The sequence below is a fragment of the Leptosomus discolor genome, chromosome 11 (assembly GCF_034619465.1).
Source record: "Leptosomus discolor isolate bLepDis1 chromosome 11, bLepDis1.hap2, whole genome shotgun sequence".
In the NCBI taxonomy this organism is placed as follows: Eukaryota; Metazoa; Chordata; class Aves; order Leptosomiformes; family Leptosomidae; genus Leptosomus; species Leptosomus discolor.
In genome coordinates this window covers 14,866,805-14,938,893 of record NC_141401.1, presented here as the reverse complement: position 1 = coordinate 14,938,893, position 72,089 = coordinate 14,866,805, and the positions used below count along the sequence as shown (strand labels likewise).

Sequence of the window (72,089 nt, the reverse complement as noted above, 5' to 3'; positions counted from 1 at the left end):
TGGGAACCTGCACAGCGCAGAGCAAATCTGCTTCAGTTTCTCAGCGTACTTGTATGAAGGAACACAGGGGCCGAGTTCTTATCACAACTGCATATGTGATAAGATGTGATAAGCAGCTGATAAATATCCTATTATTGGGTTTCATAACTTAATTTTTGTTTTTACATATTGCATTCTGGCCCCCAGACACAGTTCTACTGCCTTTATTGAGTTTGACGTATTGCGATTTCTATCAAAATTAAGGCTTTGGGATCACTGCTGACACAGTTGTTTTCAACAAAAGGCTTTTTAAAACAGCAGGCTTAAAAAAGCCAACACTTCTCTGAATGATTGTTGTATGAGAAATGACTTGAGTAGGGGGTACTTAAAACAGCCACAGAAGGTGAAGTTCATAGCGATTAAATTTGTTGTTATGCCCCAAAATATTTCTGCAAATCTCTGTGGAAATCCAAAAAATTAAACCTTGAATCTTTATGCAAATTCCTCAGACTGTTTTTTCTTTTAAATAACTGCCTGATACTATGGCAAACCAAAAGATCTGCTTGTTTTAAAACAGCTTTAAAATAAAACACAAATTCATTGTATTTGCAAAGCCCTGTGTCCTCCCTTCCTCATGCCTGTGTAGGTCTTCTTTCCAGATGCTGAATTTTAGTGAGCGATGAATAAGTATCTTTGTTAACAAGTGTATGAAAGGCTAAATTAACTTCTAAACATAGTATGTTTTGATTTAATTTCATATTTTGCAATGTTGTTATTAAGAAACTAAAATGATGAAAATGCAGCAGGTACTGTGTGGATTAGGCCTGGCTGTAGCTGATAGGCCTGAAACTGATGGTACATAGGAGGTTGTTGCTGAGTTGGCACGGGATGCTGCGTATTAACCTTTGTCCTAAGATTAGTCAAGGGTGTTTTAGGGATCGTCTGAAAGAAAATGTAAATAGGGAGAGCAGGAGATTTGAAAGTAGAGATACTCACTGATTACACTGAAAAAAGGCTTGAGCAAATAATTTGTAGTTATGTGCAATTGTAAACTGGGAATAAAGAGTTTAGGCCAGGCTTGCCTGACTCCACTGAGAGAAGTGAGGATCTGCCAAAGCTTGTGGGAGTCATGACCACCCTGTTATCGCGAGTTCTGGATAACAGGCTGGGCTTAAAAGGACGGTGCCTGGATTCCACATGTGGAGGAATCTATTTCAAGAGTAGGAAGGGTTTGTTTCCATTGTGTTTGTCACCAGTGTGAAGCTCCGGGAATGCTGTGTTGTCTTTTGGAGAGCAGCAGTCCAAGGGTGCTAATAATTCACAAAAGTCACTAGGGATTAAAGGTTTGAGCAGCTTGTTTTACAGAGAAGACTAGACAGCTCAATATGCTCATTTTTTTAATTAAAAAAAGGCAAAGTAGAACCTCTTAAGTATGGAGGCAAAAGAAATGAGTAACACTGTGTTGCGTAGCTGTTGCAATTACCATCACAATTCACCATTTGACTAACAGTTGGGATCCCATATACTGTTTATGTAACTGTAACATATGCCACCATGTGTTATTAAGCCAAGTTTGAGCCCATAACCTTGAAAAGTGCTGTACAGATTTATTTTTTTTCCTGTAGAAATTGCAAGATTTAAGTACTACAGAGAGCGTGTGTAGTCTCTCCTATGGACCATACTTGGGAGACCTGGCATACGCTTTGCCGCCTTGTGCATAGTGTTGATGAAGCAGTATTGGGGAAGCATGATTTAGATTCCTGAGCAATTTTCCTCATTCGATGGAGTACTGATATTGTCTCCAGACCTGTCTCTGGAGACTGAACCAGGACCTCAACAAGGAGCAGTGGGAAGAGTTGCTGCTGCCTTGCAACTTGATGCTGCTTACATCTTAGTCTCAGTCCCTCAGTTTCTCTTAGACTAGTTCCCAGTATTGTTAACAATTTCATTCAAAATGGCATAGTGTTGCATATGGCAGGAATAAAACCTCCCTCAAGACTCTCCAAGAGGGCAGGTAATAGCAGCCTTCCATATTTTACTTAGGTTGGCAGCGATGGAATGTAATTGCCCTGCGCATAGTGTGGTTTCTGTGAAATCCGTTCCTGCACAATGGTGGACTCATAGCTGTCCTGTGTGCTAATAAAGTATCCTGTCGTAAAAACCTTGTTTGAAAGGTAAGGAATTCAGATGAGTGTGATTCTGCTTTTACCTTCAGGTCCCTGTAGATTAGTATTGAGTCATCTTGGCAGTACAAGACTAGAAAATTCACATTGTGTGTTTTCTGCATAGAAGCAGCTTTGCATTTTTAGGATTCAGTTAAGCAGAAGTAGCAAAATTTGTTTGGCAATTAACTCCTTTAGGAAAACATTGATACCTGTAAAGAACTAAAGAAAGAGAATTTGAGTGCCGTTTCTGCAAACAAATGTTCGTGCTGATTTTCCTTCTCTTTCCTTTGCTAGAGCTTGTTTACAGTGTTTCAGTTTTGTTGTTTCATACTGTGTCCCAACCCACAATGAGCACTGGCTAGGTTTCAAGCTTGTGATTTTCAAGTATGATCAGCAGCCTCTTAATTAGTATCTGAGTGTTCTGACAACATGTAAGTTCATAGGTGGAAGGAACAGCTTCGTGGGCACCGTGGGCTCGGAGCAGACAGGGCTGTGGGAACGGTGGAGGGTGTGCCAGGCTCGGCTCTGGATGCTGTTGCTCTTTGTGATAATCCACCTCTGCTTTTTAAGTGGCTGATGCAGGTGGATGCTCCTGCTGCCCACAAGGCAGATTGGTTCTGAGGGTACCTTTTGCCTGCATGAAGTCAGCCTTCTCAGAAGCAGTACAAGATTCCTTCTTTTCCTCGTCTTGCAGCGTTGGGTAAAAATAACGGTGGTTTACGTGCTTAATAGCACATCATCGAAAGTGAAGGCTATTTCTTCTCTCATGAAGTAAATTGAGCAAATTCCCTAGCTGCAAAAAACAGTCATTGAATGTAAAAATAAACACTAATACAGAATTTCTTTTATGTTTCTTTTCTGATTCTGTCCTTGGTTGTATTTAATGATATCTTCACTATATAGCTCTTCCGTGTATGGATTATTTTTAAGTATGGAATCAGATTTTGTGGACTAAAATAAATTACTGGGGTTTTGTGTGGTTTCTTTCCCCTGACGTACATTGTGTCTTTTTCGGTAGCCTAAGATGATGATTAGTGACTGTTAGATGCCCCGTATTTTGCTGTTAGTCCTTTCCTGTCACCATGGAGGGATACAGCTGTGTCATGGAGCCCCTCCCAAGGTGCCTGGAACACTGGCGTGTTGTGGACATGAAGATTTTCCAGGGGCTGTGATATTGCTAACTTGATAACCAGGCTAAAGACCATGAACGCTACTGGGTTCTTTTCAGTGGTCTACAACACAATGTTTTAAATGAAGTAAGGTATTGATTTTCTTGGCTTTGGGTCTGTTTCCACACTGCTGTTACAAGCATACTAGGATTTTATACTTGCTAAATCATTTATAATGTAGGTAGTTGTATTTGATACCATTATGGTAAATCCACTTTGGTGTAAAACGAAGCAGGAGGCTCTGCATTAGCAGAAGCCTTGTTTTGTCTGCACAAGTGAATTCTCCGTGAGAACCTGGGCGCACAGTTACGGAACAGCGTCTGTTCCTACCTCTGACCGGTACTGCTTTGCAAGCAGCATTGTGTAGTGGAAATCTGTGCAAGGTAACGCCTAGAGAAACTACAGAGAACACCCAATCCTGGTGACTGGGGGTGTGTTATCCTAAAAGATGGTCAGACACAACACTTAATCGTCAGAATAAGTAAAAAAAATCAATTCTTGTTTATTATAAATGCTAAAAGTGTACAATTTCAGTATCTGCTAATTCCTTTTCTGAATTTCACCTATGATGGTGCTTTTTATCCCTAACAGCATCTCTCATCAGTGCTGGCTTTCCATTTTATGGGGATGGATTCTAGGCAAAGCATAAGTACCATCTAAGAATATCTGTTGTAAAGCATGGTTGTTTTCTTTTTAATGTCAGTACTAGTAAACAATAACATCTTTAAACATTCTGACTTGGGGCTCATCACTCATTTCATTGCTGTGGCTCATGACTGCAGATTAAAATTTCTGGCATTCATCATGCCTGGTAAACTAGCTTATTGGGATGAATAAATGACATACTAACTAGAAGAGTAGCCTGAGTGAGAATAAGCTGCTTGAACTAGGTTTGATGGCCCAAAAATTACCTGTAGCTAGTTTCTAAAGGTTATCAAAGAGATCCTCAAATTAGAATGTCTGTCTTTGATCATAGACGCAAGGAGCAAGGCAAAATGACTGCACCAAGTGGAAGGCAGTGGGAGGAGATGGTTGCTGTGGAATGAGAAACTGAAGGAGTTTTTACAGATTCAAGCCCTTGCCAGGCACTTGCTCCAGCAAGTAGTGAATGAGATATCAGTATGTGGCTTATTTTTTATTTGTATTTTCCACCATGAACTAGTAATGTATGTGTCTTCGAAAATTAAATTGTTTAGATCAGTTCTAGAGAAAAATCCCTTTTACATCATTCCTTTGTCATCTCATCCTGATTTTTCTATCTTGTAGTACGACAGCCTTCAAACAGTACTGATCTTTTGTAAGACTTCCAGCTGGCTTCCTTACCTTTGTAATTACCACCATCTTACGTTTGCATCGCTATGAACTTGTATGGATCATGGCAAGACATGGGTCAGTGTAAGGCACAGTCACTTGGCCCGAGTAGTTTATAGCCTGAGGTCCCAATTGCCCAATATCAAACATGATCGTGTAGTCATAAAAAGTAGAAAGGAACACAAAGAATGTTTCCAGGGCTGAGGTATAAGCCTGGCACAAGAGAGCCAAAAGAAAGTGTGGGAGGAAAAGAGAAAGGCCTTACCACTGGGAGGTAATGGGATGTTAGTATTATTTCACCATTTAGTTATTTCGCTAAATTAAACCAAAAACACTGAAAGTAAAGAGTAGGATCTGATAAAAGGAAAAAGCCAGAATCATGTTGTTACTGAAGAGATTCATTTTGAGAAGGGCATTGCCAAAGGCTTATATAGGTAAAATCCTAAACAGAATCGACACGCTGTACAGAGGTGGAAGGGATATGTAGTGCGGGTTAGATGGAAGAGTATGGACCAGGAATCTTTTAAGACCTCATCTGGTGTTTTGTGGTTCTTTGGTGCATCAGATCTGGTGAAGTGTGAGCGTGAAGAGGTTGACAACTGGTGCATGGTTTCATGAGACCGGCACCTTGCACGCAGCGTACTGCGGTGAAGCGGTGCTGGCTGTGCTCTGGCACCCGGACTCCGACAGCAGCCCTGGCCTTCACGCTGCCCAGACTTCCTAAATGGGCAATAAAGGAATAATCTGCTAATGAGCAAATTTTCTTCTCAACTCAAATAGTTAATGCTTTGTTTAAGCACTGAAACTGGAAGCTTTGGGTTTACCCCACCTGATGGAACTGTCAGTCTCATCCAATGTGTAAATGTCTAATCATTTTTTTCTGATTCCAGCTGACCCCTTGATCGCAGTGCCAGCTTGTTTCAGAAAGCATTTTATATGGAATAATTTTTTTTTACTGATCTAAATCTGCTGCTTTGGATTTGCTGCTCTTTTTTTGAGATAGACACTAAATGGAAACACCCAGTTTATCTTCTTTATGTGATGGATCATTTAGTATAACATTATTTGTCTCAATTCTGAACTAAACTATCCTAATCTTTTTGTTTCACTTCATATGGAAAGCTTTTCATCCCTTAAAATATTTTTGTGGTTGTTTTATGCCGCGTTTCTTCCTGAGATGTCGTAAATAGAACTGAGCACAATATTCAGTAAATCATGTCATTGATTTTCTTGCACAGAAAGCATGTAATCTGCTGGCTGCCTCGCGTACTGTGTTGCACCACTTGCATGTCCTGCAGTTAGTAATTTGTGAGAACTTAAAAAATTAAAATAAAATTGTGCCATTTCTCTCTTGCCCATTATTTTATTGTTTGCTAGGAAGAAGAGCAAGCTTCCTTCACAGAAGTTGTGATAAAAAGCATGTCCCGTTCATACTATGCTTAGCTCCTGGCTGCACTGATGCCTGGTTCTGGTAAGGGACCACATAATTCTGAGTGTAGCTCAGCCACCTGGTTCTCAAGTTTCTCCAGAGTTCTTGCTTTACACAATCCAGCCCTGCTAGGCTGGTGCTCTTAATTTGTGTTATTTTTAATATCTCATTTTTTAGAATGGCTGAGAGAGTTTTATTTTTAAACTTAATCCTCTCAAGTCTTTAATTAATCACTCATAAGCATCTTGCAGGGGGGGTTGAAACTGATGGAGAGGACTTGTCCGGCTTCTCTGCAGTGTGTTCTAGCTTCTGGGTTGTAGCTGAGCTCTCACACTGCCTGAAATCCACTAATTCTCTCAGGAGCTACCTGCTCCTGATACTACCCTGTTTTATTTGTCTTTGGCTACTGTTTAGTAAGATCCTTTGTATCCTTGCTAATATCACGTTGTACTTTGCTGTCCGCAAGTTACTTTGCTAAACTGAAATTGATAGACTTCGGGCAATGGTGGGTTTTGCTGCATCAGGGGTTCAGCGTAAAGGTCTTTGGAGCCAGAGGTTGCAGTAGTCTAAGGGAGAGATTTTAAGTAAATTGAAGTTGCAGAATTGATGGATTCAATAATACAGAGATGATATACGCTGTTTTCCTGCTCAAGCTGTGCTCAGAGGAAGGATAACCACAACCGTTACTGGGTTTTGCAACTATAGAAGCAATATAATGTTTTTCAGGTATTTCTTTTGTTGTTGTGAATACCTTCTGGAGAGGTTTGGTAAAGTTTATTCTACCGGACGTTTTCATGTGCTTAAACAATGGGCAAAAAAGATCAAAGGTCAGGATTTCAAGTGAGCCCAAGAAAGGTAAATCAAAGATAATTAGACTGGTCAAGGTATAGTCATACCGGTGTGGTTTTAATATCCTGTGAAGGCCTTAATTCTCATAATTTTGCTTAAGTAGAGTTGGGATAAACTTAAATGCACTGAAATTGAGGATTTTTTTTTTTTTTTAATTATCCTTATCATGCTTGTTCCTGTCAGCTAATGCGCCTACCCTTAATTTGCTGATAAGTCTTGGGAAGTTGTTCACAGCCCTTTTTAGGAAGCAAGGTAAACAGGCTGTTTAAGTCTGGCTTAGCTTACTGGGTTTTTCTTTTAAAAACATGAAAAATGAAAGCTAATTTTCCATGCAAGTAAAAAGTATCCCTAAAGAATATACTGTGCAGCATCGTCTGAATGATCATTTTAATATGATTATATGTATATGTCTGAATGGGCATTATAAAATTAAGTTTTATTAATGCTAAAGGATGATTTTTTTTTTCTAAAAGGAAAAAAAATATACTTATAATAGTCTTCTCCAGTTAAGAATCTATTCTTATTATTGGAACTCAGAGGAGTCCATATTCAACTACATGCCCTGGCTGGTCTATTGGGCCTCAACACCAAATGTGAGAGCTTGTCCTTATTATTGGGGTTTGTGTTCTCAGGTTGATGATGCAGAATCTAATCAGATTACCTAGGCAGATCCTGAGGATGTTTCTTGCCTTTTCGCTGCTCTGTGGCATTATCCGTCTGGGTTAGGTACGTTGTAAAGAAATGCCTGTTTTCTTCTGAAGCATTACAGATTGTCTAGCCCTAGGCACGTTTTTGCTCCAGTTCGTTGGTTATTTCTATCGTGTTTTATGCTTACAAGTTTTAGGTCGACAAAACATATACAAGGATTTCCTTCACTTACTTAGTTTTATGAAATATTATGTAATTTAAACTCTTTTTAAAGGAGAGGAAATACAGTGTGTGAGGTTTAAAACAGAAATAGTTTGAATTTGTTTTCCTGATTGTTTCATACTGTCTTGCAGCAAGTTTGCAACTAGGGTTTTTTCTCACTGCTTCGGGTAGAAGTGATTCTATCGCTCTCTCCATCCATCATACACCTTGTATCTCAGCAGCGTAGTACCATGGCACTTGAAGAGTGCTTCTAAAGTAAATTGGCAGCTTTTTAGTGTAGGTCATTGCCTCCTCAATATCCACTGCAGATTCACTGCATTTTCTGCAGAACTGTCATTTTATGGCCTTGAACAATTACCAGGAGTTACCAGGGCACTCGGTTCTGACTGGAAAGGGGGGAAGCTATCTGCAACAAGATAGAACTTTTCTTTTTAGCAGAAATTATAATGCCTAGCATTTATGGAAATCACACTTAAGAGTCGGGGTCTATTTCACCAAACTGTGAGTCGCTGTTCCTCTCTACAAAAATCTTCCTTTATGAAGTGCTGTGAGATCTGTGAGTGTGCTACTCACATTTTTTAATATTGATACTTAAGCTTTTATTTCCAAACTCTGTTGTGGTACTATAGAGCATCTTTTTTTCCTTTTTCTTTTTTTCCTTTTTCTTTTTTTTTTTTTTTTTGCTTGATTTACATTTCATTAATAAGTGCTGCAAAGATTATTCAAAGCACAGTGCTTCCGGGCACTGAATGTAAATAAGTCTGCTTCTCAGCATGCCTTCAAACTGGGACTATGACTTCTCTGGCTATGAAGCTCTTCTCTGCATTGTATTTCGTATATCTAACAGATGTTGCAGTTAGCTTCACTTGGGGTTCTGCTTTCCTTTGAAGTTGGACAAATAATGTAAAATTTAAGAATTTCCTTTATGGCATGAAGGACGAAAAAGAACCCCAACGAATTAGCACATCCCATTTGTTTGTGGTTCCAGTTATCTGTGCTAGATGGTTCAGTGGCCCTGAGTCAGTAAGTCTCAACACTCTATGGGAGGTGGAGCATTTCTACAGCCCATTGCCACCCAAACAGGACCAGTGTGACGTTGGAGAATTTCAGTTTTTCCAAAAAGTCTCTTCAAATGTTTACAATTATATTAAAGTTGAAAAGAATCAGAAATCAGATACTGGCAAAGAATAACCATCACTCTATTCTTACACTATTGTTTATGATGATCATTGACTCTCCAGATCCCTGTAAGTGGTTTGGACAAACCACAAAGCCGTAGTGGTTTTGTGGTGTTTGGGCACTCTACATAGGAAACCTAGCTTGGATTCCCATTGCTGGTGTTTTCAGGCTGAGGATATGTCTGTCAATGGCGAGAGGCTCGTGGGTAGTTCAGCAGCAATTTATTGGACTGTTGGCTGATAAGAAGGCCGATCAATGCAATTTATTCTGCAGCATAAAAATGCAGGCCCATTTTCATGGATAGCAATGCTAAAGCTAAATGCCTTTCCCTGGAGGAGGACAAACAAAAGGAAATCTGTACCAAGTATCTAGTGATCTAAGAAGAGATCAAAGAACGACAGTGTTACAGTTGCAAATGATGAAATGCACACTTGTGCATATTGCGCAGTAATAGAGCAGGCATTCACTTAAGGGGAGGGTTTTTGCAGCATACAGCATTGAAAACACATGTCTAATAGGTGCATTCATTTTAATATGCTCATTCATTGAGCAGGCCTGATTAATTAGTGCGTGTCACCATCTGGTACTTACTGAGACTATTCATTTTTAAAATGTTGAAATTGTAGGGAATGTTGCACACCAATTAAGTTCCTTTTAATTGGATTATGTTAGTATAAAGTATTACTGGAGAAGGCCTTCATTGTGATTCAGCCAGCACGCATCTGAAGGAGACCCGCCAGCCTGAAATTACTTAGAACAAAGGGAAAATGCCTGAAATGCATGTTTATTACTATCCTCGTGCACTCCACAAAGATGATGTCAACAGATAAGAGCCACAAAAATACTTTTGCATTTCTGTGCAAGGTTCAGTTTCCTGACATGAGGATATCTCAGCTGATTACTTCTTCGTCTTGCACTGCAACTCTGAACCCATCATCTTCTCCCTCTGACCTGGAAAGTAAAATACGCTTTTGCATTTCTGTTTGGTTGAGATCAACTTAACAGGACCAGACTGAGTCCTCCTGTGTGCAGTCGTGTATCTGCTGAAATGAGGAGCATTACTGCCATTTACACAGAGTGATTTGGCCTTTAAAGCTGATAAACTATCTGTGCTGACTCAACCGTTTAGTGAATGAAGTATCACGATCTGTTAGCTGCAGCACCACAGTAGGAGCAGAACTTGTCTGTCTGTACTTGTTCCTGTCACTGACTCACTTGGTGAATTTTAGTTACTTAACGTCACTGCACTGCAGTGTTTCCGTGTGTAAGCTGTGAATAGTTATGTTTATCAGGTTACGTAAAAGGCTTTGAGATACAGGGATGAAACACACCATGTCGGCATTAAGCATTTACTGTTAATACTTTCTTTAGAAGCCTAATGCTGCTTTGTATTTAACATCTGAGGTTGTTACTGCCTTGATTTTGTGGAGATTGAGTATCTCCAAGTAAGTTCTGTATCCAAACTACTGATTTCAGAAGACCCAGGAGCTTGGCAGAGGACGCATTCCCTCCCGTTCCTTAGCAGTTCTGTGGGCTGTCAGGGAAGCAGGGAAGTTATGGAAGAAAAGATCCCTACCTAATCGCTAGCAGCTTAAGAGATCGGGGGTGGGACTGCCTGGATCTCTTGTTGACCTTCTTTGTTTTGGAGAATAGGGTAAGAATCTAGAAATGAACAGGATATTTTTTTCTTGTTGTATTTGTGTGCTTTTTCATTACCTTCAACGGACTCTGCTGCCCCCTACCAAGTTGCAGCTGCTCTTGACAGCAATGGAAGAAATAGCCTGAACATGTGAAGAGTGTTCTGCATTTTTTAATACTGAAAGATTTAATTTCTGTTATCAGTCGTAATCACTCTCACTATAATTACCACTCATAATAGGGAATCTGTAGTTGAACCAGTAAATGTATTTTCTTTAAAGGGAGAGGAAAACATCAGAAAAAGCACTTCTAGTTGTACAGCACTGAAGAAACTGCCTGAATTTTTTTTTAGAATGCAAATACTTGTTTAGACATACAAAGGACAATATGAGTTTAATTTGTAATAGCAGAGGAGTGCTTCTGATTTCAAAGCCTGAAACTAGCACAAGGTTGGAATTCTTTTGGTTGTCGTCTTAAGATACATTTCCTCTTGTTTGAAGGTGCATATTTCCTCTTTGTTACAGCTGCAGGCAGTGTCAAAGCATGCTACAGGAACTGCTCGTCCTGCCTGTGCCAAAGCCAACTGGAAACCCAGCTGTGGTTTATACACCTGAGAAGTCAGTGGCTCATCTGTTTCGCAGACTGTGTCAAAAATCACGTTAGGGAGCGTGGTTGTGTTTAAACCATTTCCATTAGGTGCTGAAGAGCAAAAGCTCTAAAATACCTATACGTATCCTATGTGTTTTCTGTGTACAGGTTACATGTCTGCATTTACACAGACATGGCAACATGTATTTTATTTTTAAGCTAAATTGCTGCAGGTGGTACTCCTGGGACACGGGATGTATGTTTGCACAGAGCTGTGACCATGCTGTGGTTTCACTCTGACTGGAGCATTGTGTGTGGTTCTGCTCAGTTTCCTGTAGTTTGTATTCGTATGCTGAGTACAGCACTCCTTTGGATTAGAGGAAAACTGATGTCGGTGTGTCTGAGCAAATGAGAGTGAGTACAGCCAGTGGTAAAACATCAGACTGTAGTCGTACGAAGGCGTGCAATAGAGTGCTTTCTCATTTCTACCCCAGCATTATTAGCAGAAAATGCTTAGCCTGGAAGGCCATAAAGCTGTCTGGTTTGTGATAGGATTCTAGAGCAAGTGCAGTTTACACAATTTCAGAGAAATAATATCACCCAGTTAAATCGTGAAAACCATACACATATGCACTAATCCTTTTGTTTAAATTGTTTTTTCAGAGGTTTTATGTGATGGAGAAATACATTTTCCAAGGAAACATTTAGTTTAGATTCCCATTAGTGTAACTTTACTCCTTTTATTTGTTAAATACTTGAGAAGGAGCTTACCAAAGTATAAAATTCTAGTATGCACATGCTCTCTCTCTCTCTCTGCTTTTAGGAGAATTATTTCTTAATCTAATTTTTCTGCTTGCAATACATGGGCTTGCGAAATGTTGAGGCAAAAAATCCTGGCAGAGATCAAAAAATACATAGGCATTTTACTCTGTATACGTAAAACAAAGGCTGAAAGTTTGGGCAGATCTCTGTCTGGCAGACTTTCTATCTCTTAGGTCATACAGAGAAAGCTTTTGGCACTGACTTTTTGGCAAAAAGCTTTGTCTGGAAACATATTTAGTCAGTGTATGAAATATGATAGCCCTGGTACCCTGAACGTGCCTGAAGATACTCTAATAGAGTTAGACTTCAGCCCCATCTGGTGTTGGAACAGGATTGCTTGCTATATTAGCGTTTTCCAGCATAGGACAGCCTGTTGCCAAAACACAGGGCTGTACGTGAGGAGACTGACAAATTCACACGAGTGTGAGTTTTACTAATGGTTTCTATTGTTTGCTATGCTGATGAAAACCAGTTGTGCCTGTAGTGAATTCCAGCATAGCTGTCCTGCCACGGAGTTACTAACCACAGGCTCTGTAGAGAGCTGAGTCTTTAACTGAATGTGTTTATTGATACCCTTTCAGTGTACCTATGTGATCAGCAAGTATATTTTCACTCAAAGCCTGTAAGAATATAAAATTACTGATTTTTCAATGCCTGTGTTTACAGAAGTAGCGGTGGACATACAGATTCTTTCACCTCAGGAAATGTCTCCCAATAATTGTGAGTTACGCAACAGTGACAGAGACCAGAGTTGTGGATTTGGCTTAGAAGGCTTAAAATCTTCAGGCATTAATTCATGAAACTCAAATCCTGGATACTCCAATGATTATGGAGCACAGCAGATTCGTGTTTGTTTTTTACTTAAGACTGATCGTTTCAGGAAATAAAAAGGTTCACTTTGAGAGAGATTTTTGATTCTTTTTCAGTTGTTATTCCTGGAGGGGTTAGGTAGAAAAGCTATGTGTGAAATAAATCTGGGACTAAAAATCCATGGCTTTGTTTTGAGACTATAAGAATGGCTTATTGCCACTATTATAAGCTAAAGCAGAAGAAACAGTGACTTTCTAGAAAGGTTTCCACAGCATTTTTATCTGACTTTTCCAGTCTGGTCGTTCAACCAAAATACCTGTCCAACTATAATTTGACTCTGCTGGAAAAAAGTGCTAAAATGGCAGAGTTTGAAATTGCTTGAACCTGTTGTGTCCGTTAAGCTGAGCTCATTCACATTCAAAGCTAAAACAAACGCTCTCAATTGCATTTTGGAGAGTAAACATACTCTTACTTTCCTGTCTCATGTTTAAGTTATGTTGAAAGCAACGCGCACTAATCTTCCTTTTATATCCTCTTCCTAGCATTTGTTTTATTGAGCAGAAGTAAAGATCAGTGGTCCTAAACTAGTCAAGAGAATTATTCTAAATTCTCAGTCATTGCTGCTTCTCTTTCTCTGCTTTCAGTAATACAGAGCTTAGCTGCCAAAGTTTTAATTCTTTATGTATGAGAAGAATTATATTTGCAAGTTTTTTGGTGTTTCTGTTACATAGTTTTGTAAACTCAGGTAAAAAGAGCTAAGACATCAGCAAAATGCTACTGGCTTATTCCAAGTTCTTCATAGTGTAGAAAACGTTAGGTATAATGATCAACCTTTTTTTTTTACCTGTTCTTATGCTGATTCTTTTTCGTGTTTCAGAATGCTCACTGCTGAGAACAGCAGCCATACTAAGTGAACAGAGTGGAAACATACAGATGAAGTTGTTACCATGCACTGAACAGCACGGCATCAAGCACAAAGCTCTGGGAAAATGTCTGCTTGCAACACTTTCACTGAACACGTCTGGAAACCTGGTGAATGTAAGAACTGCTTCAAGCCCAAAAGCTTGCATCAGTTACCCCCAGTATCTGAAAAAAAACCCCTCTCACACGGAAATCTGAAATCCAATGCAAACCAAAGTAACAGCCATCGTGGGAGAAACACAGGAAATTTCCGACCCCCTGTGGCAAAGAAACCCACTATAGCTGTGAAACCCACCATGATGGTAGTAGATGGGCAGGGCGTATGTGGCGAAATCAGCACACCAGATCATTGTGAGAATAAATCGGTGCCTGCAGGCTGGAACCGAAACAAAGCTGTCTTGAACAAAAAACCACTGAACAATAATAATGAAGATGAAATTGAAGGTTATAGCCATGTTCATAGGCCTTATGGCAACAATGATGGTGTAGGCAAAATACCAAATAACAATAATAATGGACTGACAGAAGTTTTGAAGGAGATTGCGGGTTTGGATACCACACCTCAGCTAACTGGAAATGAAATGAACTCAAGAGAAACCTTCTTGGGAAGAATAAATAGTTGTTATAAAAGATCATTAGAAAGAAAGATCCCTCCAAGCTGCATGATGGGTGGAATGAAGGATTCACACAGTAAGCACGTTATTCTGAGTGGAAGCACTGAAGTAATAAGTAATGAAGGTGGACGTTTCTGTTATCCAGAGTTCTCTAGTGGAGACGAGAGTGAGGATGACACGTTTTTTGGCAGCATGCAAGAAGAGCATGAGAGCTGGGATGAAAGTGATGAAGAGTTGCTAGCAATGGAAATTCGTATGAGGGGCCAACCTCGCTTTGCTAATTTTAGAGCTAACACCCTATCTCCTGTTCAGTTCTGTGTTGACAAAAAATGGAATACTGTGCCCCTTAGGAACAAGTCACTCCAGCGGATCTGTGCAGTAGATTATGATGACAGTTACGATGAAATTTTAAATGGTTATGGGGAAGAGACTGTGATTCTTTATGGGCAAGAGAGCATGCAGAGCATGGTATCTTCCGATTCTACATCTCCTGATTCTTCTTTGACAGAAGAGTCTCGTTCTGGAACAACCAGCAGTTCTTCACAGAAGCTTTGTAATGGAGGGTTATCTCCTAGTACTCCTCAGGACCTCAAATTGATTGAACCAGAATATGAAAGTCTTTGTGATAATCAACAAGTGAAGGATGTGTCAAAAACTCCCAGAAGTGTTCCGAAAAGTTCAGAAACTCACAAGGCAGTCCTTGCACTTCGACTGGAAGAGAAGGATGGCAAAATTGCTGTGCAGACTGATAAGCAAGAGACTAAAAGTTCTTCAGATGTTGCTGGTCAAGCCGTAACTATAAATTTGGTGCCTGTGGAAGAGCAAGCTAAACCTTACAGGGTGGTGAATATGGAACAACCAGTTTGCAAGCCATATACCGTGGTAGATGTATCAGCTGCCATGACCAATGAATGTAAAGAGAATCAGACAGAAACCTCAGAAACCAAAAATATATCGTCTAACCCAAGCTCACCAGTAACTCCAGGCACACCTATTGCATCCTCCGCAGCATCACCTGTACGAGTGAATGCTAATCTGAAAAAGTCCAGCGCAATCAGATATCAAGAAGTGTGGACTTCTAGTACTAGTCCACGACAGAAGATACCTAAGGTGGAGTTAATTGCTAACAGCTCAGGACCTTCTGTTCCTCCTAGGAAGACAAGCCACAAGTCAGCTCCTACTTCACCTACAGCTACAAACATTTCTTCAAAAACGATCCCAGTTAAGTCTCCCAATTTATCTGAGATAAAATTCAACAGCTACAATAATGCTGGCATGCCACCTTTTCCTATTATCATTCATGATGAGCCCACCTATGCTAAGAGTTCCAAAAATGCTGTTAAAGTCCCTATTGTAATCAATCCAAATGCATATGATAACCTGGCTATCTATAAAAGTTTTCTAGGGACCAGCGGAGAGCTGTCTATCAAAGATAAAACTACTAGCGTAATAAGCCACACCTATGAAGAAATAGAAACAGAAAGCAAAATGACTGAAGCCGTAGGAAGTAAACCCGCTGAGTTTTCCCAAGCGAAGGGGGTGACTAATAGCTCTGAATGTAGGCTGGGTTCTGTGGCTCAAAAGGTCCAAGAGTTTAATAGCTGTCTCAGTAAAAGTCCGATATCACCACAGAGAAGTCATAGTTCTGACCACAGCTCCCCATCAAGAGCTCAAAAGACAACACACGAGCCTGCAGCAAAAACAGATGTAACACCAGAGGCTTCTGTTGGCAGCAGCAGTGGTAGAGAGAACGCGAGCACGGTGCTATCACAGATTGTGGCTTCTATCCAGCCTCCGCAGTCTCCTCCAGGAACGCCTCAGTCTGGACCCAAGTCTTGTAGTGTAGAAGAACTGTATTCCTTACCCCCTGATGCAGATGCTACTAAAACCACCCTGGTACGACCCAAATCTCTGTTTACATCACAATCTGAAATAGAGTCATCCAAGACGGTAGAAAACACTGCCATGAAAATGCAGAAAGATTCACTTTCACAGCCAGTTGCCACTCACTCTCCAAAGCCAGTGAGAGCCACCCCAAATACCACAAGTCCCAAAACAGAGCAGGCACCGCCATTTCCTCCTCCACGGTCCACTTCTTCACCCTATCATGCGAGTAACTTGTTGCAAAAACATTTCAGCAATTGGACCAAGCCAAACAGTCCCACCAGGTCGACAGAGGCTGAGTCGATCCTTCATTCAGAAGGCCGGCGAGCTGCTGATGCAAAACCCAAACGCTGGATATCATTTAAGAGCTTCTTCCGCCGCAGGAAAACGGACGATGAGGAAGATAAAGAGAAAGAAAGAGAGAAAGGAAAATTGGTGGGTCTTGATGGAACTGTTATACATATGCTCCCCCCTCCTCCAGTTCAACGTCATCACTGGTTCAGTGAGGCAAAGTCAGACTCCAGCGAGAAGCCGTCGATCGTTTTCATGTATAGATGTGAACCGGCACAAGCTGAACCAACGGCTGATCATCAAAACAAGAGTGGAGCGGAGTCTGCGATCGCAGACGCACTAGCAAAAGACAAAGGAGAAACGCAGGAAAAGTTTCCAGAGGGCTCTGAACAGAAAATAGAGAGCCACTCATCACCACCTCAGATTCCCAAGAAAATCCCCAGGTAATCTGTTTATCTTTTTTAGTCGTTTATTCAGTTGTGAACTGTCCTATATAGACTGCTGAAAAGGGGAGAAATTAAGGAGTTTTGTTACATTAAGTGTCATTTTTTTCAAAGTATATTTATTTTAGGTAACTTAAAGCTATTCTTTAAATGTTTCTATTTTACTGGAGATCAGAAAAGATTAAAAAAAAATTACTAGAAGTAGTACCTGATATTTGGAGTTTGTATTGCAGGTTCATTAATATGTCACAATAGCCATGTTACATTTAATCTGATAGATTTTCCTGAATTTCTAGGTTAAGAAAGTGTTCTTATGTTATAGGAAACTAAAGAATTTCTCTGCAGAAATAAAGGCAACTATCGAAAAGTATAATAGAAATTAAAAGATCTGAGACTCATAAAAGGTGGTGCGCTAGCTTTACCTCACATACCCAGCAATACAAGAGATGCCAATTAACTCGATGCTACACTGCAACATCACTACAGCACTCCCAAAATAAACCATGTAAAAAAAGTAATAATCGAATTAGACTATGTATAAAATAATCTATCTCTGTTTTGCAAGACCTATAGCGATGAATATACTTTGTCCCCCGACAGTATTGGATTCAGTAGAGCTGGTCACTCCATTTCTGCCCGACAATTTTGTTCAGTGATTTAATTTTTAATTTTTTTTAAATCAGAATTTACTAAAATGATTCGTTGTTTCTGTGAAAATATTTGGCCAGTAGATACTTATTTTACTCCTATAAGTTCATGGTAGTTGAACGGTTTAGGTCTGTCTGTTGGTTCAAAGGTCTGTTTGTTCCGTTGTCAGGGGTACACCTGCTTTCTTGGTTGTTTCTCACAGAGGAGCCATGTTTATTTCCAGAGACACATTGTTTTCAACATATGACTCGGTTCCTACAGCTCATGACAGAGCATAACCTAAGAGGGCTAGAGACTCTAGCATAGCGATGGGCACAGTATGCATTTCATATATGCAGGCATAGTATGTGTTTCACTGAGTGCGGACCAAAGCTGTGGATGTATTAGAATATGTCTTCCAATGTTATTATACAAAACAATTCCAAAATACCTTCAAACTTGCTTTATTTAATTCATTATAATGATAACCCAGTGGTAGGAAATGAAAAATTTTGTAACGGTTGAGCTATGTGTGAGCCTCAGAAAACGCATCATGGCAGTGCTGTTTTTCTTCTGTGTTGCCTATACAAGAAACTTGCATTGATTTTTAGTTAAAATGGTTTTAAAGTTGACTGAAACTAATAGAAATCTGTGTGAGCATACTTTTTTACCATCAACTGATTGCCGCTTGTCTTAAAGTAAAATACCTATGTCTTAAACTAACCAAGAGTGACCATTTGCACCAAGTGTAATTAAATCACTTTTATATCGCATCTTGGGAACACTGATACAGCACTCTCATGAAGAACAGGACTACTTTTCAAACTGTTCGCATTCTGTCAGGTGTGGACAGCTTTGGGGTTTGTAATGTACGGTGGTGACAGGGTTTATCATAGTATGATGTAAAGCTGGTTTCTGTAGATTTACTTTTGAAGTAATTGCCGCAAATACAAGACAGGATGGTCTGCAAAACCATACAGTATTGTCTGTTTCTGCAGACTTGGATGAAATGCAATCTCAGGATCAACAATTTTATTGGGGGGAAAAAAAAAAAGAAAAAAGAAAAGTACAAGAAAGTTAGCAAATCGAGTTTAAAAAGAAAAAATCCGAGTACTACTTGTGGGTGTGAGTCTCAGAAACATTAAGCACTTTCACAAACTATTAAAGTCAGTAGGAACTGTAAGCATTCAGCATCTCTGCCAGATGTACAGTACGGCAGTAATACAGGGTGTGGGCAATGACAAAGGGGGTGTCCCTCCATTTACAGTGCATATTAGTTTAAGGCTGAAGACAGCGGGGAATGCACTCAGGGCTAGAATAACCCTCGATAGGAGTTTAGTATCTCTAGAGTTACCTTAAATTAAATGGGGAAAAGTTGGCAGCTTTAGAGAGCAAGTTAAAAGGACTGGACAAGTTTGTGCTCTCAACCCCCTCTAAAGGAACCCATTTTTTCTATTATCTCCAGGGGAACCTAAAGAAAACGAGATTGTACCAACTTTTATTTTTTTTTAGCAGCATTACCAAATCCATTGCCATCAGGAGATTCACTTGCTCCCACCTCCTTAGTGCCCTACTTTTTGTGCTGGCAAGACAGTTCATGGGGTCACCTGTGGTGAACCAGACCAGGGAAGCGATCCAAGTGAAAAAATAACTTTGCAGTTATTTTTCAGCCAGATCAATTCACTGATCTGAGAGGGGGACCAGTCAGGAAGGAGCAGCTGCTTATCCCAGTGGTAAAAGGGCAGTACCAGGCTAATGGCTGCGGTCATGGTTGGCACTTGTTCTGAGAGTGCCCTAGAGATGGTGCTCGTGCCGTGGTTTATATTTTTGCATTATTACTGGGATACCTTCTGCCCTTACTAGTGAAGGCAAGTGGTCATTCTGTCCTGTCTCATCAGTTATTCCAAAAAGTATGTTTACTCTGTATTTTTCTGCACATCATAAATTGGTTAAAACACCATCTCACAATTTTCCCTGGTGAAAATTGGAGTTTTCCAAATTAGAATTAGAATTTCTTCTTTCTAACAGTATTGTGCTATGGTTTCTACAAATTTCAAAGAAAATAAGCCGACATGCTGAGAAATACATTGTAGGAACGCTGGACAGTGGTTATCTTTATCCTTCAGTTATTATATTCAGTTGCCTTGATGCGATTTGATGCCTTAAGTTATTTGGGCTTTTCACTTCATTTTTAATATTGTTAAAGAGACCAAGTGAAACCTTATAGTGCCAAAAAATTAAGTGGGGTCTTTTTGTTGTTTAAGGATTTTGCCTTTTGTTTGTAATAATCCCAGTAGGTGAGAATCAGGATTGTCAAATTCCACTTTTGCACAAGCGGGAGACGTAGCAGATGAGATGCTCTACTTGGTTTGTGTAAACTCTTCAGGTGTTAGTAGGAGGTTAGTGTTAATTCAGGCTAAAATATGTGCATGGAAAAGATGTTTAAAATCTCTGTTAAGCTTGCAGAGGCTTAGAGGAAAACAGAAGACATGAAGATAGCAATCAATGAACGTGCCACTTTTCTAATTTAGAATGCCAACAACAGTAAGCTCACTGAAAAACCAAACTGATGACCTGGAAAATAAGATAAGCTTTAAAAATGTTGGATTACTGGAGGGTCTTGAAAGAAAATTAAATTAATATACAATATTTCCTTAATTTGCAATGGGTTACAGAGCTGCTGAAGATTGATAACATAAAACAGAGCTGAAGGTATTTAAAGTAATCACTAGAAAGGTCAGTTTTTCCCTTTGAACAGCATTTGCAAAATACTCAGTTCTTTGGAAAGCTGAAAACTATCTCTGTTATACAAAAGAACTTGGTTTTGTTTTATCCATGTGATTGGTTTTTCTTTTGATGCCAGGATGCACATATGGTGGTTCAAAAGGAGCTAGCAAATACTAATGTATTAAATTTACCAAAAATTTCTAGATAGATTAATTTTTGCTAAAAATCAGCAGTCACATCAGCTTTATCAGTAATTGGAGTGAAGAGCAGGTGTTCTTAGAACTCCTGTAGTTCATGATGCAGCAGTTGTTCTCGGGCAAAACCCAAAACTGACCTCTAAAACAATAACATGATATTTCTGGCCTAAGTCACTGTAATTGATGAAAGTGGTACAGCACAGTGTGGAATCCACACAGAAGTTTAAAAAAAAGATTCTTTGAAGGCTCTGTTATCTGGTGGATCAGACTGCTGTTATTGGAGTTTGACAAGATAAAGGTTTCTCTTCTTCATTGAGAGATCACCACTTATACCCAGCAGCAGCTTTTTAGATTGACACATTTCCTAAAAGAAAACTGCAGCACAGCCTTCTGATTCTTCTTTCCTGTCTTCATAAACCACACCAGAGCTGAACTAAAACCTCATTCAGCACTGTTTTAGATGGCAGTGCCTTTGTAAATCAAGGGACAACCGATCTGTGCGCAGCCGTCTCCATCTCAGTTACGTATTGAACTGAATAGTTTCTTTTCATAGCTACAAGTCAGCCATAACTTTGCTTTATAGGATCTTTGGGCCAGACTTGGATGAACTAAAGATAAAACTGTATGTTTACTGAAATAATTCCTTCAAATAGTGAGGTCTGTATATTCATTCGATTCTGGTTTAGATAAGGAAAGATTTGAGCTTGTAATCAATCGATATGAGTTCTGTTGTTCATAGCTACAACAATCCTGTTGTTCTATCTTGCTTCCAAAAGGAGTGAAGTGCTTATACATATTTTAAAGATTTGTTTTGAACGTTTTTTTTAAAAAGCTTGCTTCTCCATTGCATTTACACACTACATCAGCAATTTGCGTTCTTTTAAGGCCTTTTTTTGTTAAAATAGCCCCTGAGCATTTCACTGGACACTTTCAGGGGCTCTATACTTATCAGAGGACATAGATATCAAAGCTTTTGGAAGTGTCTTTTTATCCTTCAAATCTTACCCCAGTGCCACACTTACACTACAAATAGTACACCTTGAGTATCTTCCAGCCAGATTGCTGCTCCTGACATAAACATAAATGTCAGTGATGGATGAGAATCTTTTAGAAAATTGGCGAAAAACTTACACAGTTCCTGCCTGCCATGGAAGCATTTCAGTAGTAAAAGGGATACTCAAATGCTTTTTGTTGTGCTGATTGCCTTGGGGTCGCTGATGAGTGTTCACACCGTTTTTAAATTACAGTAAGCCAAATGTGATTTCAAGAGGCCGAGTTAGGCATCAGATTTCCATATACAGGCAGTGGAGAAAGACAATTCCAGTGAGGTGATTTAGAGTGTGAAAACCTGAAAGGCCCTAAATGGGTTCTCTCTTCAGTGGGTTTTTTATTAATTTCTGTTATTTAAGGAAAAAAATGTAGGTGACTGGGGTTAGGGCTGTGCCACAGTGGACATCATCTGTGGCTTGGACCTTGAGAACCTGAACACCTTAGGGAATGGAGCTTGGAGCTTACGTGTAGGCTGTCTTGATTCGGTCGGACAGGAGCCATGAAATTACTCCGAGTGCTCTGTGTATCTAAAGGAATATGAGTGTTGTAACAGATTACTCAGTAAAAACAACTGCAATGATTGTTCTTCAAAAATGTAGTCATATATGAAGATCAGGATCACAGCCAGAGACAGGCAGGAATAACCACCACTGCCACATTCCCCTTTCTCATTGTCATTGATCCAATCCTGCAGATTCCACAGCTGCTTCGGAACCTACTTGAGAACAAAATCTTTTAAATCACAGTAGGCCTCTTTAAAACAAAGTCCTTCCCAGTTTAGAGGACCTCTTGTGTCTTAAGGTAAGGTTCTCACCTGAGTCCAAAACCTTTTAAGTGTAGCTTGCATAAATTGGTGAGGAGAATTCAAAGGTGTTATAGCTGAAAAGAAAATTCCTGCTTGAGCAAGTCTACTGAAATTGGAGGAATTCTCACTTGAAAAGTTCAGGTATCAAGTCCTCCTTCTCCCCAACTCTATCTTGATTTGCTTCTTTCTAGATATCAGCAAGGTTTATTTACCTTCCTCAGCAGTGCTCAACAGTGCTTTCAAAAGCATTCACCATCTTACCCTGTTTCATCAATGAAAAACTTTTGTGAGATTTTTCTCTAGAACATCTCCATGCTAACAGAATGGGAAATTATGTATGTTCATTAAGCAAGGACTTTGGTAACATTTTAGGTGAAGATTTGTATCACCGAGGAGCAATTGGAAAGGATTTTACCATTTATTATTTTATAAATTTAGATTAAGAAATGTTTAATCATGCATTATTGTCTTAACTCCCATAATACAGTCTGTAAAACAGAAAGACTGAGAATGTAAAATGGATAAAGAAAAATGTCTTTTAAAATGCACAGTTAATCTGTGGAACTCATTGCCATTAAGTTTCACTGATGCTAAAGAGCTTAGCAGGTTGTCTTTACTGGATTATCACGTGTATTTGCTTTATCCATGCAAACATCGCATTATGCAAGATTAAAAAAAATGATAAATTCTCATGCTTCAGGACTAAGCCAACTTCTAAATAATAAGAATTAGGAATAAACTTCATGGCTTAGTTATTTCAGATTGTCATTTGAGAAGCTTCTTTCGCTTTTCTTATAAGTGACTATTTCTGGCTAATGGCATTGATGAGGAACTGAGCTGCATGAGCCACAGGACTGGGTTTTCTGTACCCATCATGTACTCTGAAACCTGGGCACTGATCGGCTTTGCTCAGTGTTTTGCAGAAATCAAGCTGTCTGTATTCTGAGTGGAACAAGTTCCTGTGTAAAGTGGCCTTTGACTGCCCTCAAGCCAGTAGCCTCTCTGCATTTTTGCTCAAGCATTATTCACTCAGTTTAGCTTCATGTTAGCTTTATTAGTTTAAAAGCATAGGGCCTGAGGGGGTATCAAAGGGATCTCTGAAACTGAACAGATCTGTGTGTGTGTAAAATGAAGTCATCTTCCTGGTTGGGCGCTCTCATCTCAAACTGTATGACTGCCATTGATTGTTGGTTTGCTGATGTCCGCTCAGGGAGGAGATCAGTCTCAGCTGGGTCTAAGGCCACATCAGCTTTTCTCTGTGTTTCTGTCACTAATTTCCACCACTTGTGCTGTCTTACACAGGACTGTACTCCCTCAACTTGACCTCCAGATCTGACCCTAATTCAGGAATGCGTGCTCAGAATCACTTACAAGTATTCCACTTTATCGCCCTCATATTCGTTGCTGCTTATTACTCGTTACAATTAAGAAGGCGTGCTCTGAGTAGAGGAAAATACAGGTCACGCAATAGCTGTGATTCTACTGTCCTTACAAAAATTAACACACTACACAGGCTGCTTTTGGGATTCTTAATAGTCCTAAAAGACTGAGGCAAGTTAGACCACATCATCTTTTGGCTATCCTCCAAAAACTGTGAGGGGGAGAGCCTGAGGTAAGGAGTTAGGGACATTTGTCCTTTTAAACTTTTAAAACAATTTTGAGCTTGTGCACATGTGAATGACAAGTATATGAATTCAGGGGGATGTTATCTGAAGGACAGTCAGTTTTATGGCCAGTTTTTTGCTGCACGTGATCTCAGCTTCTTAGGAAAACAACTGTGTTCTCTGTGTGCGGACGCCTGCTCCCTCCATTAACTGGATAGTTGTTTCAGCCACACGTGCCTGAGGAGCACAAAGGTAATTCATGTCTGATGAAGTTTGGTTTTGAAATAAAAAAGGGAAAAGAAAAAGGCTTGGACAGAGGAGGCTGCGCCCACTACGGTAAAAGCTAAATGCGTGCTCGTATGCAAGGCATCAAAGAATCCATCCTGGCAAAATATCTATAAACATCCCAAATAAGGAGACAGCTTTAAGAATCACTCGCTATCAACAAGCAGATAAAAAGTTATCAGGCTTTAATGGTTCTAATCTCAGAGAACTGCTTGTTTATCAGCTGCTCTACTTTTCTCAAACCAGTAGTTTTAGACTATTTCATGGAGCAGAAGCAATGGGGAGTTTGGTTCTTGTACTGACTGAGTGAGGACGTTTTCGCCTTTTGTTCCTCCTGTGTTCTCTCTGATTACGGGTTGGCATTTTGCTCGTTGAGTCACTGCACTGCTCGGCCGCTCCGTTTTACTGTTACGATACAGGGAAGCATTTCCCCCCAGATTTCATGGCCTGACATCTAACTGCTGTGATTTAAATTTATTGGATTCGGACACTGAAACTGGTTGGAATACAGATTTGAGATACTCACTTACTTTTAGCAGTAGGTTAGTCTAACTTCTTAAAACTCCTCTTGAAACTTGAACCTGCTTTTCCTTAACTAATTAACATGACTAAGACCATAGTTGTCATACCAAAACAGTGATGTAGCCGCCTGTGAACTGTTTTTCATCCGCGAAGGCAGTGGAAGAGTTAAGAAGGCAGGGCTGTAACTGACTGGTTTCCTGGGGCGCTTTGGCAAGTCCCCGGGACCAACCCCCCAAGGTAAACATTAAGGTGCAGTAGGTGTATCACTCTGTGCAGAGTTCAGCCCTGTTGCTTACAGCTTGCACAACTTGTAGCACATCAGAACACTGTGGAATCAATGGCTCGCCAGAGTTTCAAGACATGATTAAAAGACTCAAGAAGGCCCTGAAAGAATTTCCTTTAATGGGGAATTGTGTGAGTGAGTACAGTGGGTGAGTTGGTATTTTTTTCTTTCTTCCTTTCTAGCTGTTGGTTTACTTTGGCAAAATGCTTCTGAGCTTAGGTTTAGTGTATGTGCTTGCATGTGTCTGGTTTGGAGAATGAGTCTTTCTGTACCTCACCAATCAATACTAAAAAATTACTTTGAGATATGATAATTCCTGGTTTGTGGCAGTGACAGAACTGTAAAGCTATTAAAATCTATTTCTTGTTAAAGAAAATATTCTTCTTGAGGATTGCAGGTATGTATATGATTTACAGCAACTACAAGTCTTTAGTTTAATTTCTCATAATCTTGAGAGCCTTGTTACTGCTTTAATTTTATGTATGCTTTACTCTGAAATTATATTAGGTTAACTCTTTAATGTGGATATATTTATGGCACATGGAATGTTCTTCACACCATTCCTATGCATGGTACTAAAAATGAACAAAAAATTTTATGCTGATTAAAGATTACGTCTTTTTGAACTTATGCCATTTTTTCTCTTTTACTAACAAGTTCTAATGAGTTTTGTTTGTATCAGCCTGCAGTTAAAATTCATGAGTCTGAGTAGAAACAGCATGTGCGCGCTGCACTGTATATGGGTCTTCTGTTATGCAAAGTATTGGCATGTTTTAATCTTTGTAGTCTGGGATTGCTAGAAGATTGTGTACCATGATTTTCAGTATTTTGGCTTTGGCATAGAGACACGTATGCCTATAATTTATGTTAACCCTTTGAGGATATAATTTCTCTTTCCACTATAAGGATTTGTATTACAGAAACTCAGCTGCTCTGCCTATTTAAAATGCATAGTTTTTGGGTTTGTTATATTAAGTTTTAAATCTTTACCACAAAAATTAAATATCTGTACAAATACATGAAGTGGTGATCATCTTTTGAAGGAAGGGCCTTACTCCTATCCCTTATGGAGTCACAAGTACTTAAAATTCTTGCTGTTCTGTTTGATCAGGCTGTAATAATAACTAGTGAATAGGACACATGCTCTTGAGATTTGGCCTATAATGAGTATTTGTTTCTGTGAGTGAAAGAGCATAAAGGCACGAAAGTATTTTCACTCTGACATGTTTTATGTGGCGTATTATTGATAATTGCTGCTATGTTTCCGATAGGATTGGGGTTTTTTAATAAACCTGAACATTTTTTAATATCTATATGTAACACATAATTTTGAAATCATACTGCAATAAATATATCCGTGGAAAACAATTGAATCCATGATTTTCACAGTTTTGTGCTATAAGTCATCACAGTTTGATTAAAATTCCGTAGCTAAGAGCAAGCACAGAGGAATGTCTTCCTGGCCTTTTGCAACTGGCCTAGTGCAGGTGGATTTTAGTCCTGGAGAATTTTATATGGGAAATCGATTACTGGCTTAGATGAGCTACTGGTCTGTTTCTCAAGGTGTCAGTTCTCAAAGTCCTGCCAGTGTATGAAAATGTGTCATTAAAGTTTTAAGCATTTATTAAGACTCAGCAGCCCCCTTGCTATACCTCAGTATCTTTGATGAAGGCAAAATTGTTCTGATTGGTAAAAACCACTTTAAACCCCGCTGCTGCCCTATGTGTCCTACACGTTTTATGCGGAATCGTGCCTGCATATATATGCACACATCTGTTGATTGCAGGCAGCTGTAAAATATTTTATTATCCCTTTTGTATGAAAGGCATGAACTACGCCATGTTACTACTTCAGTCAAAAGTTGTTTCCTCTTATTAAGGAAAATAAACATTGTAGAAAGTTGTTCTTAAATAAAGGAGGGCGAAAGGAGCTTATTTCTTTACCAGTTCATTCCCTTTCCTGCAGATATTTAATGCCTAATCTGGTATTTTGCCAGTAGGATCTAGTACCCAGCTTTGGTCTCCAGGTGATTTTGTTTTGCTTGTTTCAGTCAAGTGCCCGACGATACGACACTGGAGGATTTGTCCCCTCGTGTTCCTAGAGCCGTGTTTGTGAAGCAGGACAATGGCGGCAGTGCCTCAGTCATACCAGTATCATCTGTCCGTGTCCCACAAGGGGACGAAGAAAAGGAAGAAGCTTCAAATTCTCCTGACTTAAATCCTTGCAGTGCTACATACAGCAATTTAGGTAAGTGTATTCTCGTGGAAGAAAATTTAAATTAGATCAGACTGTGGATACCTTTCCAGCCTGTGAAGAACCTTGTCTTCTGAACAGTTCAACACTTTCATAAGGTTAGTTTTTAAAGACAAACTTTTTAATCTTAATTTATAGACAATAAAATTATGTTGTCTCATTGTGATACACACAACCAAGAAAGTGAAGATTTAACAAACCCAAAGGTTTTCTTCCTGTGATTTTAAAACTCTTTTATTTGCCCTTAATGATAAACATCTCAAATATTTTTTTAAAAGATACTGTTTTATCTATGTGGAGGAACTTTTATCAGAGGTTTAAAACACAGAGCAAATTACTGAATTTTTTTAGAAAAAATAAGTAGATTTCAATATTTTTCTGAACTTCAACAAAAGATAGGAATTCTTATTTTAAAGCATCAATAACTGCTAAAATATTTGTAGTCATCTTTTCTTGACTAAAACCTTTCTTAACCTGGTCTGAGAGTTTATTTTTGCTCCTTCAGAAAAGTTTAAGATATGAATGTCCTGAAGGTACTATCACTGAGTTCCTGACTTGTATTAAAAAGAAGATAAGTGAGCAAGACAAATAAGCATCTCCAGATATATAGTATCAATATTATCAGCCTAATTTTCTACAGCATTTTGAAGTACTGCAAATTCAGGAATGCCTACAGCCAGATTTTCTAAAAGAACGAAAATCTCGCATTTATTTATGTTGAAGAATATCTGAATACATGTTTTGCAGTAACACTTCAACCCTGTAAGCATCCCAACTTCTTAAGCATTTGGACAAGAGTAAACTGACTGCACTGAGATGCAGGTGTAAGGGTTTGGCATGCGCACACAGGTTTGAGGGATCAAGGACTATTAAACCCTCAGGTGCATATGTTCCTTAGACATTTAGCGCTACTGCTGCATTTTTTTGCTTAAATATAAATTAGTGGCGAACTTATTAGTCTGTTCTGCTAATTAATTAATTAGGTATTGTTTATAAAGCATAAAGAGGAAAAATGTCCTGCCCAAGAATGATACTAACATCTACCAAGAAACTATAACTTCAAGGAGGAAAAGTAAAATTTATATTTTTGTGGTGGAATTATTCAAGGATCTAATTAATTAGTTTCAGTTCACTGAGATACACATATATACCTGTATCCCTATATTTTCTGTATATGGGGATACAGTATATATTTATATATAATATGTCCTGTATTTAGGACATAACCACATCACAGAATCCAGGTAGTAGATCTAGCTACATCAAAACTATTTATAGCATGGTTAGGCCTTGTTCCTAACCAGACTGACATATAAAAGGATCAGTCTAAGGTATCATTTAATGTATGAAATATCACTTATTCCTCATGGTGAGATTATGAGCATTTTGGCTAAAATCCAGCCGAAAAGGAATTACTTGAATTTCATAGCCGAAGTAATGATACTGTGAATCTTCTGTGTAAGTCTTTACTCAATTTATCTCAATTTTCTTGTGCAAGATGGTACATCTGCTTCATTGTGCAGAGTGCATGTGCTTCTGTCCATAGATCTGTGTCCGTCCCACAGCATCTCACAAACTAGGAGTTGTAAATTCATGGGAAGTGTAATAAAATACCATTAAACACTGGAACAGGTTGCCCGCAGTTGTATCTCCGCAGACGGAGACTTCACACAGAACCTGACTGGACGTGGTCCTGGACAGCCTGCTCCAGCTGACCCTGCCTGAGCAGGCAAGGTTGGACTTGACCGTCTCAGGAGGTCCCTTCCAACCTAAATGTTTCTGTGACTCTGATCACTTCCATCAGTCCTCATTTTTGCCGGTGTTGTTCTTGTGTGTGAATGTTCCTTTATAAAACCAAACCCCTTAGCATTTTATTCAAAATCTTCTCCTCATCCTTGGGTCACTTTCAGATTTTCTGTCACCAAAGTAAATTTTAGGTATGAAAGAGTTAAATTAACTTTTAGGCTTGACTTGGTCTGGCTTGGCAAGCTTGCTGCTTGTTGTTAAAAGCAATGCTACCCTAAATGGCACTGAGTTCTCTGGCTGCTGTTCAAGCTTTCTTCTGGTTTATTCGAGCAACCTCACTTTCTAACTCAGATGGCTATCAAGCGATTACTAGGTAGGGATACAGAAAAATTCCTACTTGTTTTCATGCCTTACGTCACTTAAGCAGGAAACCCATGTATTTTGTAGAATTAACAAATACTGATGTCTGTAACTGAAGGAAAGGATAATACGAGAATATGTAATATAATTTAAGTTACATCACATTTGACTGCTGCTTTAGCTGCAACTGTACCTAGAGTTACCTTTATAGCTACATGTTACAGCTTCTAGTTTGTAGAATACATCATGTGAACATCATCATTTGTAGCACAATGCGCAATATTTGCTTTTTAAATACTAATCTAAAACATATTCTATGTTTTTTATTGAAAAGCAGATAATACTATGCCCTTTGATACATGTCTAATCTTCAGTTGTAACATGTCACATGAAATGTTACGAACAGAAGTAAATGGCAAGCTTTGGTCAGTTTTCATCTGCAGTCAGGCAGTGGTTTGTATCAGATACTGCCCTCATATATTTGGGTTTGGCCTTCCCCTGCTCCCATAGGAGCTGTTTCATCATCACTTTACAGTCCTGCCCACAAAAACTGCAAGCGTGCCAGCAAGTATGTGTTTGGAACCAAACTGCAGCTAAAAAATTTGAGAATGGCTCATGCATAAAATATGGACTGTATTTGTTAGTTCATCAAACATGTAAAATCATGCATCTGGGAATTAAAATTAAAAAATAAAATGCAGACAAGCCTTACAAGATAGAGGATTCTCCTCTGGGAATCAGATACAACATAAAACGCTTGGGGCTTTCAGGAAACCTGAGGTCCCACCATGATGATAGGCTAAAAAAGCCCAGTATGTTCCTGGGTGTGTAACAGGAGGAAACTTCAATAGGAGTACAGAGGTTATGGATATCTCATGTTTACTGCCATGGCCATAGTCAAGCCCTGGTGACCACAGTTTAAGAAGAATGTTTAAAAAAAAATTTGTGCAGGTTCTAAAGAAAAGTTTTGAAAATGCCTAGTATTGTGACAGGCGCTTTATAGTGACTAATTCAAGAAGCTGGATCTGCTTAGCTTATCAAAGAAACAGAGCCTGGCTTGGTCCTGGTGTGAATGCTCATGTGGTGAGCGGCACTGTGATGAGGGATAGCTTTGGTGTCAGCAAACAGTTAACAAAATCCAGCGGCTGCCGGTTGAATCTAGATGCAGGATCAAATGTTCAAATGTGTAAGGTAGGGCCTGGATGTTTCTTTTTAAGGTGTGCCCTTATTCTAACAGAAGTTAATTCAGGTAGGTTATGATAAGGAAGACAATAGACTAGATGATTAAAATCTTTTCCTTTACAAATCTTTAAATTTTTCTATCTTTGTCTGAATTTCTTGGGGAAATTAACTCGATTGAATTTGCATCACTGTAAGTAGATTAAGGTATTCTCAATATACTCAGGATAGTATTTATGTGATTTAAAAAATAATAGGTTCTTTTATTAATAGCTATTTTTCTCCTTACACCGAAGAAAAGATGAAGAAAGGAGGCTAAGTTTCTAGGGTTTATGATTGCTGACACTGGAAAAAATCCCATGTGCCGTAGAGTATTGCTTCAGTAAGTTAGACCAGGGCGGTGTTAGCCAGGCTATAAATAAAGTAATGAAATCATGGTTGACTAAAACTGACAGTTCAGTGACAGATGATGATTACAGTATCAGTCTGATGCATGTTGCATAATATATAATTAGCGCAGGTAATATCTTTAACATGGTGTAATGGAGGACGGGTAGCAAGACCTGACAAGTCACCAAGGCAGACAAGCTGTTGCAGCTGAAGTTTTTCTTTATTCAGTACCTGCAGCCCCTCTTACTATAGCTCCGCGCACAGTCTCAAACTACTGGTAAGCAACTGGAGATGCATCACGAATGTTACTTAACAAACGTTACCTTTCCTTTCTGTTTTACATATAATCATATTCTGTTAAGGTTTTTATCTGTTAAACTAATGATAAATGTGTAAACAACTGAGTATAATACAGGATTAATGAGCGTGTTGATGTAAATCTGTGAATATTTTATAGAACAGTGTTGTACATGTACTGCATTGAATTGGGGCTGTGAAGCACGCTGGTTGCTTTTGCAGTGGCTGGAAGATACTTTCAAGCATCTGTGGGTTTTTTCATGGTTTGGTTATTTTTGTCAGGGTAAGAGTTTACTAAGGAGTGATATATTTTCTACTGGTATTAAAGATCAGTATAAGTGATCTGCTACTTACATGGAGAAATATTTTCCAGGCTCTTTGTTATAATACAAACGCAGATTGCAAAGGTTGATCAATATCCAAGTACAAGAGGGGGGAAGAAAGTACTAGGACGAGAGTAGAGAAGGGGAATTTGTACAGTGAGATGGCCAACCTGTGAATTTTACTTAGGGAATACTTTGATCAGCCTTGATAACTGGACTTTGTAACGTGAAATGGGGATGTACTGACATAAGAATTGCTGGGACGTCTGATTCTATTCCTGGCTGTGGGGAGAAACAGGTCAGCAGAGGCTGCCAAAGCCTGTTGGACTGCTCCAGGATCCAGCTGTGTGATCAGCCCAGCCCTGTCTTACGGTGGATTTCCTGCAGGCACTTGAGCCACTCGAAATTCCTCTTTCTTGCTGGTCTCTACTGTAGAAAGTCCACGGTTTTGATTTTAGTTCTGTTGGGGTTTTGATAGATGTGGTCTTGGAAGACTGTTTTACCTATATTGTACATGCATTACTATTAATTTTTTGCTGTTCTTGGCAATGCAAAACATGGGATTTTTGTCAAACTGATGTGATAAGTTGGAGAATGGCAGAGGTGAGAGTCATGTTGGCCAATTTAACCCTCTGGGTCCTGTTCATTCATCTGATGCCTGCACTAGAGGATGAGGGATTAAGGAGTACTATAATGGTCACTACAACTGAGAACAGAGTTAGTTATCAGGCAATAGCCTAGTTACTACTATGAATACTAGAGTATTGTTTTCAGCTCTGTTTTCTGATTCACATCTTCCCATGAGGGACATTATCCTTGGGTGAGAGGTGGTAACGGCATATAATCAGAAAAACGCTTTCAACAATAAAGGAGAATATAGGATAGATTACCGTGTCAAGAGTAAAATGAGTTTGGAGAAAGTACAGAAGCAGCCTGCTGTAATTGATGTATTGGACTAACATAGGTGATGTATTGTAGAGCAAGATACGTCTCAGGACTAGTTCAAGACAGGATGGAAGCATGCAGCATGTCACCCACTTGGCTTGCCTAATTCACCGTTAGCTGTTTTTCCAATTAAAGAAGCATTTTCCTTCACAATTCTGAAATTTCTTGACCATGTATACTGCTGATCTGGTCTAAGCAAAAAAGATACCTGGACTGTCAAGAAATCTAAACAATAATTATGCATGTCATGACTCTAAGAAAAATGTGCTTATGGAAAATAAATTTGAATTAAACCTGAGCTTAATGGGTCAGGTTTGATAGTTTCATGAGCTAACATAAACAGGTTGCAAAGCAAAGTCTGACGATAAATCAGTTACCTGGAAAAATAAAATTTATGTGCCTTTTTTTAGAGCTGATTTAGAGGTTTCAGTCTTCGGTATGGTGTCTGGACACTTTAAGTATTAATATTTAAATAGTGTAGTGGGATTCTATAATGGAAGATGATATTAACTGTAGAATTACTTAAAGCTCTCTAGAAAGCTGCTGTCTATAAAGAGTTAAATTTTTTCTGACTTTGAACAGTCTCAGAAGCTACTTCAAAGACCTCTGTAAGTGGTAGCTAGTGTTGTGCCTGTTCCTCCTTTTCATTTGCCTCCCATAAGTGTAGCTCAGGTTGAACCTTGTAATGTTGGAGAGTCTGTGCAGTAGGTACGGAAATGATGGGTTTAAAGCATGCGAGGGGAGAAGGAAATGATAGGCAAGAAAAAGCAGCAAATGCTCTGCCAGTACTTGTATGCAAAAGAACATTATTGTGCCTTTGACAGGGACAAAACTTAGGATGATCTTTTTCTTGTTAGACAATGAATTTAAAAAAATGTGGGACGTGCAGTATCACAGCATGCTTGGGGAAAGCTGAGCTTGAAAAACTGGCCCAATGGGCATGAAAGAACATACAGCATTGAGAACTCAGCATAAAAATAGCCCAGGGATGCAGCTTTTCAAACACGTAATACAGATGGATAGATTTCAATATGGAAATATGAATGGAGGAGAAACTATACTGCGACATGACATGTTTTACAAACTCATTTTCCCCAGCTGAGAGTCCTTGAAGAGGTAACTACATAATGGCTTGTACCTGCAGTTCTCTGGATCCTGCCACCCCCCCCAGACACCTGCAAAGACAACTTCTGTTTATGAAAACCTTCTTCCGTTATGTTTTGATGTTACAGTTCCAACAGATGTGCAAAAGCAACAACTAGCAAAAGTCACTGGTTGCAGTCATGACACTCTTCTGTATGAATGGCTTTTGGAGGACAGGGCCGTTAAAGCAGACAATAAGAGAATCAAGAAGAAACGCTGTTAAAAATCTTACCTTTCTTGGAGAGGGCTTCTGCTGCTGCTGCTTGAGATACACATCTTGCCCTACTTTGTGTTCTTGCCTTCTTGGATGAGCAAGCACACAAGCGATGCATATTGGGAAACTGCCTCCTGCAATGGTAGCCCTTCTCAAAACCCCAGCAGCTGGCAGGCTATTTTAGCGTAGTGGGGAAGAGGGTAAGAATCAGACAATAGGCAAGTGATCTTTAACACAGAATGTTGCAAGGGGGAGAAGCACATAGGTCACAGATTTTGTAAGAGTAAGCAATTGTGGAAGACAACACATGTTTGGATGAGTAAGAAAATTGGACACAAAGTAGAAATGAACTTCTCAGGATTATGCAAAAGACTGTGCCATCTGGACATGTGTGTCTGGCATGCAGACATCAGTTCTGCTTCTGACTCTAAATCATGCCACTCTTCATGGCTGCAAAAGGTACCTGATAGAGCTCCTGTACTGCTCAGCTGGCACCAGTGTTATATGCTGCAGCATATCAAATGGTGAGAGGAAGAGCTGCTGTTGTAGAGCTCTGCCATACCAAGGTCAAAAAGGAGCAGCAGATAGTCCCCTGAGTGTTAAATTTTTTTAAGCAACCTTGGCAATGATTTGAGAGAGATAGGCAGGGATTCTCCAACATTTCTAGCCTTTGAATATACTTATTTTGTGGTAGCTAAAAATGGATGACCCCGGGGAGTAATCCTATGCAATCTTCCCTGAGCATCATGCATGTAAAAAGCTAAAGAATTTCCTGCTCAAAATTCAGGTTTTTAAACATTGGAATATCCAGGCTTATCACAAAATCATTAAGGCTCTTCCGAGAGTTTCTTGAGCTTAAACAAATGATAGAGATACAACTTTTGTGATGTTGTCTCCTTGGAACTATTGAAAAGAGAATGATTGTTAAGAATTCAAGAGCCAAGGCTATTCTGTTTGTGGATACATATAAAAACACAGTCCTCTCTGATCTTCTGAAATTAGGAAGTCCTTTTCAGCATTCTAACCCAGCGTTCCAGGTTTTTGTGCATCCTGGCAAAGAGGATCTTAGATTCTGTAGTATTCATTAAAAGTGTAACAACATATCTTAAAGTGTAGAGGAAGCTCTTTTTTTCTTTTCATGAACTGCAAAGTCATTTATTATTAATTATGGACCAAAGTGATGTAATTCAAATTTGAATCTGAGATCCCCCCAGTTTGGTTCAGCATTCCATTTTAGTCCTCTCTTTTCTCTTTACAAGGATTCAGCACCAATTATAAATGGTTAAGTAGACATACTGTCTTTCTACTTGCTGTTCCCTTATTAGAGAATTGCACAGAGCATCCATCTCCTGTCTGCTGTGTGCAGCTGTAAAAATTGGCTTCCTACCTTACCATGATAGTCAATGAATCTCACAGGAGTAGTAGAAAACTTCTAAAATAATTTCTCTGAAAATAGCAGTTGATTATTAAGAATGGAAAAATCTCATTTTGATATGAATAACAACTGTTTAATTGTCCCAGAGCCGCGAGTTGGTCATTTGTATTGTCTGTTTATTGGTTTTTATTCTCTCTTATATTATTGTCGTTTATATATTCTTCATTTCCAAGGACTCTGGCAGTTATAAAACGTAACTATCCTCTCTAAAAGCCAACCAAAGCACATGACAGGAAGTTTTGTCTTCCTTAGAAGCACACAAATGTTTGAAACGAGTCTGTCAGGAAATCCCATGCTTTCACCTGTGTAACCTGCCGTTTGGAGTCTCTTGATTGACTGTAGGTCAGGTTATGTATGAACATAATTTTGTCAACAAAGGTACCCATGGCAAGTGAGGGAAATGTATGGGAGGCAGTTATGATTGGGGAAGGGGAGTGTGAGTTTTAAATTGTAGGTTAAAAAATATTTCTGTTTTTGTGATCTCGAAGTATGATCCTACTGTCATTGAAAGCAGTGGTGACACACTTGTCAACTTGTGTGAAAGTAGGCTTTACTTCCTTGTTTTCACCTCATGAATCTGCTTGGGCAATCTTGACTTTCCCATGTGAATGCCTGAGTAGCTAAATTACATTGTTTGTGTCTGAAGTTTTCTGGTTTCCATTCTGAAATAATGCTTTCAGCCTCTTTGGCACATTTCAAGTCCCAAGTGATCCCAAGTGCTTTACGGACCGCTATGAGGATATGTTAAAAAAATCACCTTACCTGCCAGAGAAATGCACCTCTCAAGGAAATAGTCCACAAAGCCACTTAGCAGCATCTACCCATAGTTTTAGCACATTTGAATAGGAAGTAAGGAATAATGTTATAATTGATTGACTGCAGAAGGAATTATGGGAGGCTGGGTATAATGAGTAATTAAACCGGAATTTGGCCAGAGTGCCAAAATTGACGTTTGGTTTTTGCTTGCACTTTCTGTCATTAATTCCATGTGATGCAAAATGCCAGCATTGCTAGCACTGAAATTGATTTTAATATACAGGCCATGGTCAAATAAAGACTGGCTGTATGTGACAATATATTTGTGGTGCTGATTTGGTCATTTTGCTTTCTAATCAGTTCATCTTTTCAGATTTGTATTTTGTTTTTCTTCAAATATTGGGGTGGTCCTAGTCAGCTTTTTTTTCCCTTAAACTTCTTTGCAGAGTGCAAATATGAGCAGCAGATGCAAAGTACTTTAATGTTCTATAACTATTATCTTCTTATTACACAGGACAGTCCAGAGCAGCCATGATACCTCCGAAACAGCCAAGGCAACCGAAGGGAGCTTTGGATGATGCCATTGCCTTTGGAGGACTAGCAGACCAGGAGACAATGAACAACTTACAGCCAACACCACCTCCACTGCCAAAGAAAACAATTTTGAGAGCTAACACGGAGCCAACTCCCAGAGATCTCCAGAAACAGGCTCTGGAGAACAACCTGTGCATTGTGGCCAATCCCACCTACGATATTGACACCAACTGGGAAGCAAGCAGCGCCTGCTCTTCGGTCAGCCTAGAGCTCAAGATACTGGACAACGAGTCAGGAGATTCCTTGGACAGGCCTACAGAAAAATTAAGGGCAACCACCTCAGCAACTAACAGTGTTTCCAGCCTAACCACTATCAGTATTAAGGACCGGTGTTCCAATAGCATGGAGTCTCTAACAGGGAGACGCATCTCGCAGACTAAGCAGGGCAAAGGTGTCCAGAAGCCGCAAAGGCAAGCACTTTATCGAGGAATTGAAAACCGAGAAGAGGTGGTAGGTAAAATCCGAAGCCTTCACGCTGATTCACTGAAGAAGCTGGCACTTAAATGTGAAGACTTGTTCATGGCCGGACAAAAAGACCAGTTGCGATTTGGGGTGGACAGCTGGTCAGATTTCAGGCTAACCAGTGACAAGCCATGCTGCGAGGCAGGTGATGCAGTTTACTACCCAGCTTCTTATGCAAAAGATCCTCTCAACAATTACGCAGTCAAGGTAAGAGGGGCTTGAAAAACAGTAACTCTAGACTAATCAGTGACAAAATGTAACAACAATAACCATAACCTGCAACACACCCAGTCGCGATAGGTCCTATGAATATAAGTGTGTGCTGCTTGCAGCAGCACTGTGTGAGAAGTCACAAGATACAGGCTCTTTCTTCAATCAAGAACCATGTATGGCATTGGTATCTTCTGGTTTAAGTTTTTATCTGGTTTTATTGCAGCTCCAAAATTATTAAAACAAAATTATCACAACTCTGTCTTTACCATGGTCATTGTTTAATGAAATATTGAAGAAAAAGATGTATCAGCAGTTTTTTGGAAACTTGCAATAACAAAATCCTTAGGTTCATCTGCATGCAGATGATACTAAATCATCACTCTTAGTTAGGAAAGAGCTCAAAATTTTCCATATTCAGAGCCATGTAATCAAAAGCTCTATCTAGCCATCAGTGTTGCCTTATTAGTGTTCAAGACCAGGTTGGATGGAGCCTTGAGCAACCTGGTCTAGTGGGAGGTGTCCCTGCCATGGCAGGGGGGCTGGAACTTGATGATCTTTGAAGTCCCTTCCAACCCAAACCACTCTATGATAAGCTGTTCTAAAAAACATTGGAACATGACAGTGCTAGTTTTGTGGCCTTTCACTAAACAAACAGTTGATTTGGCTCTAGTTTATTCTCCAGCTAACATATAAAAGAAATGAGAATTACTAGATTTACTGCTAATATATTAACTTATAGTTGGCAGCTGTCTCACTAGATGTTGTTACTTTATGCACTTTTGTATAGGTAATTCTTCTGAGCACTGTATCTCTACAGTTCTCAATGCTTATCTGGTAGGATGATAGTGAGAGAGACAGTTGAGACTCAGCTCTGTCAGGCTTCCTGTGTGACCTTCAGCAAATCATTGAACTTCTGACAACTCGTTGTTGAAACGGAGATAAAACATTTATTACCCAGCACAGGTGTGTGAGGCTTAATCGATTATTCGTTATAGAGCACATTGACATTCTCAGAAGGGTGGTGCTTTACAGTGATAAAATGTTGTTACCACTCCTGCATGACTGTTTACAAGAAAGATATAAAAAAACCAAAGGTAAGATTGGTGCAATTCTTTTGAAACTTGAAAATGCATCTTTTTAAGGCAGATATGTGGGCATAACCATTTTTATTTCTTTAGTTATCAAGGACCTCTTCTTGAAAAGATGAGAAATGAAATACGAATGTCTTATGGATGCCACATCCAGTGGTATAAAATAGCTGAGAACCAGACCATGAATGTATCTGGCAATCACTCTGCAGAATCAACAGTCTGGCATTACTCCGTTTGGGGCTTTTTGGTTTTAATACAGTGATGCAAAAGTGGTTGCTTCTAGGACCCAAATTGGTGTTTTTCTGTATAGGCAGGTTTGGGTTATTACTAATGTGATTCCTCTTTGCACAGTATGGAATGTGCCTTTTAAGTATTCCCTGACAGGGAATAGGTAGCTTTTTCTTATCTGCTGTCCTCATAAATACGTTTCCCATGTGGAAAGCCAGTGAGAAGAATGTAGCATGGTCAAATATGTGGGGTTTTTTTTCCCGCTCATAATTCAAATGTCTTAAAAATAGTTCTCAGACTAACAACATTTATTGCAGTGTAATAGGTGTGATGGTTTTGACAGCGAGTGAAGTATCCACAAAATATCCTTGAGCTGGAGGTCACCATGAGCTGTTGTCCTACGATGAGAGGAAAAGTTACTCTTGAAAATACCCTCCCTGGCACTTAATGTGGTATAGGAAGATGGGCTCACTACAAATGTTCTCTGCTTTCTTTACAAGCCAAGCAGGATCAGCGTAGTGGGACTGCTGCTGTCTTTTCATTTTCTTTTCACATACTTCATTTTTCTTTTCACATAGCTGATCGCATAATACTTAAGATAAGTTGGGTTCTCTTCAGTTGTATGTTTCTTTGGTGCATATTTTTATGCATTCTCTTCTCTGTGCTAATATATTGAATTATATAGCATTGTTTAAACTGTGGTTACTGGAATTTTTTTCCCCTAAAATCAGTTACAGTAGGTTTCAACCTTGTTATAACATTTGCCCCAAGTTGATCTTTGGCTTGTAAGTCATCAGTCCAGGATCAGATTTGTACAAAGTCTCATAACAACAGATTGCTGTTACATTAGGCAGAGATTTTGGGACTTTAGCTTTAAAAATATACCAGTTTTACTATCATGGGTATTTTTTGTGTGCGTCAAATTACATAATCATCTACCTTCAACAAATAAGCTATGTATTCCTGCCATTTTAAATCCCTTGTCCCCAAAACAGGATGGCAAAAATAGTGAGATTAAAATTACTGGTGTGCCTAGTGAATCCGAAATATAGTCTTCCTGTTATTTTTTATCAAGTCTTAGAAATACACTTTGAAAATGTATATGGAGCCACATCTTTGGGCAGTGTAAATTTATGTAGCTCTTTTGAGTTCTGTAGAAGTACCCAAGCAACACTTGCTAACAACTCAGACACTTTTTAAGTTCTATGATTTTAATATTCAATTTGAGGAAAAAATGTGATAATGGGATTTTAAAATCTCTCTTTGTAGAAAACAAGAGATTCACCCCCAAACAGCGTTGAGTCTTAATGCATAAGTCAAAAAAAAAAAAAGTTTTAATATTGTATCTCCAAAAGTAGAATTACAAAAGCACTGTTAAAAATTAAGCTGTAACCATTTGACTACTGCTGAATTAAATTTCAAAGAATGAACATTTTGTGCAGATGAATGTACCAGTGTACCTTTACATTCTGGTGGTATCACCAGCAAAAGATGCTGTGATAAATTTGTTGGAGAACAAGCACAACTTGTTCTGTTGGTGTTGATATTAGAAGAAACATTGTTTGTAGGGGTGTGTTGTATTATGCTTTTTTGCTTCACTCTCACCTAATCTGCTAGTAAACATCCTGTGCAAGAAGTTGCAGGAAGCCATGTGGAAATTAGTTTGACTGAAACATTATAAATAAAAATGATAAATAAGTCATGATCAGAAGGCTACTTTTCCAAATGGAAAGAATAGAAGCTTCCTTAGAAGAAAGGTTTCCATAAAATTCCAGTCCCTGAGGTATTTTTCCTTCACTAAGTGCAGTACCACCTTCTAAGTAGCTGGTAGATCTGGGACAATATGGATAAACATTCCTCTGAAACCACAGTCTTATCAGTAATTCCAAATATGTAGTGGAAAGGTTACATGAAAGTAAAAGCAACAGAGCACACCAGCGTTTCGTACGAAGTGGCTTGGAGGAGTTCAGTTCTTAGTATCCCCACAGACTGAATAAAGCAGTGATATGACAGGGATCTTTTTTATGAAAAAAAAAAAGATTACTCTGAGTACTAGTGAAGATAATTACTGTGTCAGTGACGTAAACTACTTCCACTTTCAGTATTAAACACTCAAGGAAATTACTGTGCAGCGTTATTGACAGACACATGGAAATGTTGAATCAGAGTCCACACGGAACAATGCAGACATAACCCAGCAGGGCTGTGGCCTACAGCATGCGTGTTCTGGCCACAGGCACGTGTTGCAGTGCAGTTCAGGTAGGACAACAGGAACTACAAAGATGGAAACAGCTTAAAAGGAGCAGTTAAAATTTATTGCTTTGATTGCTACAGGGCAGCAGGAGTTCTTCTAGCAGTAAAACCTTAGGATTTCTGCTGAGGTTCATGTACCAAGTATAAGATAGAGCAATGCAGAAGTCAATAGTATTGGGCTGAATTTAGCTGGCAGTTTCCTAGTTGCAGCTGACAGTTATTTTCTAATTATGTTTAGTTTGCCACAGTGTGCTAAGTTTTTTGGTAATTCAGTTTCCTAGTGGAGCTTCTTGGCAGAAGGATTATTAAAGATTCCCAGAACTTCATGCCTCAGATCAAAATAAAGCTATATATGTTAAACCTTTAGCCCGTTCTGAGTTCAGTCACAGCAGCATAGAATTCTGTGTTTTGGCACATCGTTAAAAAGTCAAAGCTGTATTCCAAGGCCAGATCGAGAAAATTAGGTCAATCAGAGATCAAACTGGCCTCCTTGGAAAAACAAGGTTGTGCCAAGAACAAGCTATCAATTTGGGATTAGCAAGCTTTCATTCTACACAGAATTTCATTTGCAGTTGTCCCTCTACAATACAACCAAGTAGCACAGATGGTGCAGTCTTTGTGATCTTCCGTGTTTCTCATTTTCAGCACTTTTAAATTCATTTCCCACAATATTCATCGTACTTTAAGTTCACTGATGCCCTGCAAAATGCATAGGACAGAGTGGAAATGAGATTTCCTGCTGGTAAAGTGGAAGTCAGCTGATGGCACAGTAGGCTACTGGACTCATAAAGGAAAAATAAAAGCTAATGCAGAACAGTTTTTAGAAGCTCTGAAACATTAAAATCTTCATTAAAATCAAAAACATTAAAAAGCTTCTGAGGGATTGGGGGGGGATGATATTGAAATGGCAAGATATAAAGAAACCTGTCCTGTCCCTGTAAATGTGATGGAATTTTAGTTCATAGGGATAAACTAAAGAAAAGATACATGATGACAGTTCATTCCAGTAAAAAGGCAGATAGAAACTGTGCATTCCTTGCTACTCATGTCTCTCCTTTTTTCTCATTGCTTTCTTGCATCATATATATGGAAGGGCTTTTTACCAACATTGCTTCATCTTTTGAACAACCAGCGCTTTATCAGCTTTAGAAATAAGGCTTGCCAAGCCCTTATCAACACCTTTCTTTCAGCTATTATCACATACCATATCTTCATAGCTCAGCTGATCTTGTTTCATTAAAGCAAATGGCTGATTGATCGTACTTCTGTTGGTGTTTTAGTCTAAGTATTTTTACCCTTTTCTTTTCTTGTGCCCCGAAATAGGAATTTAACATGTGTTTTATGTAAAACGCAACAGAATTCCTGTATTTTTTTAGAGTAGATTACTGGAACAGGAAAAAGCTTTAAAAATCATGCAGAGAAAACTGGGCCATATATTTAGTCGCAGTTTTGACATGGTATTAACTGTCACAAACAGAAAAGAAGCTCTGTATCCACTCCTTAAGCAATTCATCACAAGCAGTCTAAAACAGTTGCTAATGAGGCCACCAGATTCTAGAATTTGTTCCCTAAATCTTTTCAAATGTAAATATAGGCTTTGGTTGCATAACTTACTATAACTCAAACTATTTTGAAAATTTTAAATCTTGGTCATTCAGATGATAGTTTTCAGTGCTAGTGGAGTTATTCCAGTACAAAATGCTAGGGTGAGCATTATTACCCATTAATAGTATTAAACACTAGCATTCACTGCCTCTTGCAAAATGGTAATATAAAATAGAGTTCTGAGTAGAAGCTGCAACTCAGAAAATTATAAAATAGTACAAGAAGTTTGACAGTAAATAAAACTTACGTTCTATAAACTGTCTTTGAACTGATCAATAAGAAAACTTAGTTTGTCTCCACTGCTTTCAGTATGTTTTCCCCATTCTAATAAGATATTGATAAATCAGAAGCTGCACTCTGCAATCTAAAACCCCAGGACTTATCTGGACTCACGCAGCTGTATTTCACAGCAAAAGTCTGAAGAGTAGCCAGACACTTACAGGAATAATCAGATGCACATCTCTTTTAGAAACTGTTTTATGAATTCAGATTTTAGGTGTCCAGTTTGTTGTCATATGCCAGTTTTTGGGTGCTTCTTCTAGACAGCCTGGCTTTCCATTCCTCTTGTCAATTACCAAGTGTCTAGTGTACAAATTTGAGTGTTTATATAGTCAGCAATTTAACCAGCCTTAAATAACCCAGCTGTCTCTTCCACTTCTCACTTCATGTTGTTTGTAAACAAAAAGCAAGAAGCAGAAAATACATCTCTAATCAGATCTCAGCTCTCTTTGTAGATATTGCATGTGTGTTCCTGTACCCATATACTTCCCTGTATTAAACAAGAGACATAGAAGTGTCCAAAAGCCGTCGCAATTGGACACTTGTGGGATTAGAGTATTTTTTTCTTTATTGGTTATCTTTAACAGCTGATTCAGGAGGGAAAAACTGTTTTCATGAATGCAGTCATTTTAGTATTGATTTTAATCATAATACTATTTAGTCTTTCTGTTTTGTTGATAGAAAGAGGAGTCTGAAACAAAAGCTTATATTTAAGAACTGACATTGGGGAAAGTTTGGCTCTGCTGTGGATTCAGACTTTAGAGTGGACCATGCTCTGAAGGTTTTCATGAACCACAGTACCAATGCAGATAACACGACTTGTTCGCCCTGGGAAATATAACAAGGATCCTTCTACATAAAGCTCTGTTCTGCTTGATGCTGAAGAGGTCTTAACTGGAATACTGTATTCATTTAGGGGACCACTCTTCAGAAAGATGTAATAAATGGGGAGAATCCAGAAAAGAGCAACAAGAATCAGAGGGTTAGGAATAAAGATAGGAGGAATGAGGGCTGATTATTTTCAAAAAGAAAACAATGAAGAAGGGAAAAGTTAAGATTTTTCACAAGTGTCAAGGTGCAGTGTTAAAGGATGGGAATCAATGTGTTCTAGTATCAGCTAGGAGACGGGCTATCGCTTTAATTTGAAGTAAAATAGATTTAGAATTGAATAGCAGGAAGAAAGAGAAAGGAGAAGATTAAGACAACTCGCTTTCGGGGTGTTTTTATTAGGTTGGAAAGGCATTTCTTAGGAATAATCTAGCTGGCAACATACAGATCAGATTCACCTTGCAGGCCAGTTCTGCGGGCTCCAAGGAAAAGGGAATGGGTGCAAAGGCAACATACTCTGCCCTAATAGCTGAATGCATTTTGGTGCAGATGTGCATGGCCAGTCATTTCTAAATTAGAAGGGTGCATGACCACATCCACAGAGGCCTATGAAGGTTTGCTTTTGTACCACCACAATTCTAGGACTGGCAATATCTTTTTAAAATGAGTGAACAAAAGCTGATTTTGAGAGGTGCAAAGCCTATCTCCTATTATTTTAGCTGAAATTCCAGTAATATCTTTGAAACCCCTTTTCTGAAGTAAGTAGGAAAAAGAGGCTGCCTAGGACTAAAATTAGAAACTAGGAGTAAGTCTTGATTCCTTTGCTTTTTTGTTTCTATAGGCAAGGAGAAATCCTTTTCATTAACTTTGAAAAAGGCCTTGTATTCAGCAAATTGAGAGTTATTGATTGAGTTTATACTCTGGATTTGTCAGTTAAGTGTTTTTAAAAACTCATGGCTAGATTACAACACACAAAACCTTTCCTACAGTTGAAATTGATGCTCCCCATGGCTGGCTGTAGAAGGCGGCAGCCATGGACCCGAAAGGCAGAAGACAAAACTATTCTCACTTTCCTTAATAACTGTTCTCCCAGCCAGATTTCATACATGCTGGTAGGGTCTATACAACGCCTTCCTACTTCTGTCTTCTGTACAGTATTAAGTAGTAATAAATCTGGGGACTTCAGTCTCCAAGACAGTCAGCTGACATTTTATTTTCATATACCATTCAAAGGTTAATGCTGTGGGTTTTAATGTATTTATTTCAACTTTTGTAACCCCTGAGAGAAGGGGGGGACAACACTTTCCATTGATAACTCACTTCACCTCTAACAGTGTAAAATACATTTGAAAATTTAAATTGGCAAGAGCCATTGTACAAAGAGGGTAACTATGAACATTTCCAGAAAATTATGACTTCTCTTAAATAAAATTCACTAGAAAATGCGTTTTTCAAATTTGTTTTGTTTGTACATGGCAATTATAAACAGGCAGTTCAAGCTATAGTGTACATAATACCTAGGGAAATTTAAATGCTTGTGAAGTATGGAAATATGCACAGTATCAAAGACAGGAGGACAATCAAAATAGCATTACTGCTTGTGGCTACTTTCGTATGACTACCTGACAATGCGCTTTTCTGACCAATGACCGTAAAAGACTAAATCCCCCATTAAACTATATGTTTCTTAACCACATAAGCATGTAAAAGATGAAAAACTTTGTTTGTTTTTTTAGTGAAAAGCAAGTTTATAACTTACACTACATAAGTTCCTGAGAAGGAGAAAAATGAGAAACTGAGAGAAAAGTCACCTTGTGCTTCTATTTAGGGCTAGTATGAGATGTGGGCTCCTTGCTGTAGAACTAGTGCTGACTTTTACTAACCTTAGTTATCTGGCTTTCTTTGACTTTCAGAGATGAAGTAGAAGCTGTAACTTCAGATGAAGAGAGATGTCTTCCTATTTTCTCTTCCTCTGAGCTTTGCAGTTAAGACCTGTTGGTGCATTATACCAACTGAATACTTAGGCTTTCACCTAAGATTAAAACATACACTTAACCTTACACGCTCTGAACAATCTCACTGAAGTCAGTAGAACTAAGGTTAATTTGCAAAGGTCAACACACCTGAGTCTTTGTAGGGCTGTAATTTTCATCAGTAAATGCCTTAGAACAGAGGCCCTAATAGACGATTATAAGCAGAGTGGAGCTGCCAGCCATTATGGCATTAATAAGGATAATTATTATGGTGATAACGTACATATCAACAGGATATTTCTGGACAGAAAATACAGCTCTATTTAGCAAAATAAAAACATACACTTAGGATCTTAACAAATGATTGAAAGCCATGAAGGTGCTGTGTTGTAATGAGTTTCCATTCATCACCTGAGCCACAGCAAGTCTGCTTGCCAGCAGCCCGCTGCCATGCACACATACACCCCCTGCCATGCACACATACACCCCTCCCTGCAGTCGTGAGGCGGTAGCCTGACACAGCTGCAGCTAATAGATTTCAGTTTCCAGTGACGGTGGGCAGGGAGCATGCATCCAGTCACCTACCTCAGCTGTCAGGTGGTAACTTGTTACGCCATGCTAACTCATGTCATATCCTCAAATATTCTATGCATGTTTCTTTGTATCTCCTGTTGCTATTGATTATTTTTATCTTGTTAAAGCTTCACACAAAGCTGAGAGAACATGGAATAAAACGATATGGATAAACAAGCAGCTGTAAAGTAACCCTCACTGTGCATTTACCGTATATCAGCTGCTATTCTGACTAAAAGCGCAAGCTGCCTGAACTGTATTTTCTGTTGAATAATATATGCACAGGGAGAGCTGCCTGCACATACTGGTCTGCAGTTGCTTACTATCCAATGGAGACTGTTCGTGTGCCTTAAAATAGTCTGCCAAGGTCAGTTCAGTAAAAAAATTTTCAGTGCTTATGTTTAGAGCTACACTGTGGATACCCATCAACAAAGTACATACTAAAGAAAAAAAGGATATAGAATTTACAAATATAAGAGTTATGTTATGCTTGTTCTGTCTTTTTCCTTCCCCCAGATTTGTAAGAGCAAAGCTAAGGAATCCCAGCAGTATTATCATAGCCTATCTATCCGGCAGAGTCTGGCTATCAACTTTAACATCCAACAGGACTGTGGCCATTTCCTTGCTGAAGTGCCAGTTCGTCTCCTTCCGTGGGAGGATGCTGATGCACCAGAGGTAGAAGAAGAAGAGCAGGAAGAAGAGGAGAAAGAGCCTGAGCAAAAGAACAGAGACACTCCTTCCAATACAGAGGCTTCACAGAAAGACAGTTCAAGCAACCAGGGGACTATCAGCAAGCCACGCAGCCGTGTTGTGGTCATCACACGGGAGGTCCCATACCTAACAGTGGCCGACTTTGTGAGAGAATCTGCGCCCCGCCATGCAAAAAGCCCAGATTTATATGAGAGGCAGGTCTGTCTACTCCTTTTACAGCTGTGTTTGGGCCTGGAGCACCTGAAACCTTATCATATCACACACTGTGATCTGCGGTTAGAGAACCTGCTGCTGGTTCATTCCAGACCAGGAGGCAGCCCTCTGAGCTCTGAGTCCATGGAACCCAGTCCCAACACGGCTTGCCCAGCCAGATTAATAGTGAGCAATTTCTCCCAGGCTAAGCAGAAGAGTCATATGATGGATCCTGAGGTCCTACGGGATCAATCCCGCCTGGCTCCAGAAATCATCACTGCAACACAGTACAAAAAGTGTGATGAGTTCCAGACTGGCATCCTCATCTACGAGATGTTGCACTTACCCAATCCCTTTGATGAGAATCCGGAGCTGAAGGAGAAGGAGTATACTCGTGCTGATCTCCCCAAGATTCCTTGCCGTTCTCTTTACTCTCAAGGGCTTCAACAACTTGCCAGCTGCCTGCTGAATCCCAACCCTTCAGAGAGGATCCTGATATCAGAAGCAAAGGGAATCCTTCAGTGTTTGCTTTGGGGTCCACGCGAGGACTTGTTCCATGCTCTAAGTACATCTTCCAATCCCTCACGGAGAGATGCTGTACTTCAGAACTGGCTGGATATAAAAAGGACGCTGCTGATGATCAAGTTTGCAGAGAAGTCCTTGGACAGGGACTGTGGAGTTATTCTGGAAGACTGGCTTTGTTGTCAATATCTGGCTTTTGCCACTACAGACTCACTTCATCGCATTGTGAGAATCATGCAGCAGCACTAGTTTGTAGAGCCTGTTGCTTTTCATGAAGCATCCCCCACCTCCACCCCAGCCCTCACTCCAGCCTGCTCTAGGGCTCACGCTTTGTGCAAGTGTCAAAAAATAGCCTGGTATCAAAGCCAGCAACTCTGAGCAAATAGGTTTTAATTGGAGAAATTGCATCCTGTACCAAATATGAGAGAAACTTTACTTTTTTGCCAGGCCTGTTAGGGATTGATTATCTATACATGACTGCATTTGGATCAGACAGTATGTAACTTGATTAATATCTGGCTGAAAAGGAGAGCAAACTTTGATACCACTATTTCTACCACTGCGGTAAACAAATTGCCCTCCTCTTCTGGGTAGTTTCTGTCACTTCTGTATGTAGCATTGGTTAGTGAATAGCAGTGACCATAAGCAGAGATGGATTAGTTGTAAATGTGAGATGAATGATCCACCATGCCACAACACACTCATTTGCTTACATTCCACATACCACACAAAATTTTCTCTCAGCATAGTCAGTCCCCCACAAGCAGGCTGCACTCCTCTTCCCTTTGGTCTCAACCGAGCAGATTCTGATCTTTCTCTTAACACTCTGCACCTTCTTTTTTCCTCCCCAGATGCGGTTATCCTGCTGACTGCAGCAAGTGTCAGTGGGCAGTAAGCATCAGTGATCACTCTTCCCTCCTCCTCTGCCTCTGACTAGTGACATACCCATATCCTTTCTAACTACGGATCTGTGATTTCAACAATGCTGCCTTCATCAGACCATTGCCCTTAGCTTGAGACCTCTGCATTAAAAAGCAGAATATGCACACTTTGTCTATCACCTTTTCTCCATGACATTCACCAGCCTGGACTGCTGATGCACTGTACCTATAACCACGTTTAGACAAGAACAATACAACACATGGTGGGCAACTGAAATTCCCCTTCTATCACAAAAGGCACTAAAGCCTGACTTGAAATGGATAGGACGTACATAACCTTCTCTGACAATCATTGCTATGAATCGGGGATGAAAATAACAGCCGCCTCTTCTGTTTTATTTTGGTCTGCTCTTGTCACTTGTGCCATATTGCAAAGTGGGATTGAAATTGGCTCTGCTGGTATGTTGGCAGGAGATAGAAATGTTTAGAGCTTGTCTGTGTGTAGCTAACGGGCCACATGGAGACGCTTTTACTGCAGACACAGTTCTCTGAAGGGTAAAAACAAGGGGGCAAAAACACTGTTGTTTAATTATTGAGGGAGCTGTTAAGTTTGGCAGCCACAACTAACAGTATCGTGATCCACTTTTCCCACAGCAGTGTTTGGCTGCATATCTCTGGTCTGTTGTAACTAGTGTTTTCTAATGTTGCTATAGACAACACCCTAAAGATGGAATGTTGTCCGAATAGGTCAAAGAGCACTGCAGACAGAGTTTTGGACTGGACCAGGAATTAGTGAGGATTAAAGAGAAAGAATTTTTAAAAACTCCATCTGAAGGCGCTTTTCACTTTTAGAGGCTGCTGCTGACTTCCTTCCCTGACCTACTGGCTGTTTCCTATGGAACCTCTGCAGTTGTACAGACAGTATCTTTGCTCAGTATTGCTAGGCTCTAAATGGTTTCCTGAATCGGTCTGAAGAACTGATGTGGATGCAGGGGAAAAATGATACCGAATATTCTGACCCGGCTGATGGAAAACACCCCTAGTTATAAGCCTGTGCTTCTCTCCTATGGATCTATGTGCAATTCTTGTATGTATTTTTTAAAGCTGTACGTTACAGTGTTCACTTTACACACCAGCCTTTACCTGATGCTAGACCTGCAGCCCCTTCCTTTACTTTCCTGGCACATAAATGCACAGGTATCCGTGTGTTCTTTCTATGGATTGATGTTTCATTTTATTTGTTAAAACTGTGAGGAATCAATTCACTTCAGCCTTGAAACAAATAGCCACTTTATACAGCATACGCATGCTTGGACCAGATGCATGGAAACTGAACAAACAGTCCTGCAGGCTTAAAGTCACCAAAGCTAGCTCTGGATCCACACTGTACGTTTGGAGGGGTTGAAATGTCTATATTATTCTTCTCTGGCATCTATCAGAGCTAAGCTGAATAGTGTGTGGAAGCCTACATCGATTGTGCTGTAGTATAGACTGTCTTTGTGACCTTTCTAAAGATTTTTTTGAAACTTCTGATAAGTATTCTTTTGTTTGATTCACCTGTATCAGTGAAGGATCAGGCAAGGATAAGGATAATATATTTTAATGTGATATATATTTTTTCTTTCTCTTTTTGGCAAAAAGGTTAGGATGGCGGCATTGATGCAGAAAAAGAGGACCATGCGTTAAAAGCCCAAGTGCAATGTATGTAGCTGAGGTACATCAGGAAAGAAAGTTTCTACGCTACTGCTGAGCAGCTGGTAGAAGAGCCTTTACAAAGAATCACACACACATTCAATGCAGCCCTGCTTTATCTGGACGCAGGAGGGCAATGCTCTCACAGCTTAACTACACCAAGCATGGCAAATCACTCGCATACTATCTGCTAGTTAATAGTCACAATGTGTTGAGCTACAAGTAGGGCTTCTTGTTCTCTGTGGTCTGGTTTTGTGTTTGTTCCGTAGCACGTGTGTGCACATAACTTCTCACCTAACTCACATAGGCTGTACAGGCAATCCTTGGACCACTTGCCATTGCAGTGGGCTCATTCCTTGAAGCCGATAGAAGTTTCGGTCTTTAAGGACATGTGCTCTCAGCGTCACTTCCGTGTCAACACGCACATGCAAAGTTGAATTTTGAATGTTTTACAACCATACGTATTTAATGCAACTGGTCCGAAGCCTTTGTATCTCTAGCTATCCAATTTCAGTTTGTATCTTTTGTGATAAACCAATACTCATTTTAGCTCTGCAGTATAATCAAGCATGGATAGATGTTCACTACCAATCTCTTTCTTGTGCAGCACTGGGTAAACTTTAGCAATTTGTAATGTTGTGTGTTTTTTTCTTTAAAAAAGAAAGAATGGTCATAGTAGTCGAACACAATCAGGCCTGAGCTATTCCTTGGGGAGCTTCAGGCTGACTTTGCAGATATGCCCATAACTGATGATTGTAACTGTGTTTGTGGTGGTTCTCCATCCCGGCACCAGATTGTGCCACAGAAATATACGAGAATGTATGCGTTAAACTGATTGTAAACAAATCCTAAGAATGCTACAGCATAATTGCTAAGCAAAAGGAAAAAAACCCGCTTTGTTTGTAACTGGGATCCTGTGTATGACAGGAACAAAACCCCTGGCTGTGCATGTTATAACTTACTTGAATATGTGCACAGATCTTGAATTTTTTTTTAGCAATGTCGCACTTTCAGTTGAGCTCAAGAAATAGGAAGAGCTGCAAATCTAAGGTAACAGTATTGACTGTAAATATATATTTTTCTATTAATAAAAGCTGTCCTTTGAATATTTTTAACATGAACTCTAAAGATTTTTCCAGTGGAAACTAATTTCTGGAAAAATCAAACGCTTGTTTGAAGAATTAGGATGAGTGGTTTCTGATCCTATTAGAGCCATTAAAAACCTCTCTAATGTTACAGAGAGAGCACAGTGATTGGATTCACAATGTTTAGTGCCTTGTCAAAAAAACTAAAATGTAGCTGGTCAGTTGGTGAAAATCTTACTCTTTTCATAATAGCCCTAGAAATAATACTGCCCACGTTAAGATGCAAAAGACTTTACAAAATTAAATGCTGTACTTTCTATGATACTGAGTTTATCTATTCAGTGAGATTTGGGTTTGGCATTTATGTGAACGAGTTCCTTTAAGTTGCTTGTAGTACAGCATAAACCTGAAGAAACAAAATTGTGGGCTTTCAAATTTGGGATCTGCACAGGGAGAATAATATGGGTAACAAGTCACTTGGTCTAGACTGACCACAGCATCAGAAGAAGCCTATTGCTTTGACAATCTGCTGCAGACACTCAGCTTCTAGATGAGGAATCGGATTGGTCTGGAAGAAGCGGTGAAGGTAAGATGTGCTGCTCCTGCTGCAGGTAGTGGATGTGCTGCACACCCTCCTCTGTGGTGTGCACTGCAAAACTCTGTTAGAACAGGAGTCCTAAAAAACTACTCCTGAGATGTTATGGAAAGTTGGTTTGGTTTGTATTTCTTAAATGGGAATTACTTACTAATTATCTTTCAAACTTCAGATCTGATCCAGTTAATATGCATAACCAGGTGAATATAAAGAGAATCTACTAGTAAAAACTTGCCTACAAATTTTCAGGAATGTGGGAATCCAGAATTTTATTCTGGAGCCTCTGGAATGTCCAGATATAGAAGCCTGGTCTCACTTCAGTGTTCAGACATGATGAAATCAGTAACTCAAGCTAGGATATAATGTTGCTGGCCCATACGTTCCACCTTAAATCTTTCATGCTCCACACACCCTGGCAGCACCCACAAGGTATGAATGGATCATCTTGACATTTTAACACAGAGGAATTCCCATATATTAGAGAGAAAAAATATATTATTTAAATAAATCACATGTTTGTTAGGGTTCAGCTACTTGGAGAATTTATTCAGCACCTTCACACTGTAGGTCCTTAACTTTAGCATGTAAAAATAGTATTTGCTGCTGAAATAAAATGTGTCTGTTTCTCAATTCTTATGCTGAGATGCCCCATCTAAATTAATTTTTTGTTTGTAATAGCAATTAAATTGATATGTAAATATAAATTAAATAGTCCTGTTTTTATTTAAATCAATTGTAACTTTTCAGAGGTATACAATGGAAACCGAATGAGACCGTTTAATGCACTTTCCTTTCCCCCTTTCCCCAAATAGGAATTAAGCTGTTTCTCTGTAGAAGCAGTACCTGGCCATTATTCCCTGCATGACTAGGCCATCTATTTTACTCTGATTTTGCAGAGGTAGTGTTGGTTCTGCTGAAACTCCTGTAAAACCTAGAGCACAATTGGAGCCCTTCAGTCCACGTAGAGAGAGATGTGATGTTGATTTAGTTGTGCAGTAAGATAACATCAAAGTATTGCAGAACAGAATTTTAAATGCCTCTATAAAAATACACCTGTGGAAATATTCTATAAACAATCATCTGGGTTCCAAACACTTCAAAGGATGAATACATAAAAAATACTTTTCAAGGGAAGAAATTTCTTTAGGGCACCTTCAGCTCTAAAAGGGGAGCAAGTCTTTCCCACTGCTGTCTTGCAGAGCATTTCTAGTAGATATTTGTCTGGATTTTATTATTCACCTGGATGCAGTATTAGAAGGATGGTGATTTTGAATAGGTGTAGAATGTAATGTAAATCATTTCCTGTAAGTCTCCTTGCACTGGTGCTCCACTCAGCATTTAGCTGGAAACCACAGAATGCTTTCGGATTGAGCAGAGTTGCCAGTGAGAAATTAAATACTCAACTTACCTGTACAGAAGTATTTTACCACTCTACAGAATTGGAGGATTTGGTTTGTACTTCAGACTATAAAGATTTTTTTTTTTCCCATAAGTCCAAGGGGGAAGATTTCAGGGATTTAGAAGAGGTTGGAACTTTTTTTATATGGAAGAAATATATATATATACACACATATATATATATACACGTGTCCATGTGGGCATGTTTTAATATATATATATGTATGTATATGAATTTTTGTATCCCGAAAGTATTCTTTGCCCCTTTTTGCTTGAAAATATATATATTATATATTGTATATATAATATATATTTAAGAGTGTGTAAATTTGAATATAGTCGTTTCATAAATAACACCTCTTCAAAAATGACTCAAAACTTCTGTTTCTTTGTCCTTTGGCTTGTTGGTATTAGAAGGTTTTGCAGTTGAAATCCTTGGGTTTTTTTCTTTTAAAACTTAATTATGCTGAGCATTTATGAATATGTTCTTGTTTTTAATAAAGGGGAAAATTTATTTTTAAATTAGGGATTCCAAAATTTATGGACTTTTATAAATGGGATTTCTTTAAATCCCTTGAATAAGGGATTTTTTTTTTTTTTTTTTTTTTCAATTTCAACTCCATTCTTGTGGGTAATTTGTATTTGGAATTCCTGGTTGCATTGCTTTATCTGGTGCTTCATATTGATATTTACACATTTTTATATGAAAAAGTATATAAACTTCAAGCCTTCCTTTGTGATCAGGGGCAGTTACACTCTGGTTTGCTGTGGTACTTTGCTGTGTACTCTGTGGCATTCATGTTACTGTGTAAATAAACTAGTTTTATTACACTCAAAATCAAACTTGCAGTTCTCATTTTTCTCTCTTCCTAGGCAATTAGACAAAAATGTGTATTTCTGAGGAAAATGCATGCGGCAAGTCGAGCAAAAGATTTTACTGTAAGAAGAGCTGGTTGGTTTGCAGCAGCAGCTAGTGTGCAAGCGTGGCAGATACACACTTTGTTTGGCAAGACTGATGCTCAGCCCCTCCAGCCATGCCACCACGGTTGCTGGGCATCCCAGCTGCAGGAATTGCCATTGCTTAGGACATGGCACTACCTCCCACTTCTGGTGTTTTCCCCAGAAGTCTTACCATGGTTGGCACTATTTGGGCTCCATCTGGACAACTGGCAGCAGCAGCCCAAAAATAAACTGGCCACCAGCAGCTGCTGTGGATTGAACCAGCGTCTTGTAAGGCCTTCTTGGAGAGAAGTGACGACACATTAATGAAAATGGAGACAGCCGCAAGTCCACACTGGAGCAACCATTATCACTAAAGGAGCTGAGCCAAAGTTAGCGATTTCCCTAGTGTGGACAAGGCTTAAATGACCTACTGTGAAGGAATAAAATTACTCAAGTCAAATTTTTATATGCTGTGACAAAGCAGGATGCCTCTAAGGCAGTCATCTGCAGTGGAATTCATTTTGTGTCTGATCCGTTACCTTGAAGCGTACAGCCTGATGGAGGGTCTGTGAAAAACAGATGGGATAATATGCATCTTCCATGATCGTGCAGACACACTTCAGTGGCAGTGAGATCAAACAGCTCAATTATGTACCCAGATTTAATAGGCAGCAATGGTGGCTGCAGATGCTAATTTATTAGCATAGAACAGATGACACCATATACATCAGAGCAATGCTGTGCTTCTGCAAGACAATCACAAATACTCTTTAAAAACAAAGAGCACCCCAAGGGCTGTATTTTTCCTTCTGTTACAGGAGCTTTGCACAGGTATGTCATCAATTTCAATGTGATCAGAATTAGTCTAGAGTGTAACTACTACAGGCCTTTCCGATTAATTCCTTGCACAGTGTTTCAAAGCCTTTCAAAAACAGTTTGAGCTATTGTCCTCATCCTTTTCGAAAATACAAAGCTAACTTGACTCCAGAGGTGTCAGTAAATATGTAACACATTTAACAGCCTGACAGATATTTTGGCTTTGCCAGAGTAATCCCTGTTCACTTCAACAAAGTGCTATGGACTTAGCTAAACAGAGTCAGATTATGCCATTTGTCAGTGGCAATCACCGCTCTGGAGGGAAAAGATATGCAAAACCAGACCGAAACCTTGTCAAGACATGATAATTATACTAGTTTAACTAAAATCTGTTTGAAATTAATTTATTTATGTCTGTGCAAACTCTCTTGTGGGTGTCCTTAAGCAGTCGCAGTCTGGCTTTCTCATTTCAGCTTGTGCCAGACATGAACACAAGCAAAGCCAACAGATGTCTAATTTCAGCTGATGCAAGAATGTCTATTGGGTGTTTCCACCAACTCAGAAATTCACCTTACGGTAGACGGGCCCTAAGGCTCTATGTTCCTCTACGTGATAAGCCTTTATTTTCTAGAAAATCTCCGTGCATCACTTGAGCTTTGCAGGCTACTTCTTTTGCCCAAGTTAGTGAGCTTCTAGGCTGCCATATATGAATCAGCCTGGGCCAGAACCAAGGTAAACTGTTTGACTCTAACATTTGCCACAATCTATCCTTCAGAGAAAGGCTGTAGTTTGCTCTCAATTCTGAGCTGAGACTCATAGCTCTGTGGAGAGAGATACACATTAAAGCACCATGTTGGGCCTTTAAATCTAATGTGTGCTGCTGTCTCAGGAGACAACACTAGAGCCTGGTGCTTAGCCCCTCCACTTGGAAGATGGAAGCAGGCTTCTTGCTAACAGTTCAACATTTTCAAACGAGCACAAAGATAATTGTGTGGCAAACAGACACTGAGGGAGCCACTGGGAGGTCAGCTAGGAAGCTCTGAAGCAGATTTGCATGTATCAAATCAGAAAACTGATTAGCTATCAAATGTGCATTTTCTACTTTTTATAAATATGGGGAGGCCTGGCAGATTGATTATATCACTCCCACAAACTCTCCAGGGTAAGCATCATGCGCTTCCAACAATGGAATTTTGTCAAATCGTAGCTGGCGGAGTCAGGACATGCACAGAAGCAGACACTGGAAGTAACCGACAGTCATTTAAGGTAAAGCCACAAAATTCTACTACGTTTTATACTCCAAAAGGGGAAGGAACAGGGAGGCTTATTGCAAAGGTATTTACCAATGTCTGTTGTGTTTGGCACCAGCCAGTAGGCCCTGTTCAAGAAACACAGAGAAAGCTGCTTTCTCAAGCTGTTGCATGGTGTTTTACAGGTGCTGGGATGTGCTGTGTCACTGCTATCACCCAAAGCACCTGGCTTGGCACCCTGGGGTGAGGGAGAGCCCGTACACCCGTGCACAGCACCATGCTGCCATTTAGAGACAGAACAGGCCCAGGGACAGCACCTGTGTGCAGCCAGGCAGAGGGCAGTCACAGATTTGATGTCAGATGCTAGGTTTTGCGTGATTTCATTGCAGTCTTAGTGGTCCGGATTAACTGCACTGAACAGCAGCAGACTAACCTTAAAAAAACATGACATCCCTGCAGTTTATCTGTAAGAAGCAAGCTATTAACTTTGCAACTCTCCAAAGTGCAAAAGGACATAAATGTTTTTCTAAAGAAAATGGAGAATTAAGATAATAAAATTCTCCTGGTTCCTACATGGGCACTAAATTTAAATCAAGTTACTGCTGGAAATGGGCCAGTAGTCTGCCCCTGTACAGCCACTGCCTCAACCATCAAAAGAAAAGGAACACCCCATAACCTGTGAGCCAGTCATGCAGCTTGTCTTGTCCGGGAGAAAAAGTCTCCTTCCAAACTTTTTCTATTTATATTACTGGAAAAAAAGTTTATGCTCTGCCATATTAATAGTCCAGCTTATGTATTTGTGTTTGTTTGGGAGTTATTGCTAAAACTGCGATCACAGGACATGGGGTGCACTTCAGCTTCAAACAAAAAGGAGCAACAGGATGTAAGCTGATGCTGCGGGATACCACGACAAATTTTTTAATGGCATTAGTTATAAATGTTTTAATACCATCTACTGCTTCATAAAACCCAGACCCGGAGCTTCATTACCACTGACCCTTTTGCAGCAGTGAACTACTCAAATCATTTCCCTGTGGCATGAAGCATTTCTCCCCATGTGTATCACCACCTTGAAGGCTTCAACATCTACTTCCATAGAAACTGCAGCACATAGTCCTACACTCTTCATTGCCGTAAGACGTTTTTTGTTTGTATGTTTTTGAGGTGATATGGCTCAAACTGAGGGACTAGGAGTACGGTTATCAGTAGTCTGTAGAAATGTCAGAATGTATTTCATTTCCAGCCCATCAGCACTCTATTTGTTTGTCCTGAGCAGACATCTCCATGCCTAAAGCCTTGATTTTCGAAAATTCTGGATGTTCACATTAGACTATTTAGTTTATTTTTTTAATGAGGAATTAGTCTGTATTCATCCAACTCACAATTTCCTTTACTGTTTTTGTCTGCTCTTTCAAATAATTCAAATCCATCTGGAGGCTTTTACAACCTTCTGTAGTTATGCTAATCTTGAACAGATTTCACTTTGTGATTAATCACATCTTCCTGCAAATTAGCAATTGGAAACATTGAACTAAGACTAGTTCTTGGACACAGTTTTCTGTCTTCTCTAAAGAATTTGTTACAGAGTGTTTATTCTCTAGCCACAGTTAAAAGGGTTTTCTTTTTCTCCACTTAACAAAAGTAAAATAAAAATACAAGGTGAATTTTGTGCTGATCCTAAAGCACTTTACAAGGACAGCATAATTCCTGTGTCACAGATTCAGGAGCTGATGCACAGCATAGCAAAGGAATGTGTCCAAGGACAGAGCAAGCCATTTGTGGGGAAAAGTATGCAAGAATCCAGGGCCCATTCAATTAAACCATCTCCTACGGTATTTCTACTTATACACTGTTCACCACTGACTCGCAACTGGCCACTATGCCTTGGAGCCACCACCAATTAAATCTGTCACAGAATGATTTTTATAGAATTATAAATTCATTTTGTCAATTTTAATAATAGTTGCTTGAACAAGAAAGTAACAAGATTACACAGCCTCTAAAAAGAAAGGAATTCAAAACTCTACCACTGGAGTACCAGATCAACTGCTCTGACGTCAATTTCAGCTCCAATATACATCTAGACTGAGACTAGTGTCCTCTGCCACTTCACCATCCTCTTCTGTCTCCTGGTGTGGTGTCAATACCTCTGTTTTGCAGGGGACAACTCTGCCTTGGAGCACCTCTCCCACTTGGACCAGTCCTGTTCCTGGGCACTGCTGAGCAGCCTTTCTTACAAGGAGGTCATGAGGAATGAGCCTCATTACTGTGAACAGGAGTCCAGCAGTCAAATGCCTTGGCACACCATCAGAAATCCATGTACCAGTCTGTGGGTTTCTGAAGTCCCAAATCTGCTACATTATAATGCTGATGACTTCACTCAGTCTCTACTGCAAGCTCGCCCTTTGTGATTAACCCATACAGTTCATATTACTCCCCAGAGAAGCACTGTCCCTCCTGAGATGGTATGTGATACCCTTCATCACCAGATCAGTGTAAAACACACTGAATGGAGCTTCAATGAGAGCGCTGGGAACTTAAGCAAAGAGTAATGGCATATCGGAACACGTCAGGACACTGTGTAACCCTTTTTGCTGTTGGGTAGCTTGCAAAACAGCAAACTGTCAAGGCTCTTTCCTCTGCTTGAGTCAAAAGGCAAACTCTTTAATAGCTTGGGGTCCCTCATATCATGCTGGGTATCATTCCAATACTGATGTACTGGAAAAACGCCATCTGCTGACCAGCAGACCATGGGCTCCATTCAGCCTGATCACTCAGGCATTGGGAGCAGTCACAGGGGAGGCAGGTGGAAAATAACCAGTCTAAGTCTCCTCTGGAGCTACTGGCTGAGCAGAAGGGCTGTCATTAGAGCAGTATTGCAAATCTGCCAAGAAAATATAGTGGACAATTAACTTCCTACTTCAGATGCATTCCTAAGACAGTATTTGTAAGAAAACAAGAGTGATGCAGTAGAGTCCCCACAAAGTAAGTCCTTGTCAGCCTCTGTCAAGCACTGCCAGATCTGGCAGCCCTGCAGCTGGCAGCTCTCAGTCTCCTGAGAATTGAGGACCTTGTGACCCAAGTCAGCCAGCGACAATCAGAGAACTGGACAGTAAGCCTGACTGGTGACTTCCCTACGAGCTTGTATGAAGCAATTGCAGCGCTGCTCCGCGCTGCTCCATGTACGACCTGTGTTTAGCTGCGCATCAGAAGTTTTCTTGCCAGCCCTGGCTCCTGCCCTGGCCCAGGACTCTGCCAGGTAGTACATTCTTCCCAGACAACACACTGGATAAGGAGAGTGGCTTTCCCATAAAAAGGCTACTGGGCAGGCAAATGGTGTCTACCTACAATCAGAGAGAGAAGGTTGCAAGTGATGCAGCCAGAGTTCAGTGGAATTATGCCAGCTTATACCACTAAGTATCTAACCTATAAATCCCATTAGTAAGTTTAAATAAGTCTAGGAGGAAATGATGTTATATTTACTATAGACCTCATTCTTTCTGGAGTTCTGTCAATACTCTCCCCACAGGGCTGAGCCTGTCACCCATGGCTGACACCACTGGCTGTGCATCTTAGAGGCATGCAGCAATAACAGTCCCTGGCAAAAATAACTTTTCTGTAATATTTTCTTTAATGTTTTGTGTCTTTGCAAGGCTCTCTTTTTTTTTTTTTTTTTTTTTATCTTTTTCCCCTTTCTCTTTTTATTTTTTCTCCTTTGATTCTTTTCCAAATTTTCCCTGTTAGTTATCAACTAAATGCCAACTCACTGTGTATTTGGTAATCAGATTCTCTGCTAACACCTGCCTAAAGCAGTCAACATTGATTAAAAGAAAGGGTGGCCATTATGCTATTTTTAATACAAATTATTTAAGTTCTGCGGCTGAGATTGAATTAAAGGAGAGAGATCAAATTAAGGAGGGATTGAATTAAATTAGAAACATCTGATTACAATATTTCCTACATCTCCAAACTGCCAAGAGAGCGGTATGACTGTGAATTTATGTTATCCCATGAAAAGGTATGAAGAACAGCTTGTTTTAAGCGTGTCTGGGAAGTGGGACATATCATGGATATAGTTAGATAAGTGCTCAAAATCTGCAGCAATTTTGAAAGGGGCTATAATGTAATAGCAAAAGATCCTATCTGCCCACAAGGTAACTGCTAATTTCTTATTTCACAAACTGTAGGCTAGATTTCCGAAGCGCTATCTGTTCACCCACACCCTCCCACATGCACATGTATACACGACCGCTACACTAGCAAATTGAAGACGTGGGTGCACGCAATCCCTGAAAGCAAAGCTGTATGCCACATTTTGGATGCGGGAAAATTTAATACAGTCATCCAGTTATTAAGATTGCTTTTTAATAATTTTATCTTTCCACACTTCCCAAAGCATCTTAATGAAGGGCATGATGTGAAAACACTTCACTAGTTTCTAATTTGGATGCATTTATTAGTTCTAAATAGCACAGGGAATGAAGATTTCAAACTTGCTTTCTACAGGGAGTAATCAGTAGTCTCAGGACATTGTCTGGACTGAACTGAGCTCCTCCATTTTAAAAGTTGTCTTTCTAATCCTACTTCTTATCCTACTAATCATCAACAATCCCATCGCTATTCCTGCCCTGAATCTGACTTCATCACAGAAGTGCTTGTGTTGCACTGCGTTTCATTTCAGTGAGATTCTAAACTGCTTTTGAAAATGCTTTAACTGACTCTGATTGATTATTATCTCCCAATCATAAATGCTAATTACATAACTGAGAAGATTGGTTCGTCTTTATTGCCATACTTTCTCATAGAAATGTAGAAAATTAAATTTTTTATTATTTCAATCAATTTCCTTTGTACTTTGATCCAGTGAGTGCAGAGAAAAGATTACTCCTTCCAGTGTGGTTAAATGTGAGAGCCTGCTATACAAAAGCAATAAGCAAATCAAGAGAAAAAACTTGTCATCGTGAAGTTGTGACCCAATTCTGTCCTTCACTACATTTCCTCCTCTCTCCAAAACATCGTAAGTTCAAAATAGCTGCTCTTATACAGAACAGTTCTTCTCTCTACTCAAATAGGTTACTTAAAGAATAAAGGCCATAACTGCACATAACCCTCTGAAACACAAAATGGCCTTAGTCCTTACTGGAGCAGTGCATGGCTGGGCTCTGGAATGCTTTACATCTCTGGAATGGCCTTCCTTGCAGTAAATGCAGCTGTGTTTTACATCAAAGACAGAATGACTTTTCCCTGTTGATTAAAAAAAACAGCTGCAATTACAGTCAGGAAAAATGCCCAAATTCAGTGTGCAACTCACTGGACTCCAGACTCAGAGAATCCCCCTGCATATGGCAGATCACTGGCTTGGCAGAGTTCACTTCCTCAAGGAAGCTCCATTTGGGATGAAGACATGCATTTTACAAGGTGCATCTTCCGTCTGTGGAGGTCTGAATGTGAATTAAGATAGCTCCACTGAAGGCCATAGAGCTACACTGATTCATAACATCTCAGAGCCCAGTTTATGGCATGCAGATGAAAGATACGAAAGGAGCAGCTGTAACATTCTTACCTTTGTGCTGTGTGTGTCAGATGGTAAAACAGCATGGCCATGAGCCTAGGAACCCCTAGACAGTTAAATGGCTTAACTATAAAACCTCCAAAGTTAGAAGCTCTTAATAAAAAGGCAGCAGATCCCTGGCAAAGCTATCCTATGGTAGGATCCATGGTTGGAGATGAGGTGAGCAAAGGACCTGTGGTGAGCAGGACGCTTGCTGTGAACAGAAAGCTTCACATGCCCCACATCAATATTGCCTTGTCGCAATGTTCTAGTTGTTCAGAATGGGAAAGGGTAAGAAATGCAACCTGACCAGGCTGGCACTGTGTTCCTTACAGGGTCAGTAAACAGAATCTGACCTCAACACCAACCTGCCGCTTTCCATTAGATGTGGGTAAAAGGAGATGCTTGTCACCCTCAAGAAAAGAGCAATAGGATTTCTGTCCCTTTGTACCGCTCAGGTTACTGGGAGCATTAGCGCTCCAGCTGTCAACAAGAGAAAAGAGAACAAAAGTTTATCAGACAAATCCAGCATGGTCAGGACTGTCCTTGTAAGTATATTTCAAAGGGATTGTGTTATTACAACTGGAAATTTCCAAATTCAATCTTTTGCCTTTGTTTTCACTGGGTTTTATTGTTTCTTTTTAACCAAAACTAATCAATAACAGTAATATAGCACATGTTCTCCTTACTGCTTACACATAAATACAATTTAAAAGCCTACATTAATATATGCCGTGTCTTTCACTACAGAGAAGTTCCCAAGGGATTAAACCAACTAAAAACGAAGATGAAAATACAAGCTTTCAAATGATGAATATAGACTTCCTCAGTGGTTTACAGAGCTACTGACTTCTGTATTTACAATGGGGTTCACCCCTTATCCAATTAAATCTCAGTATAAAGCTATACTTTAATATTCAGCAAGTTCTCTACCTTTCCAAAATATCCTCACAGCCTCCTTGCAGGCTTCACAGCCATTCAAGTTGACATATATGTCATGCCAGGTTGTTTCATCAGAAAGCAAAAGCCTTTGGACACCGAGAGGGAGATTTTATACAATGCAGTATCACTGGCAAATGTGCGATCCCTGATCCTCATCCTTCCCTTACTGCCAAAATAGATACACCTGTCTGCTTCAGCAGAACAGGTCATCATATAAACTGCTGGCACCCTACTATTTCTCACCTACAATACTGACCGATTTTGTAACCAGCTCAGTCCACTATGCCAAATTATAAGAAACTGTTCTCTAATGAAATAAGAAAGCTGCTACATGAAAAAAAAAAAAATGAAATGAGCCTTAGTAACAGCATTTAATTTCTGCGGCATTTGTGTGATTACTGCTGGAGGAAGAACTTCATATGCTGTATCTAGACATAGACACACAATGTTTTTGCTAAGTCCATGGGCTATTCTACTGAAGCAAAGGAGGTATATTTTCTTCAGTGGTAAGGAAACTCACGTAAGTGATTCAGAGATCCACAGCTCTGAGATGATTGCCTGAAATGTGTGGGATATAGAGGATTTATGGGTTAAAAACATGATATTCCAGTCAATTACCTTGGGTTTAAGATGAAGTGGAACTGTACTGAAATCAATGGTACTACGGTGTAATGCATTGGAGAATTAAGCTCCAAATCTTTTTACCTGCTCTTTGCTTACAGGAAAACTAAAACCACTTGGAATCTGTTTCTGTGACAAGACTGCTCAAAATCCATGTATCCATGAATAGTTAAGGCACCCAAGGATGACGCTTACAAATGGATCACCCAGTTCATTGGTTTAGTGGAAGTAAACACCAACAACCAGCAACCTACACTCTCCACACCCTGCAGCAAAGTGGCGATCTAGACAGATTTCTCCTGTGTTTGTTCTGTAGCAAGGTGAATGTGGCATTACATGGGACAGCTGCAAAACAGAGGACAGACTGGAACGGCGGGCAGCAGAAGTGAAAGGCACAGACTGAATTGCTGTCTCGGCCCGGCAGGAAGGCGGGTAGCCAAGAACGGCTCGATGCCAGATTACCATCGATGTGCTTGCCGACTACTATGGAGACTGGGACTGTAAGCAGTGAGCTTTGCCTGTGACGCCCTTCCCAGACCAAAGGAAAGCATGCTTTTATAGGCTTGAGGAGGAAGCCACGAGCACCAGCAAATCCTCCTGCTCCTCTGCACAGATAACAATGACAAGAGCCAAAGCCTGGAAATAGGAAAGAAAGCGTATCTCTGCATTTGCAAGGCAGTTGTATCTGGCAGTGAGAACATAAGGAGCGCATCTGCTCAGGGATATCGACTGACTCACTGTCTAAGATGTGGCAAGGTACATAAATCCCTGCTTTGGGATCCTGCTGTGCAGAAGTCACCAGATGGTGCTGTACATAAAGACTTGAAAGTTCTTTATCTTAACATGGGAGCATGCATGGTCTTTGAGGAAATAGATTGTTATTTTTCTGAATTCTTCCCTTTAAAGTTTAATTTGCATCTTACTCTTTCCATCTCAAATCATGTTTTGGTTAAGCTGTTTATTCACAACAGTCTTGGTGTTGGGGTTTTTGAAAAGGAATGTACAAGAATGACATTTGCAGCCAGGTCTGCAGAAAGTATGGAAAATATGGGAGAAATGCACAAGCTGCACTGAGAAAATATTTAGTCATATAATGTTTATATCACTTATTTTTCCTGCAATGGGAAATACATATGCAAAGCCTGAAAATCTGCCTCACAGTGGACATGTGACATCAGTCCATAAAACTGGTACCACATAAAAAAGAAATCTTCTGAGGATGTGGTGAGGATTAAATAACACCAGTAAGGTAGCAAGCTTTTCAGGTTAAAATAACTACAGCATAGCATAGCATCCTTAGCTATTATTAATATAATGTCAATTGTATCCATCTCCTACTCATTTTCCGTCTGAAAAGCTACAATCATCTTGCTTCAACTAAAAAATAATTTTAAGACAACCTGCAGAAATATTCAGAATATGGATTCCTCTTTTTCTCCTTCATCACCCTTTAAAAAAGGATTCATCTCGTTAAAATATATATTAGAAGTCACATGCACTTTGAATATTAGGACAACACACTTATTAGAGCACCGATGTGATCGTCTCCTTGAGGTGCCGGTCAGCGCCCAGCAGATGGCAGCAAGCAGCACTCCAGGGAGCACCGTGCCCTGGGCTGAAAGCCTGCGGGCCGCCCAAACGCGCCCGGTGCTGGCAATGCCCTGGGGTTTGTCTTCTACCCATTACCAACTGAACTCACTTACGTTGTTCTTTGCAGAGAGAACAAAGCCGCACGAGACTTTCACAATGTTGCACTCAAGTGGTGCGTAACATGGCAAAAATACAGTAGCACTTTCAAGTAACTTGTCATTTTCATAAAATTTATAATTATTTGAATAATTTATTTCCCCAAATGAAGGCTATCACTATAGGTCCCTTTGCATTAATCAAGAAGGCCATTAAAAATAGTTTCTGGAGGAGAGCAATTTGTTACGAAATGAAGGTCAATCTCATCAGATCACTGTAGCAGGTATCCTAATAACATCCTAGCAGAAACAAGGTATCTCATTACAGATGTTGTATTTTGTTTGAAGCACTAAAATATACGTAACATTGGGTGACATAGAGTGTTTCTCTGAAAAACTGGCTGAAGTGCTAAAACAATGAGGGTACTACACAAAGCTTAACATTATCTATTTTTTCTAGCTGGATTCACCTACTTGATAAGAGTTTTTGTTGCTGCTTCGGGATCCTGAGCCACAGTTGGCTGCCTAGAATTACACAGAGTGCTGATTTCAGACTGCAACTCAGCAATCTACAACTGGTAAGGAAGATGTTTCATTTTCCTTGTAACAGTTGAGGAGGACTAAGTATCTGCCAGCTGGGAAATGCCAAAATTTAGAAGGGAGAAGAGAAATTTACAGAGTACAGAAGTAAACATTGCTTTTATAAATTAGTTTCCCTTTAATTATCCTTACCCATTTGGAAAGTACCAAGTGGCTTTTTCCAGACCTTTCACTCTACTGGAATCGCAGCTAAATGTATGGATGTGTTTAAACATTTCTCTGGACCTATGTCATAGCACTTAACACCAGGCAGGATAATGCTGAGCATCTGCTCCAAGCCAGTCGATAGTAACCATAAAGATATCACCCTGAGCATTCCTAATGGGATAAGCAGAATATCCACGGAAGGGAGCTCAACAGTTGGAGGAGTCTTGCCTTCCAGAAGCTCCAGACTTCTGAGGTGTCAGCTAAAGGCTCATAATACACCTGTAAGGCACATCAACAGCCTTGGGAAATTGTGAGGAAATCAGAAAAAGAGGTTACGTGAATTTCCTAGTATCACGCAGTGAATCCATGCAAGGTTCTCCATCTATGGAGTATGTGCTTTAACTGCAACACCCTCTTTCCTATGAGTATAATAGGCTTAACCATTAGTAAACTGCAAAGATCGTTGTTAACAGGTACGTGTACAAACACAGATGCTAAATCTTGGAGTAGCTCATAGCAGCTATAGCTGGCACCAAGAGAACAATTTGGTAGTGCTGTTTTGCAGAAGCAAAGGCAGCCCTGGTAACTGGTTTGTGAGTATAGCTTGGGTTTTTAGGGAGTTTGGGGTTTTTTTTTAAAGTTTTATCATTTTCCCAAACAAGATTAATACCAGCTACAAGATTGAAATATTTTAATGATATTTTCTTCAAAAGCACTTCAGCTGCAGATTATGTAATGGACTCTGGCAACAGCACTCAGCATCTGAGGCAGGGAGGCCCCACAACGCCTTACAGAGACACCCCAAGTCCCTGTGTCTCCCAAGCCATACCTCCAGGGTGTGCCACCACATAACCAAAATAAAGTCATACCCATCATGTAATGGGGACCCAGGGACATGGATGTTAGATGATGTGTCCATGCAATGCTCATACAGGCCAAAGTGCAAGTAAGTCTATTTCATTTGTCTTTCTTTCTGTCACTGACTTACTGTCTTATCTTTACATCAGCTTTAAATTTTCTGTTTTCCTTGTGAAACGCTTTCTTAGTAGTTAAAACACAAACTTAAATAGCTGTGAGAATTGTCAGTCAGCTTGAAGTGGATGCTGTAAAAGGGAAAAGGCAATACAGACACACAGAATATGTGCAAGGAACAGGCATTGCCCAGTAGAATGAGCACAAAAGCTTACAGAGGGTGACCTTAACAGCTGAATTTTGAACAAAAAACCAGAGAGTAAGTGATGATGGTTTATATAGTATCTTTTAACATCATGTTAAATTCATACCAGAGGAAATGGTTTGAAAGACTTCGTGTCTTTCATCATTCTTGAGAGATGTGTGGCTTTAGTTTACAGCAATAACTGCACCAGAAATCTGTAAGAAATCATGCACACCTTTGGCTGAGAGCTGCAGGGACAGTAACAGTTTAGATTCAGGAGAGCTCATCTGGCCAGACACCTAAGCTGCCCATTTAAGGTCCTCTATGTTTAATGGATTGAGACATGTCCCTCCAGGATGTGAGCCATTTCATCTTAAACACCTTCTTTAGGATGGAAATTTTGATTATTTTTTCCCCATTGATTACACAAGCAACCTGGGGAGGCAGCTTACACTGTCAGTCGAGACTAGACAGAAACTGGTGAATATCAGGTAAGGTGAAACACATTCCAGGCTCTTGGAGGATGAAGTCTGAGGAGCATTTCTGCTGAAAGGAAATAAAAAACCCACACTTGCCTACTGTTCATTTCTGCCTGGCCCTGTCAGGTGGGTTGGTGCACATTCTCTTGGGGACCATCCAGTGAACAGATCGTGGAAAAATCCAGGTTAAAAATACAACTTTTTTTTTCCTGAGTTATTTTTTATCATAATCTGCTCCCTCCTCTTGGTCTCCATGGTTACACAAATACTTATACTGGTACCTTTGTTACTGCCATGTGAAGAAGAGTTAGGGAGAATGAGAAGCTAGCAGAAGGCTGCTGAAGCTGACGCTGGTGCAGAAAGGGAAATCTCATCAAACTGTGCTCTGAGATTTCACAAACCTTTCCTTCACAGCAATCCTGATGTAAGAAGTTCCCATCCCCCAGTCACTTCTTCAGCAGTGCCCAGCTGTTTGTGAATAAAAAAGCATCACCCTCTCTTCACATAGCTGCATTTGCCCAGTTGGAAAGGGACTGGGGCTGTGCAGGGACAGGAGTGTGTACGCCTGCAGGTGTGGAGACAGAAGGGCTTTGTTAGCAGGCTCTGCTGCCAAAGCAAACGTAATGTTACACTGAAACCATTTTCCAGGATATAGATCCCGAAAAACAAGCTGGCTGGAGCTGGTAGGGAGCTCACACAGAAAATGTAATGATGGGGGAGTGAGAAGTGAGGTGTAAAAGACTCCAAAGAACAGAATGGACAGTGCCATGATTTCTCCCTTCTTCCCACAGCACAACATGGATGAACAACACAGATTCAGTTGCTCTCCAGCATCAGAGTGGACTTTGAGGCCAACCTACACCTACTTCTTAATAAAAACCATGTTAATGCAGCTCTAGGGAAGCTGCCAATAGCAGCGACATGTTTCTAACTGGAATTTTTTCATATCTTGCGTTTTGAACCATTATATCAGTCCTTCGGATCTATATGCAGAATCATTTTAGATTCTCTCTAACATCAAGCTTTTAACTTCAAACTGTTGTTCTGTGGTGCTTCTCAAATCTGAAAGGTTTCCCCCCAGCACGCCAACACTTACCATGACACCACAATGACTGGTACCAAACGTGTGTTACAATAAATCAGATTAGAGCACATAAACAACCTGCATGGGATCCAATGTATTTGAACAACAACATATTATTACATAATTAGTTCATTAAAATTCTATTTAAATGCAGTGTATATGTTTGTGTATATATGTCTTCACTATTGGAAATTGTATTCCATGTAGGTTAAGTCAGATGATAGATGATACGAAGAAAAGACAATAAACTAATCTCAACCTTTTTTTTTTACCCTCAGTCATGAACAGTGCTTCTAGTTCCTTCTACGTCCCTTCTGCGGCAATAAAACAGACGTTATTTGATCATTACCTGAAAGCTCACAGTGTACAAGTCCATCAAAAAGCGAAGAAATGCATGAAGTGACTCCTATGAGATCATTTACTACCAGTGAAGGGCAACTGATGGATTGCAAGTCATGACTGGCGATCCTGGGAGCTACAAAATCAGATGGGTGGGAATCAAAGTGGTAAGAGATCTCTCCTGCTCCAGAACACATGAAAGACTGAATGAATTTCACCATTGCTGCGCTCCCTACTTAACACTGACAGTCCCAGTTCCCACCTCTAGTCACTGGTTTACAATACTCTGACAAATGGATGCTCTTGTTTGCTAACTGTAATTCCAAATGATGAATGAAAAGATTGATTAGGAAAATGTTTGTCAGGTCATTTTTACTATGCATCCTTCAACATTCATGGACCTTTCCAGGCTATTATACAATTCAAAGTATATATATTATTATTTCCAGGCTATTATACACTTAACAGAAGCTTATGGTTACCTCCTCAGGAGCTGGGGAAAAAAGCATGAGATTCTTCTCTACTATCTAATTCATTCAAATGCAGTTAACTAATTTCTATTACATTTACTACATTGTCCCAAAAGCAAGAACACAGTTTTACTTTTCTAATGCATGCCTGCAAATGGAAATTATGACTGCTGAAGAATTGTCTACAGGCCTGTCTAGATCAGTGATTTATAACAGTCTAGACTCAATTGCATCAACACAAAGTGCACTGTGCTCACAGAATTAAACTCCCAGCGTTTATATATAAAAAAAAGGAGTTGAATCAGGCATAATTAAAATGAAGGGCAAGCTACATCATAATTGTATCTGCTTGCACATTTGTCTCTGCACTTCCAAGTCTGCAAAACAACTTCTCTAGCCTCTCTTGCCTCAACCAGCCATTCAGCCAACCTGTGCGGCCTGTGTCACGATGGCATCTTAGATGAAATGCTAGAGATTGACCCTCTGTGAGTTCACAAACTATGCAGTGAACATCTTGCTAGCACACTTGCATTCTGCATTTGAGAACTTCGGGCCGCTCTTGCCCTGCACCCATCCCTAGTCTTTGATCCTCTCACTCTCTCAAAAGAAGTGGAAGTGCAGGATATCCTTGAATGCATTTCTGGTAAACATTTCTGAAAATATTGCTATGATGAGAGTCACAAGCTGAATGTTCTAAAATGCTGAATAAACATTCTTTGAAGAATTTCAAAGAGGCTTAAACTGTATTAAAGACAAAAGCACATCTCAGCAGTCAAGCTACCTGTCCACATCAAGAAAGGTGGAGAAGATCTAAGCAGCAAAGCTGTGCTGGAGACAGTTCAGTCCAATTCAGACAAGCCAGCTATTGAAATTGCAGCCAGTCTGCAAACTACTTGTTACAACCTGTTTCCAGCACGCCTTGCTTCCCGCTCTCCCGGGAACTGCATTGCCTATCCTCAGTTCAGCAATCCGTCCCTCCTCCTCTACCTGCGCAGGCAGAGCACTAGAATTTCCTGTCTATGTTCCCATGTAGGGAGGAGGGGCAATTTCTGATGGCATCTTACTACTCAACCCATCTTTCCCCTAAATGTCACTTGACTGGCATGCCATGCTTGGCATGAGATGCCAGCACAGGACCATTCCTCACACCTTATTCCAGAGAGAATCTGTGAATTTGAAGTTACAAGAGACTGGTGAAATTCAAAAGTTTTACATGTGCCCTCCAAAGAACCAAGGGTATTTCGCTGCACAAGAGCCTGACAAAAATCCTGCCAAAGACTCCCCACTGGCACCCACTATCAGCCAGTTTTCTACGCATGAGAGCGGCAAGACAGGACTGCAAAGAAGAATGCCAGTCACTGTTATATTTACTTTTCTTCAGGAGCCATGCTTAAGAGGAACACTTGGCATTTATCTTTTTCTTGGTGCTTGATGTTGCCATCTCAGGCAACACGAGTCCAGCCCACACAATCCCTCTGCCGATTCAAAAGACTGACTGCAGTATCTCCATTCCTCCTCTCTCCTCAGCACCCTTTGTCAGCCTCCCCATGAGTCCCTTTTGTTCCCTGCATGTATAAAGCTGCAACCCTATCACAGGCCCTCATGTAACAGCACTTGTCCCCTCTCCAAGCACCAAGTCCTAGCCCTTTCTTGCATCCTTTTCATCATTCTCAGTAATGAAAGCTAGATGCAAAAAAGAAACTGAAGAGTGTTTACTGAACACCAGTTCCTATGGGTCTGTAACTAATACGTACTGTGTTGTGAAAGTAGAGAAAATGAATACGGAAAATGAGAGCAGGCTGTTACGTTTGTTAAGTTCATTATTGAAATTGCATAACGCCACTGTTGTACTAAAATCTTTGTAAGAGTTTTTCAATATCATTAACCCTTTTCCTATCAAAGTCCTCTTACAAAGCCTTTGTTTCTATCAACTCTTAATGGCATTTTTGATAGTACAATCTATATACACTTTTAAAAATAACGTATATCATGGAATTGTAATATATAAGCACAAACAGCACATTAAAAAGCTGAAATTACAAGGCACAATCACACCCTAAATACCACAAATTCAATGCAAAACCATATTAACAGTGTAACCAACTTTGGGCATATCTTCTGGGCATACATGTTAATTTTTAGTGACAGAAAATGGTCTGATAACACTTACAAGATTGGCAAGTTTCATCCATGAGCATATAAGGACTTGAAAAGAAAGCTGAAAAAAGACTTAGTATCTCCATGGTATCCAAGAACTGGTTCGGGATATAAGTTTCCAAAATTATAGCAGGAAAAAAACCCCGATCTTTGCTACCATGGAAACAGAACAGTGGAATATAAATGATTGTTACTTCTCTGCCTTTATGAGGCTGATCCCTAAAATGTTAAGGCCCTCAATAACATGGGTAGTTTCGTCTCCACCTGAGATGTAAATCTGCTAGAAAAACAAGGAGAAGCTATTGAGCAAGCTCACCAAGCGGCAGAGAGCAGCTCAGGAACAACAGGTATTTCTAGGAAAAGTGGAGGACTAGAGAGGAGAAAGAGAGTAAAAGAAAGCTCAAGAAGGAAGATACCATGATGCCAGAAGAAATAGGGGAAGAGGTGTTTGGTTTGACTAGCGAGATGGCAAACAAGGCCTTCACAATGAAGGCTGGATCCTGGCCATGCGAAAGGACACCTTATGAATACAGAGGGCAGCAAATACTGGATGGGTGTTACCTTGCCCTCGC

The 72,089-nt window shown here is 39.8% G+C and overlaps 1 protein-coding gene across 2 annotated transcripts; it reads left to right on the top strand.

Annotated features, from left to right (window-relative positions):
* Positions 1 to 13,798: 13,798 nt before the first annotated feature.
* PEAK1 (pseudopodium enriched atypical kinase 1) lies at positions 13,799 to 47,876 on the top strand. Of its 2 annotated transcripts, XM_086471710.1 has the most exons (5): positions 13,799 to 16,962; positions 25,094 to 25,210; positions 27,113 to 27,309; positions 36,618 to 37,366; positions 46,719 to 47,876. In XM_086471710.1, exons 1-5 carry the CDS (start codon positions 13,799 to 13,801, stop codon positions 47,874 to 47,876), a joined length of 5,385 nt encoding a protein of 1,794 aa, XP_086327836.1. The 2 variants fall into 2 exon arrangements, with proteins under 2 accessions (XP_086327836.1, XP_009953334.2); XM_009955032.2 differs by lacking the exon at positions 25,094 to 25,210.
* Positions 47,877 to 72,089: the final 24,213 nt, after the last annotated feature.

Coding starts and splice junctions, on each gene's coding strand:
- PEAK1 (XM_086471710.1), top strand. CDS start 13,799: ATGTCTGCTTGCAACACTTTCACTGAACACGTCTGGAAACCTGGTGAA. Junction 25,211..27,112: donor TGTGTGAGTGAGTACAGTGG/GTGAGTTGGTAT, acceptor TGCTTGTTTCAG/TCAAGTGCCCGACGATACGA. Junction 27,310..36,617: donor TGCTACATACAGCAATTTAG/GTAAGTGTATTC, acceptor CTTATTACACAG/GACAGTCCAGAGCAGCCATG.